Source organism: Punica granatum, chromosome 5 (assembly GCF_007655135.1).
Source record: "Punica granatum isolate Tunisia-2019 chromosome 5, ASM765513v2, whole genome shotgun sequence".
Taxonomy (NCBI): domain Eukaryota; kingdom Viridiplantae; phylum Streptophyta; class Magnoliopsida; order Myrtales; family Lythraceae; genus Punica; species Punica granatum.
The window spans coordinates 26,431,321-26,502,719 of record NC_045131.1 but is presented as its reverse complement, the minus strand read 5'-3'; the positions used below and the strand labels follow the sequence as shown (position 1 = coordinate 26,502,719).

Sequence of the window (71,399 nt, the reverse complement as noted above, 5' to 3'; positions counted from 1 at the left end):
CACGACCAAGTGCATTGGTGAAAATATCTGCTAGTTGCAGGCGCGTGGAGACGTGAGAGGTAGCAATAGTTCTAGAGCTTATATGTTGCCGATCAAGATGACAATCTATCTCAATATGTTTAGGGCGCTCGTGGAATACCGGATTGGATGCAATATGCATAGCGGCCAGATTATCATGAAATAGTGTCATGGGACCCTATGTGAAATGTCCAAAGAACCAAGGAGGCTGTGAAGCTACAATAGTTCATTGACAATAGCAGCCTTGGCATGATACTCAGTTTCGGCGAACGACTTGGAAACCATGGTTTGCTTCTTAGTCCTCCTAGAGATAGGACTACCACCCAGAGTAACAAAATAACCTGTCATGGAGCGTCGAGTTATGGGACGGCTTGCCCAATCTGCATCGCAGTAGCTGTCAAAGACAATGAAGTAGGCCGTAAAAAGATACTTTGACCTGGGGATTGCTTGAGATACTACAGGACCCATATAGTTGCGTCCTAGTGACCCTGTCCGAGATCTTGTAAGAACTGTGACAAAATGTGGATAGGATAATTGAGTTCAGGCTTGGTGATGGACAAACACAGCAGACGACCGATGAGGAGACCGTACTGGCCGGGATCAGAAATTGGTTCGCCACTACCCTGAGAAAGATGATGTTGTTACTCCATAGGGAAATGAGCAGGCTTGGAACCCAGCGTGCCAAACTCAGTAAGAATATCCAGCGCATATTTCCTTTGACTCAGGAAAAACTTCGATCCCCAAAAAATAGGATAAATGATCGAGATCCTTGATGAGAAAGCACTAATTAAGAGAGTACTTAAACTAATCGAAATGCCTCGGGTTGTTGCCCACGGGGATCATATCATCAACGTATACGAGAACTGCGAGGAAAGTATTAACACTAGAGAGTGAAAAGAGAATGATTTGCCTTAGAATGTTGGAAACCGTAAAGGAACAAATCAGTAGCGAATTTCCCCTTAGACAACATCGAATTGGGCCACCATTTTCCATAGAGTTTCTTGTCCATATTTCCATGAAAATACAATTGAAGAATAGTCATTTGACGAAAAATCATTAGACTTGCTTCATACTGATCTCCGGAAATCATCTTCGCCTTTCGCGTAGGAACAAATGAGCCCTTTCATAGAGAGTCTCGAACCAATGACCTGTCAAGCAAAATATTAATACCTGAGATCAGGCCCGGCCAATCCCAGGGATTCCAAAGACCAGGGAGGTCATGTCAGATCAGATTGCACAAGTCATTCAGGTCTCCCAAGTGACTCCCGAGTGGAAAAATGAGCCCTATCAACGAGATTCTCAAGTCAGGGGCTCGTCTGGCGAAATGTTAGCACTTGAGGTCTCTCTCGGCTAGTTCCAGCGACCCTAGGGACCAGGGAGGTCATTTCAACTCGGACTACACCAATTATCCAAGTTTCTCGAGTAACTCCATAATGATCTCAAATGCCATCCGACAAATTTTTGGGTTCTGTTTTAGGCAAATGGAGAACATTGTGGTCTTCGGGAACTTCGAGACACTTAGGAAATAGTTAAAGAAGTCCGATTGTAGATCCTTATGTCATATTCGGTTTATCGTTTGTAGCGGAGGCCGTGGAGTCAATTGTTCCACCCCAACGACAAAGCATATCAAAACGACAGGCGCAGAACACATACACATGAAAAGTCAACATAAACAATTAACTTTATTCAGATCACTCGAATCGAACAAAACTGACTCCCGAGCGTTCAGGCCCTCAAGTCATTGGTCCAAGCAAAGCATGTTGATATTAGGCTCATTGGAATCCTTTCCTTGCCGACATCGGCAATACGTCGTCCATTCGGTTCACAAAACTCAAGCACTCAACTGACCGAGACCTGAGCTTCCCCGACACCTCAAGCATGCCTGTGGGACCCGTGGCTCCAAACCATGGTCGACCACCATTGGCTACCCTCTTCTTCTCCTTTTCCTCAATTTATGCAAGTTTGCTCCATATCTTTAAGACCAAAGTGCCCCATCAAATCTGTTTCATCTCTTCTTTCCCACAATATATGGATCTAGTTCTCTCGTCACCAATAAAAAAAAATGTCGTCTGCCCTCCTTTAATCTCCTATAATCTTGATTAGCTTGCATCATTAGCACACATATATATGCCCTAATTGCAAGAGCTATTCCACTCTCTACAAACCCTTATCTCTATACTTCTCCCAAGCTCTCAAATCCTCTCGAACTCATTAGAATTTCCAGAATTCGGCCAATCCTATCCAGCCACTTCCCAAGGCTAAAACCGGCTACAATTTGTCTGTAAATCACTCGATTTTCCCGCAATCGCCTCCCGACCCGACCTAAACTTGAAACAAACCATGTATCTCACATGTTTTCGACCTCTCGAGTCCATTTGTGACTTTATTTTCTTCATTTGAAGACTCCCACAACCCCGTTTCAGCCCTGATCAGTAGCGCCTACAACAAGTCTTCCTGATTTCTCATCGAGCTTCCTTCCTATACAACTTTGGTGAGTTGTGCCTACCATCGCTGAAAACCACCTGCGGCCTTATGTCTTTCTTGTGACAAGGAGGTCCCGGGCCAAAAGCCCTTCCACCGTGCACAGCTGTCTCCCGAAGCTCCTCAGCCTCTATCAGATCTCCCCCTCCTTCCTCGAGTCTCTCACCCAGGCAGGTCACTTAACAGCCCACCAACTTACGCGCCGCCTTTAGTCTTGCATAGGGGTCCCTCAATAGCCTCGGCCACCATGCACGTCCCCCTACAGCTGCGCCTAGTTTCCTCTCCAGCCGAGCTCTCTCTCGGCTCAACCGGGTCACCCGACTCTCTTGCATCTCCATCGAGCCAGCAAGCTTTCCTTCACGTCCCAAGACGTAGGTGTAACGTTCTCTCGACTTAGGGGAGCTAAACTTTTAGTTTCCAAGCTTTGTGGGGAGATAAAGCGGTACCAGACTGACTTAATGCTTGTTTTTGTTTAGAAATGCTTTTAATTTACTTGCATGATCATTTAATGACATGTTATGTGTTAGCATGATGGGAAGAGGTCGAAGTCGAGGTTAAAGAGACTGCTCCGACTTGAGAGAGCCATAGAGGCCTCTCGGCCACATTCTAAGGGAGGTGGTCGAGAGCCTCTTTGGCTCTCCCAAACCCAACAACCTCCTCCTCTTTTATACCAATCGTTTCCCATGTTTTCATGTTACCTCGTTTCCCGTGCCAGTGTCGTTTTATTGATTCCGTCCAATATTGTGTTTTAAGCATGTTTATGTTTTTGCATGTATTTCCCGTTATCATGGAAGTACCGGCCTCGTGTACGTTTGTTATTCTCGTGTTTGATGAGTGGAATATGCAAGAAATGATCAAAGTCGGGGTAAGGAGACCACACGAGACTCGTGGCGAGTCAATGGGTCTCTAAGCCATTTCCTTGGGGAAGTGGCCGAGAGCTCCTTGACCCATCTCAAGTCAAGTGGTGGTCTTCCTTTCCCGATTTAATTTCATTTCTCGATTTGTTTGTAGTCTTATTCCCCACGTTGACATTAATTTGACGATAATTCACACCTTTAACCCGTTAATATTAAGCAATATGCATGGACTCGGATCATGAAGACCGTTGCGGGCCCATAAAGGCCCAAGGGGCTCTCGACCATCCCTTGGCCAAGCCTCCTTGGCTTGTGAGGACTTGTCACAGTCTTTGTGTCACGAGTCGTTTTCAAAGATTAAAACGGTCGAGGATTAGGATCCCATTCGGGCGATCTACCCAAGATTGATTCGATGATCTGAAACCCACAAATCTAAAGCATTCAACAAATTCATTCAATTTAATTAATTCTGCACATATAGTAATCAGGATGTTTCACTCAGCAAATAAATCCACTCGACTTTTCTGATAAATTGCACAAATCGACTAATGATCTGTAATCACGTCGATAGATCATGAACTGATAGCCATACCCTTTTCAAAACTCACATCTTAATAAAATACCGAAACACATGGTACGCGTAACATAGACATCTAGGGAGGACTCACGTGTCCTAACTCGAATATGAGCCCGACTTGAAACGACTCAAGTCGAAACGTGGAAGTTCTCCTTAGACCACTTCCGAGCAGAGCGACCGATTTCTTGACTCCTTCAGGGTCCACACGACCTCGGAGGATCCACAATCCCGAACCACAAGGAGCGTACTACAAACCTTTTTTTCAACTGTAAAATGATAAAATCCCAGTCGTGTTTTATCTATCACACTGTTAGGCTATGTTTAGTCCATGTGATGAGAAAGTATATTTTATTAGGATGGCATTAAAATAATATGAAAATTGAGATTGTAGCTCAATGACAAATCTAATTGGCAGACCTTGCCTGCGAGGTCGAGATTTAGAGTCAACCGAAAGTTCCTCGCAGTCAGGGCCAAGCCGACCACCAAACAAGATTAGAAATTGGATGAACATTTGATATCCCAGACGTATGTGTGGAACATGACAAAGATATATAACATAAGTAGGATGTGAACGGCAAATTTGCCTCTATTTACTCTTTTAAATCCTTAGAAATAAATTAATTTCGAAGAACAACTGAACAAATAAATCAAATAAAGAGAATATCGACAACACGAATAATGGAGGAGGGGCGGGTGGGGCTCGACACCGCCCACCAACCCCAGGATTGAGGTTGCTGGCAACACCCGGTGCTGCCAACGACCTTTATCGGGGGGCTAGTGGCCGGTCCCAAGCCCCCACTGGCCACCGCCCAGGAATCTCCCGATTCTTAAGATTTAGATCAATAACAGAAACAGTTGAAAACACTTGACCATAAGCTGTTCTGATCCCAAATGACAGGTAAAATTGCAATGAAGTACCTTACGAAAATTGCAACGAAGTAGATATATAGTTCTAGAAAAATCACAATTACGACGTAAGAAAACCGTAGTAAAACAGAAAAGGAGGACTGGTCCACAACCAACCAATCCGAACCATAATTTTAAAAAGTACATAACAAGGGAATTATTCTTCTGATCCTACTTCCTGTTATGGGCATCAAATCTCTGAAGACATGAGTAAGCAAAGTCTTGTAATGTCCACTGACTTGATCAATACTACGACCATTCTCCGTCGAACAACAAAAGATCATCCATCTACAGCAGAGAAAAACCAAAGCTGTTCTTAACCGAAGGTACTGTAGAGGCCAATCACTTATGTTCCTACATGACATTATCATGCACCTGCTAAAACAATCCAATGTAACATTTCAAAAACAAGAGTAAAAGCAAAATTTAGAAAGATAGTGAGAATTAAAGGAAACATATATTGAATCAGATCACAAGAATCAACGCCGCGAAGTGCTAATATTGGTCACTATGGTTAGGATCATTTTATCTAAACAAGATATCCATATCTCATCTAGTTCTATGAATATCATCCAAACATGGAGGTCATTTTATTCTAAATCATTCCGATTTAATCGTGTCTTTTCAGGTAAAAGAAAAGAGGAAAATCTAAATCCTAGTCTCGGAATTGGTTTCACCACCTTGTCTTAGAGCTCATGTACATGAACCTTGCTGACCCTTCCCGACATTCATTATACATCATCATTGGAATCTGAGTAAAAAACGAGTGCTGTTATTGCAATCTTAATTCTGAAGAGAGAACAAATGTAAAGGATAAATCATGTTAAGAAAACCAAATAACGAGAAATTATGTCCTTGTTACAAGTTAAAAATAGGTTGCCCCCAGGTTCTGAAGCAAGACATATAGAATGTTAAGACTCATCTTAAGTTCTCCCACTTAGTTATGTATCACTCTTTCTATCCATAAAGATCTCAAGCGAGCTTTAGCAAGGTCTAAACATTGCAATCTATGAAGTAATTTCTTTCACCGGACAATCAAATGACAGAGGATTAATTGGCAGTACGTTATGTATAGCTGAGCATGTGCTCAGCATGTTGAAGATTGCAATGAAAGTCCAACATAACATTCCTTTACACAGGCCAGGGTAACATAGCACTTAATACAAGTTTCAAAATGACAATTCAGCACAACTTCAAGGAAAAACAGATCCACGATGAAAAATTGATCCTAAAAAGAGGTCCAAATTACTGGAGAGTTGTTCATTCCAGCTTCATCTAGTCTTCTCCTTCCCTACAAAAGGAGTGACATTTCATTCACTTTCTTATTTTGAGTTGGCCATGAAGGTGGGCAGAAAGAGGAGAGAAGCAGGGATGCCCAATCAAGGAAAGTGAGCATCTCGATAGACAAGAACTAAAAAGTGTTTCAGGACTACTTCAGAGAAATCTCATAGAAAACATCTGATCTAAGATCCGAAACATTTTCAAACAAATAATTAAGATCTTTAGCAGATTTCTTTTCAATAAGGAATGAGACGGACAAGTAAACCATAAGGAAGATGCTTCAAAGGAAACAAGCTTTCACAAAGACTGCACTAAGTTACTAGCATCAACACTAAGCCAATCAATGGACACAGCTAAATACACCCAACCTAATATGAAGTAGACAAAATACTATATTTTCTCGTCTATCTTGGTATGAAAAACATGGTACAACACGTAGGTTAAAGTTAAGGGCCATACTCATTTTAAGTAGAAAACCTTATTCCAAGTCCTGCAAGTCCACCCACTCTCCTAGATACCTAGCGAAAAAATGATATTAATTGATCAGCAATCACAACTATTAGAAGACACACACGAATGCTCTGTCAGAACCCCATAACCTACGAGAACAACTAAGGGCAAACCCGCGCAATCAAACTTAAAGGACCAAACTTTCAGTTGATCTTCTAATAATTATCAACACAACTGTCATATGCGGTTGAGCGCTCTCCTAAAAGCTTAGGCTTCAACCTAGTCCCAGAATTGGCTGCAAAAGCTTCATTCTCCCATCTATTAATTCATCTTCAGCGTGTTTGGAGTTAACATTTCAGCGTCAATAAAACCATCAACGAAATCAATCGAATCGAACACCATTGAATTCTCCAAACAAAATTACATAAAGAGGTTATTCACAAACAAACAATGGCAGACTTAAGCGAAAGGGAAAATAGGACTTTGAATTAGAACAGAGGAAATACCTTCAGGAGTCCACCCGTAGGTGCGGCGAGAGACGGAGAGCATCGAAGTGAGCAACGCGGAGGCGGTGGCTGTGTGGTACGGAAGCATCGACTCCACGCAGCTGCTCATCTCCACCGGCGACCTTCATCGGAAGAAAGAAATCAGCGTAAAAATCGCGAATTTTCAATGTTGAGCTAGGGTTAGTGGTACTGAGATGGAGATGTGAGATCTTGTGTGACAATAGTCTCTTGCCTGAAGATGCGATGAGGAAGGGGCTTCTGAGCTGAGACGCGAAATGCAGAGCGGGCAGGATTCGACTTCGAGGCCGAGCCGGCGGCTCTCCCGACGCTGGCGGTGGTTCTGGTCGCGGCGGAGCGTAGTAAGGACCGGGCGGCTGTGGCGGCCGACATCGCTGACGCTCTGTAGCCTCTGTCAGACTGATTGTGGGCTGGGGGTTTATTAGGGGTTTTGCTCAATAGATAGAAGTCAAGCAAGGAGCCGAGTAGCTTTTTCCAATTTTCTTTTCCCCCATTTTTTGTTTAATTTTTTTAAATCAAAACTAAAAAATGTGAAAAAAATAGATTTTTAAAGTGGTAAATCCTTCTCTGTTCCTAGTAATCTTCTTTTTTTTTTTTTCCTCCTCGAAAGATATCGAGGATCCTTCATTGATATCTAAATTCTCTGTTTCCTAATAATCACGAAAACTAAAATGGGATGTAACAAATGTTGATATATTGCTTGATTTGTTACAACATATTTTTGCCTCACAAGTACTAACCACAAAATGACTGTTTAACCACATAAGATGATACCGTGACGAATATTCACCATAATAATTTCTCTAGATTAAGGGTATACTCATGCACTTTATTTTGTTAAAAATTATATATATTATCAAGCCATCAACCTTTAGGAACTTACTTGATAAATAAACATTAAATTTAAATATTTAATCTCGGTATGTCATTATATTATATATTTTGAAAGCACGCGTAATTCGAATTTGTACAAGAAATTTATGAAGTGAATAAAACAATTAGTTGCAAAATTCTGTTGAACAACTAATTCTAACTTTTAACTGGAGATTACTCTATTTTTCTTAAGTTACTCTAATTTTATTGAAAATCATTCTTTGGAATTGGATTTAATAATTGAAAAATGTCCCTATTCTTGAAAATTGATCATTTCAAATATGAATGATGCGTTTGGTTTCAGAGTTAAAGTAACTTTGATTTTCACTGTGGAAAATGACAAATGATTGTATAGTGTGTTGAGTTAAAGTTAAAGTTAAAATTTTTGTGATTTTAACTGCGAAACCAAACGGAGCGGAAGAATATAAAATAAAAAATGATAATTGATATATGAAGACATACATGTAAAATTCACGGGATAAAATCATTGGTGATATTAGTTCCTTAGTTGTATTAAAATGTGTTGGAACGTACTTTATTATATTTTTTCGAAGACATACCTACATGTATATAGTAACCTAGAGTACTCTCACGAGAGTCTCTTATTCCTTCATTGAGGAGCTTCTACCTAAGCGTTCTCGGTAAATCCTTAGCTTTTGATTTATTGCTCCTTCACTTTTTTTTTTTGTTTTTGCTAACCGGAGGCGTTTGAATTTCACCTGAATATTCTCCAAGTGCCGTGCACCCTATGCAACTTGGGTAATTAAGTAGTTAAATCGTGGCTGATGGTTAGAAGGGGTTTTGAATCTAGAATGAGGTGATTAGTTATGCTCCTATTTATCACCAGGCCAAGCCCCTTGAGGTTTCGTCCTTCACATTCCTTGCATTAAACATCAATATATATATATATATATATATATGTATGTATATGTATACATATACAAAGTTGTATCCCATGCAATATAGGGTTAGAAAAGTAAGTTGTCAATATTATATAGGGTGATAAATTTAAATTTTTAAATAAGATCTATGGTTAAAATATTATTTATAGAAAAGAGAAAGCAAAATTCTTGCATTAAATACATTAAATAGTATAACAATTAAAAACTATTTATTAATTATTTTTAGTCACTATTAGCAAATAAGTATTGTATTATAATATGAATTTATGAAAAATTCTATAATTTTTTTTATCTATTAAACTTTATATGCTACCCAAATATCATGCACTTTTTTATATCTAAATAATATTTAGAGTTAAAAAAGTATTATAACTATATTTAGTATATCTGCTGCAAATCTATAAGTACATATAATAAAAGAGAATTGATACATTTATTATGCATTAAATATTTTATTCCAACTAATTAATTTTATTTTTAACAATTTTTAATCAATTTTAATTTTATTTTCAAGAAAATAAATCAATTAAAAGATCTTATAAATTTTTCTACCATGATAATAACTAAAAGGCGTTTTAGATAAATTTCATAAATAAGCCTTTTGCTCTTATATTATAGGGGTTTTTATCTAAAATGGCCCATGGTTTACCCGTTTTGTCAAATCTATTCTATGCTTTTTTTTGATCAAATCTATCCCATGGTTTACTTTTTGCATCAAATCTATCCCGGCATTATCTTTTCCGTCAACATCTAATAGCCATGCTGACGTGGCACGTGGAGAGATAGTGGGCCACACTTGCCACGTGGGCGCCACGTCAGCATGGTCGTTAGATGTCGACGTGGCACGTGGAGGGATAGTGGGCCACACTTGACACGTGGGCGTCACGTCAGCATGTCCGTTAGATGTCGACGGAAAAGATAACACCGGGATAGATTTGACAAAAAAACATATGATAAATTTGACAAAACGGGTAAACCATAGGTCATTTTAGGTAAATTCCCCTATATTATAATATATTCATATATATAACATCGGTAATATACTAATGAAGAAGTTTTCTATACTATATTTTGACATTTTGGTTTTTATGATTAAAAAAATGAAAAAAAATCTATTTTCATATTTTTATACAACATAAAAATCATTAATATGGGATTTATAAAAGGGCAAATTACAAAAAAAAACTCAAGTTTTGTAAAATATCTCAGTTTTGTCCTAAATTTTGTTTTGTAACAAAAAAAACCATAAGTTTTCTAAAATGTCTCAAAAATGACCTCCGTTATAACTTCCGTCAATTTTTGCTTACGTGTGACCTACGTGGACTGTTAAAGGGACCCATCATCAGCAGCAAAAATTGACGGAAGTTATAACGGAAGTCATTTTTGAGACATTTTAGAAAACTTATGATTTTTTTTGTTACAAAACAAAATTTAGGACAAAATTGAGACATTTTACAAAACTTGGATTTTTTTTTGTAATTTGCCCTTTATAAAAAGATACAGCTTACTTATGAAAACATATTTGATGCAAATTGAAAATATAAATATTCATAAAAGAAATCATTTGGTAAAAGAATTAATTATATTTTTCTCACAGAGTTATATTTCATTCATTATTTGAGTTTCAAAACACGATTATATCATAATATAAATTCTTTCAATTAGAATTTGTTAATTTTGATAATATTTTAACAAAATTTCAAATTTGAGCAAAATAAACATCATCAAACACCACCAAATTTTAGCAAATTTGGTACAGTTAATGATGTGAATTAATAAAGACAATGAAATTATAAATTAATTTGAATATATGAATAAACATATATAATATATAACTAATTATACAATTTCAAAATATATAATAAAGAATTAATATACTTAGAAGTTATATATAGATATTATAATTAGAATTAGAATAAAAATAGAATACAATATTACAATTAGTATTGGTGATTCAAATAGTCATAATTAATAATCTTTAAAGTTTATAACTCATGTGAAGTTTTATTATGTTTATCCAAATACAACACTTTACTAAATAAAAATTCAAAAATTTGTGACTAACTTACGTAAAAAATTACTACTATATAATGAAACATAAATTGCAAAAATAGAGTAACACTTTCATTGGGATTGATATTTTAGATATTCTACCAATATAGGTTGATTCAAGCAGTTCGAACCTTATTCCCATAAAGCAAGGTCTTGGGTTCGAGTTTTGTGGATGAAAAAAATTTACTATGGGAGAGTTTTACCACTTAGTAAGTCAACTTGGCTCGACTGAATTAGTCGAGACCCATTGGGTTTCCGGATACCAAGGTTCACACCGAAAAAATATTAGATATTCTTATAATTATTTTCAAAGACTTTTGTGTTTTATACGTATAAAAATTAATAGGATAATGAAAAAAAATATGAAAGAACAAAATGACTAAATCAAGATATTGCTTTTAAAATATTGTCAGATTTAGTATTCAAAAATAAAATTTGTGCATCGCACTGGCCATTCAACTAGTATAATTATAAATACGTTATTCTCCATGTTTGTCGTCTCTTCATGTTTGTTATATTAAAGCCTAAACATAAATGCTTTAACGTTTATAATTTTTGTCCTATTCTCTTTCTTTTTTTAGAAGGGACCCTTGAGTAATACCCGATAATGAATTTTGGATTTCTCAAAAATTATCTCCAATAAATTTGCAATCTGATTTTGATGTTACCACCAGTATGAGAAAAGAAAATCCCTTCAAGGAAGATTTTTCAAGAAAATAAGAATTGGGTTAATTATCTAAAAAAACATAAACTTTTCACATTTTATCAATTTCAGCACAAACCTCTTTTCTTGACAAAAAAATACACAAACTATCAAATTGATATCAATATTAGCATAGTTTCATCTTTTTTGATCAGTTTGGCCTCAACGGCAATCACACCCCTCAATCGAGGTCCCCTGTGTGGACATATGTCACCACCGACCCCAATTGGGGTGGTGCCGTTGATAAGGCTTCCCGCCCACGAATCCTCTTCCTTCTATTCTCGAATTTACTTTTTTTTTTTCAAACTCGGGCAATAAGGGCCTCGCCAGAGGTCACCATCGCTCCTGTAGAGTCCTTGCGCGACTACTGCGGTTGTCAACTATTCCGATCAGGGGTGAAGGCCAACAATTCTCGTTTAAATTAACGAAAACGTTGGCACATGCTAATATTGATATCAAATTGATAATTTGTATATTTTTAGGTTAAGAAAAATGGTCATGTTAGAATTAATAAAATGTGATTTTTTTTGTTTTTTTAGGTAATTAACCCGTAAGAATTTGATGTTATCCATGCACCCTTGAGCGCAAATTGTCAATTCATCCGCCCTTTGTGAATAATTAAATTTTTTTTTTAACGGTCTATAAGGAATGTTGAAAAATATGATATATTATATTTTATTTGTATTTTATTCTCCAAGGAATTTTACATAAGTATGACTAAGTATGGTTGCTAAGTAGACAATTATCGACGAGAGAAGGTTTCATGCATCTATAAAAGAGCTGACATTCGTTTTTCCTTCGTCATAGAAACAATTATACCAACAATCTTCATTGCTTAACCAAATTTAATCATTGAACTAAAATTTAGTAAAAGGACCTTAAGGATATCTTTAGGGGATTTTATTTGTATACAAAAGGAGTTTTCGCCTTGTGTAGACGAAAGAGCCTAAAATGAATATGAAACGAAGAGCCCAAAAAAGTCTCATGAAAAAAAAAATAGTAAAGTGCTTAAATATGGAAAAAAAAAACTGGCAATGATGTCATATTAGAATTGATACTGATAGTCCTTTCTCATATAACGGACATAAATAAATTAATCTAATTAACTTTTATCAGTTCAATTAAAAAAATATTAAGGGAATAGTACAAAAATTCTTCTTGTGGTTTGAGCTTGAAACAAATTAGATGATTTTTTTAGGACAAATAACACCCTATAGTTTATTTCGTGAGACATAATAGACCTCATCGTTAATTTTTTCATCACTTTTAGTCCTCAAATTTTTCTTTTTTCATTATTACCCTTAAACTTTCAACTCCTTTTCAATTTGGTCCTAAAATTCGAAAAAAAAGGGGCAAAAGGCCGGGGCCGTCGGTCGGCGACCCCGACCCTGACCTCACCATCAAGGTCGTATGCACCCATAGAGGATGCCGGCGACCATGGAGGTGGGGTCGGGCCACAAATTGTCAACCCCTGTCGCCGAATCGACCAGGATCTCGAACTCGAGATCCCGATCGATTTGAGGGCTCGGGCCACCAATCGGTGACCCCGACCCCACCCTCGATGTTTTCGGCGTCTTCTATGGGTGTCAGCGACCTCGGTGGTGGGGTCGGGGTCGCCGACCAACGGCCCAAGCCCCTTCTCCCTTTTTCTTCGAATATTAGGATCAAAATATAAAAAAAGTTAAAGGTTTGATGGTAATAATGAAAAACGAAAAGTTTGAGGATTAAAAGTGATAAAAAATTAATGATGATGTTCATTATATCTCACGAAGTGAACTACATAGTGTTATTTGTCCTAGAAAAACTACATTGTGCAGTTTGTCTCAAACTCAAATTATAAGGGGGTTTTTATACTTTTTTTCAAATATTAATTATAGATAAAACCGCAAGTGCCTGTGCTTGCCTTTCAATTTGAAGGTATCAATCACGCAGTTAGCAATAAAAGAAAAATTCTAGAATAGTACACTAAATAATCTCCCATGGTTGGCCGCTTATTTTTTATTACATATAAGTCCTTTAAGTATTAAAAATACATTTTAACCTACAAATGTTTCAATTACATCACAAATTAATCGGGTTGCATCCGAAACTCATGATGTTTTTCGGATTGATGACATGTCTTCATGAAAAGTAGCCACGTGTCCTAATGAACCGGCCAGCAAATTCTTAAAAAAACTAAAAAAAACTAAAAAGAACTAAAAAAAAAAAAACCAGATTGAGAAGGAACGAAAAAGATGGGGGGAGGGGGGTGGTGGGCTGGTGGCTCCCGGCGCCAACATTACCATGCGAAAGGAATGAGTTCTTGGTGTGCTTTAAAGATTGATCTAATGAAGGCGTTTGATTCTCTCGATTGGAAGTTCTTGGAGAATGTTCTCAAGGCTGCTGGTTTCCCGACTAATTTTGTCAAATGGATTGTTTCTTGTATAAATTCTCCGTGGTTTTTCAGTGGCGATTAATGGATCCCTTGCAGGTTATTTTAGAGGGGGTAAGGGAGTTAGGCAGGGGGATCCAATCTCTCCCTATCTATTTGTTTTAGCCAAGGAGGTGTGTTATCTCGGCTCTTGGACTCAGGCTGCTGCTTATGGTATTTTGGTAGATTGGGTTTCCATCCATAATGTTGAGGCATGCAGCTGACCCATCTACGCTTCGCTGTTGGCTTAATGGTTTTTACTGATGGAAAGTTAGTTCTATTGAAGCGGTGGTTGAGGTGCTAGGTGAATTTTTATAAACTTCCGGGTCTGAAGTTGAACGCTGATGAGACTGAATTCTTCTGTGCTGGCCTAAGTGAATATCAAGTTCAGGATATTCTTGATTTAAATTGGGTTCTCTTCCCATCAAAATTACTTGGGGCTCCCGTTGGCCTCTGGTAGAGTATCCACAGAGGACTGTATGGCTTTAACTGATAAGATCACAGGTAGAATCAAGAGTTGGACCTCTCGATACTTTGTCTTATGCAGGAAGATTACAACTTATCAATTCAGTGCTATTTCAGATGGCTAATGCTGGCTCTCGGTGGTTTGCCTGGATTAACAAATATGTGCTGGAAGATAGGAGCATGCATCTGGTTTGTGAAGGCCCAGAGTAATAGCTCTTGGGGGTGACGAAAGCTCTTGAAGTTGAGGGAGAAGGCTAAGCCCCCGATAACATACAGGGTAGGGGATGGTCAACATATATCCTTTTGGCATGACAAATGCTATGCCCATGGTCCTTTGATTGAACTTTGTGATCGAAGCACTTACTTCTGTCTTTCAAAATGGTCGATGGGTCCGGCCCAGAGATCCTCAAGCTCTGAATATACAGAGTACAGTGGTCTTCTGTTGCTTATGCAGGTGAGGATACTGTTCTGTGGAATTTCAGAGCAAGATTTACTATTTCAGAGAAGATAACTTGTAATAATTCGACTTTATAAATAGATAATTTTCACAGTTTAAATTTACATATTAAGGTTATATTATCCAAAATCAATGTGGGTGGCCGGTGAGCGTTGACGAGGGCAGTTGCAACACCGACTTATGAACTTGAGGAAAAATGACGAGCAAAGTTGATTGGCCAACACCAATGCTATTATTGGCTCGGAAAAATAATAACACTATAGTAAGTAATTTATGAGAAACATTGCTCAAATCTAACTTACTCACAATGTTCTAGAACATACACATTGGCCTAATTTTTATCAAATAAGGCACATGTTTAACTATATTACATTAAAAAAAAATATAACGGTGCAACATGGATTAAATAGTTGTGGTTGTATATAGTATATAAATGTAAGCTCAAGCCAATTATTATAAACACAGGGACCAATTAATAGAATATTATGAGTTTTATTTTTCCCACTGTAATAAATCAAAACTTGTCATTACTAACAGTTTGATTAGCTCGGGCCCATGTATATATATTAAAAAAAAAAAGAATCTTATCATTAGTAGACGAATTTTAGAAATTGTAGTTCTATTGTATGTTCTTACTAGCTGCTTGAACAATAGGGATAACAAAACAAGAATACACCACATTAAGACGTGTTTGAGCTTTGAAAGTACCAAACACTTTGAAAGTAGCACATCCCCTGCTTCATTGTTTTTCTCATATGGATCGAGGAGCGAATTTAATATTAAAATGGAGAAAGATGGGAGAATATCTCAGTGTGCCCATAATTGCATTGTTGATGGTCATTTATGGACGAGGGAGACGTGGAATGGCTTGGGCGAGCATGAAAAAGAAGAGGAATACAATAGTGGTTAATCACCGTTGTTTCACGAAATTGAGGATTGTAGCTCTTTGGGGTTTTATTAGGCTGTCGTGATCAAATGACTTGATTATCCTTGATAACTAATTGATATCTCTATGCACATTAATTGGAGCGAAATAAATAACTAGGTCAAGAAAATTAGGAAAAATGTCCAGCATAACTAATCTGTTTGGACCGAAATAAATATCAGGTCGTGTCAAGTAATTATGAGAAAAATTTTTTGGAGCCAATTTATTTGTTGGTCCCCACCAAACAAGAAACCTATTCTTATTAATTTATACATAATATATGTCTATACGGACCACATGAATGGCCCGAGCTGATTGAAAAACAACTGTAGTATATGCGTGATCCTATTGAGATATTTTGATAATTATTTAAATATTGAGATATTTTGATAATTATTTAAATACTAATTTACAATGTTCATTGTATATAATAACTACCAAGCTCCCCGACATTTAGTCCAATCTACAACGGCCAAATCATCATTTATTGTAATCATGGTGCGTAAATTATATGTTTTTGCATGAATAATTTATATTTGGTATTCTATAGCATTTTGTACTGAAGTGTATTGTGATCTAACATATGAAAATGTTGGATTATTTCTTATACGATCTACTAGAGCGAATGATATCTAGAGCCAATCCAAAATATGCTTGCCATAACAGTTGGTCGGAGTAAATTGAACTATTTTGTTTTTGTTTTTAATGAATAATCCATTGAACTACTTGTTGACATCAATTTCTTGTTAGGAAACTAATCCTACCAATTTTATTTATTATTTTACTTTATTTTTGTAAGAGCAATATGACATGATAATATTATTTTTTTGGACAATTATGCTGACATATACACCCAAAACTATTATTTGCTCAAACTAACATATTAGAAAAATAAATATATCGTGACATATTCTATATATATTAATACGATTGTATATACATCATTTGTTCCTTTATGTAATTGATTTTTATTAAATAACCAATAATTAGAAATAACTATCTAAAATGAAGTAATTATTAATAAAGTTGAAAATAAAATAAAAAATATAAATTATAAAATAAAAATACAGTTGAATATAAATTTGGTTTTTTAAAATAAAATAAATATGTAAAGTAACAGATCTATAAAATAAAATTATTTTTTGTAAAATAAAATATAAAATGAAATTATAAAGTTGATTATTTTATTTAGTGTCTCGTACTAGAAGCACTCCAATAAAAGAAAAATTCTAGAATGAACTGAAAGGGAAAGGGAAAATAAATTCCGCAAGTCCTGAGAATCGAACTTAGATCATAATCTCTTGATTCTATTTATTGAGTTGGAAATATTTTAATTTTTAATCAAATTACATGGATTATAAAATTTCGTCAACATATAATACTTACCAAAAATATTAAAAAAGAAAAATTTGTCAACAAATTACGGGTTAATTACTCTAATGGGATAAAAAATTTGCTTGACGTAACACTTTGATATAATTTTTTTGTAATAATTTGATACAAAACGTTTCAATTTGTTTCAATTAAGTACATTCCGTCAACTCTCCCTCTAACGTTGTCAGCTTCCCGTGATGTGGCAGATGAAGTTTCGAATTGCATCCGAAGTGGCGGAATTTAAAATAAAAAATTAATATTTTTGTAAATTTTAATTAAAATAAAATAAATAAAATTTGGTTTAATTTAAGAAAAAACCTTTCTCCTCTCTCTCCTCTCCTCTTTCTCTCCTATGCCCAGATGATACCTTCTCTTCCTCCAGTGCTCTCTCTCCCATGGTGGTTGATCGTGGATCGACAAAGCCCGTAAGAGTTGTCGCTGAAAGCTCATGGCCATCGAATCCCTCTCTATCCTCCTCCTTCTCCCCCTTGCCTTTTTTTTTTTTTTTATAATCTTTGCCAGTGAATCGGGGAGCCCCCGGCTAGGGAGCCCCACCCCCAAACCAGAGAGATCTGGGTGATCTTCGACAAAGCTTCTGACGATCAATGAGTTGTCGGAGCGAGTTTCGACAATCACAAATTCGACTCAAGAAGAGAGCGGGAAGGAGGAGAGATTAATTATTATTATTATTTTTTTATTCCTATTTTAATTATATTTTTCGTTATTTTAAAGTCTGCGCTACGTTGAATGCATTTTGTCTCGTCATTAGAAGCTGACGGTCTCGCGGAGTTGGCGAAATGTACTTAATTAAGATAAATTGAAACGTTTTATACCAAATTATTATCAAAAATTCTTTTTTAACCAAAGTATTACATCGAGCAAACTTTTTGTACCAACGAAGTAATTAATCCACAAATTACAGACCACATATGAAATCAAATCCCCGAGGCTTCAACTCTTTGGAGCACGTAACGAAGAAATCCGAACCGTAGGATGAAATCAAAGCGGCCGATCAATCTCGATCGTGAGGGAATGGGTCCCACAGCAGAAGAGAGAAGAGGATCAGGTTCGGGACGAGCACGGGGATGAGCGGGTTCATGTCGTTCCCCAGCCGCGGCCTCCGCAGCCGCCGCCTGAAGTACTCCCTCCGCTCCTCGGCGCCCCACCGGGCCGCCTCCACCCCTCTGGCCAGCACGAGCGGTGGCGGCTGCAGGTACGGGCACTTGCTCCGCCACGAGGTCCCGGGGAGGCCGAACCTGGAGAGCCTCCTGAGGAAGAGGGAGAAGCCCCACCGGAGGTCGAGTAGTGGCTGGGGTTTGCGGCAGAGAATCGGGGGGTAGTCCCACCGGAGGTAGCAGGGGATTTGGCCGGCGATGAAGAACTGGGAGTGGAGGGGCTGATGGGCCGCGGCGGAGGGGTCGGTGAGGATATGGGTTATGGGTTGGAGCCTCTGCTCCCATGTGGTGTCGTCACCCATTGAGGGTGGAGATTTTTGGGGTTGATTGAGAACGCAGACTCGGAGATTGTGATGATGCGATAAAAAAAAGTTGGATAATTGCGTAAGTGTCCCCAAAGAAAGTTATTTTTCAATTACACCCTTACTACTCCTAAATCCTGTGAAGTTTGTTTAGCCCCATCTCCAGGACCACGTTGGCCTTATAGTTAAATCCTGCATCGAATTGGGACAATGCACCGTCTTGGGAAAAAAATGAATGTGTCAGGCGGTGGCGCGACACCATCAATTGGTATGTTTCCAAATTGTTTTGGCTTATTACTCAAGTAAATCATCTTCTTAAATCAACTAATCGTTAAACTTATGCGTTGCACATGATAGAATGTAATTTTTTTGCTAATTTTATTATATAAAATATGCGTTATAAATGATGGAAAATAGTAATTTATAATCAATAAAAGTACACTATTATATATATATATATAAGAATAATGGTACTTTAATTTTATGAATAAGATAAGGAAAAAAAATCATATACAAGAGAACTCTATACAAGTTTTGAAATATCCAACATTGCCAAGATTATATATAAAAGAACAAAAAGGAAAATTCCAACTGTAGTAGAATGTATCCTGGAATGAATATTCTCAAGATTTATATGGTGTTACATCGTATCTTATGTTAATCACATGCTTAAAATTGAAGAATAAAAAAATTCTTGTAAAGTTTATGCGTGAGAAAAAGTAAAAAGTTGAAAAACTCACATTCAGAAGTTTAATTGCAAACATACTAAAATAAATCTGTGTGCATATGAAAATTTGAAGAATTCTAAAAGTAGCAATATTTGTAACAGGGGAATCAGTCACAGTTTATATGTGGTATACGTCATATCTATATCTATAAAAAGTATGTTTGATCTGATTTTCAAAAAGCAAATATATAACACATTATCTATGAAAATATGTTCTATTTTTCTTTTTTCTTTTTTTTTAACCAACTATGATCTTAGGTGATTTGTTTTAGTGCAGTACATATCTATATCTTATGTCATATCTATATCTATACAATATTTTTTTCTGGTGCAACGCATTTATCCTCCCCAAGAAGATGTTGGAAGTTGTAGAACAGAAGTGTAAAGCTTTCTTGTGAAAACGAAGAAAATGGTGATGCTAAGGGGGCTAAAGTTAGGTGGGAAGAAATTTGTTTACCAAGGAAGGAAGTGGGCTTAGGTCTCAAGGATCTTAATGCTTGGAACTCAGCCTGTATTATGAGATTCATTTGGCTTTTGATTAAACAAGCCGGATCCCTTTGGATAGCTTGGACTTATGAGTAACTCATCAAGGGGGAGGCCTTTTGGGATGTTAAAGTGTTGCTCTCATGCATGGGGGAAACTGCTGAAGTTACGAATTGTTGTTTACCCTCTTATAAAGCACAAAATAGGCGATGGCAGGGGCACAATGTTTCTTGTTTGATAAATTTAAATTGTTCCTTGCTTGGTGAAGATAGAAATCAAAGGTATGGTATTTCACTCTATGCCTCCATAGCTACTTCTCTTGTGTGTGCCCGTTGGGAGGGAAGAGATTTTCGTGATGCTAGAAAAAGGCATCTTTAGGCTATGGTAGATAGTGTGCAGCTGCACCCTAATAAGGACAAAATAGACGATTTGGTCCCCGAAAGATACACATCAGGGCAAGTTCGTCCCTAAAAGAATTTATGTGTACTAATTGGTCCGACCGTTTGAAACCTTCGAACCAATTGGTCCTTCTGTTCGAAACATTACAGGTCCCTGACGGAAGCCCAACTAGAAGCCGTGAGGGTCGAACTTGGTCGCCCCTGCTCATCTTCTTCACGCTTTCCCGCTCAAATTTCCCCCAAATCGAGCAAACCCTGCCTTTTTTCCGATTCCGTAGTGCCCCAAGGCAGAGGCTGGAGCTTGACAGGTATGGTTCCACAAAGAGGACGGCTCTCCGGGGTTCTTGGGACGGCAGAAACGTGGCCAATTTCGAGAGGAGCTATCCTGTAAATGCTAACTTCAGAAAGAGAGCTTACCAGGTCTGGAACCGATTGAACCGACTCGGAAGTGCCAACATGATGTGATATTGTCAGCTTCTCTCATGTCCATTTTCCTTTTCGAGAACATTTCGTGTGATGTGGGAGCAGATTGTGATTGTGCTAGATTGCTAGGTAGAGCGTCACATGGTGCAAGTTTATTTATGAGCGGACCTCTCTACTTAATTTAGCTGTGAACAAGACTAATAATGCCGTGTTCATATATTATGCTATTTTTCACTTGGAATTGCATGAAATGTGCCCGGCTTTGCTTCTTCCGTTGTAAAATTGTAATTATGTACATAACTTCGGAGATTCTTGAACACCTTGATGAAGTAATTTGCCCTCTGGAGTTTCAATTGTGTGGATGCGGAGTGGTGGGTTCAATATGCCAAAGATAGATTTTGGAGGAATGAGACAATTTGTACTATGCTGCATTGCTATTCGACAAGGAACATTATGGATTATTGCATGAAATGAACCACCAGAATAACATCAGAGAATTAACTTTATAATTTCAGACAAAATGACTAATAACAAGAATTTACAGAGATTATCTGCACACTTCAAGGCTAAGAAAACAAGGCATTGAGCTCTTAGCTGCTTCAACTGCTGCTGGCTGAAAGAAGTGCCAGGTAAGGCAGAAGCCCTAAAAACAAGAGATTTTCCAGTATCTCTGACCGCTGCATTTCTAGGCACATTCGTTTCTGGAATCACAGTGCTTCGACTATCCTGCGAACAAGCCAAAAAATATTAAAATGCATTATACAGATCTTCGCACGGGATAAAGATTTTGTGCACCGGCGTGGCAAGGCAACAAGAAAGCATTTTACCACAGTGGAAGCAAGAGAATTATTCTCATGGCACCTGGAACCATCTTCTTCAAAAGACAAAAAGAATAAAACAAAATACAAAATTGCCACCTCAGACATCAGATAGAAATTTCGCTTTTAGAGAATAAACACGAACACTTTCATTACACACATATCAACCACAAATATTCTGGGGCAAAGACTTTTGACTTATTGAAAACAGTTTCAAAACCAGACCATTACTGAAAAGCAAAGAAATCGGTCTTAGCTTCTACACTCAAAGCTCACCTCTGATTCCTAGTAAGTGCAAACAACTCCTCAAGAGCTAAATTAAAATTTAAGCAGCTTCATTACAAAATTGTAAAGTTGCATCTCCTTGAACCCAAAAAAGAAAAAGGAAAAACTGGTTTGAAAGTTATTGGCAGCTACTAGCTGGGTCTCCAAGTGAGAAAATGGAAATTCAAAAAATTATATGGTACATCTGAGTCAAAGCTAGCAAGAGGAATGACTACCATCCAGGCCAGTTAGATGGAAAAGACAGGCAAGAAGCTAGAGGAAAAAAAGAAGATATAAGAGAATTTATGATCACCCAAGCAGATAAAACAGAGCCTGCTGAAAATTTCGCCAGCTTCATGCTGCCGCAAGCGAAAACTGAAAATCAAGAAGGGATTTGCCAAAAACAGAAAATTTTCAATCTTCTCCATAAACCAATAAACACAATATCTCGAAGAAAATGAGTATTTCTAGAATCTCACTCACATTGGATTGCTCAACAGAGGAAGAACTTCCAGCACTGAAGGGATCCATGATCCTCTGCCCATGAATTTTTTATGCTTAAACCATGGTTGTCATATAGTGTTCCATCTGATTGAATTTGATCTTCTTGCTTTAACCTCAGAGGAGATTGAAGATGCTCCATCTGACTCCTATTCAGGGAAATATTAAAGTTTCCAAGATCATCACCTCTGGCAGGGATCCCTACCATGTCAACTTTGCTCATTTTCCCCTTCCTTGGATTGACTGGGTTATTAGTATCAAGTTTTTAGGGGTTTGCTCGATTTGGGGGAAATTCGAGCGGGAATGCGTGAAGAAGATGAGCAGGGGCGACCAAGTTCGACCCTCACGGCGTCTAATTGGGTTTCCGTCAGGGACTTGTAATGTTTCGAACAGAAGGACCAATTGGTTCAAAGGTTTCAAACGGTCGGACCAATTAGTACACAAAAATTCTTTCAGGGACGAACTTGCCTTGATGTGTATCTTTCGGGGACCAAATCGTCTATTTTGTCCCCTAATAAGGTTGATGAAATCAAATGGATGCCAGACAGGAAGGCACGTTCACAATGTCAAGTATGTGGAATGCCATAAGAAAAAAGAGCAATCTTGTATATTGGTACAAATTAATCTAGTTTTCACCCTGTATCCCTCATCATTTTTTCATTAGCTGGCTTGCTATCAAAACAAGCTGGCTAACCTAGACAGGGTTGAAAGATGGCAAATTGGTCTTGACACTATATGTGGTCTCCATTCTGAAGAAGAAGAAAGTAACAACTTATTATTCTCTTGCCATTTCAGTAGACAAATCGAGAGGATTCTCTCGAAATGAGGCATTAGAAGAGCCGTTGAAAATTGGGATTTTGAATTTGAGTGGGCTGCTAATGAGCTCAAAGAAAAGGCAGTTCACACTCTTCTTTTGAAATTGGCTTGGCATGCTCATCTTTACTTTGTACGTCTCTCTCACTTCCTCGAGCTCAGCCGCTCACTTCCCTTTGCTGATCGGAGGATTTTCCAGCTTCGGTTCGACGAATCGAAGTTGTGCAAGACATCCCTAAAGCGGTTTTCTCCTTCCGTGGCGATTCCATTCGAGTTTGGTGACCTAGATCGGAGTGTACGAGTCTAGAAGAGGCTATTCTCCGTGGTGGCATGTTCGTGTGGACGAGCTAGAGACCGGACGATTGGACAGTTCCGTTGATCGATCAAAAACGACTCGAATCCGACAAGAGTAATTATAAAGGTTGTGTTTTTCTTGTGGATTCAATATATATATTCATCTATTTGTTAGAAGGTGATTTCTCTTGTCAAGATATGATATTGAGTTTTAATTAAAATGAGCATGCGATAAAAATTAGATTTTTATCGACTTTAAAGTTTCCACTATGCACGTATTCAGTTTTCTGACAGTATTATCAAAGCCACCCTTCTATTTGATTAGGTACATGTTTTGTGTCTAGTTTTGGTGGTTGATCACGGTATCGAATCAGGCATGTGAAATCGTTTCCCGTAACGGGCACATGATCACCGAACCGGCGATCGCTCTTGGCTATGGGTGGGGACCCAATAGCTGCGAGAAGGCCCTCCCGGGCCAAGCTCAGTAGTAGCTCATGGCTCTTGGGCGTCTGGTGGCTGCTGGAGGTGTTCGGGATTGTTTTTGGGCGGCTGTTGCTCGGCGGCTGCTGGCTGCCACTGGGCTGCTGGCTTGCTCTCAGTGGCTACTGCTTGCTGTTAGTTAGGAAAGAGATCGACTGCCCCTAGTTGCTCTTGGACAGAGCAGGCGGATTTAGGGCGGAGTTGGTTACTTCTGGGCAGCTGAAGGCGGCTGAGCGGCTGTTGGCCTCTTTGGGTTGCAGATCGGTTGGTATGAGGTGACTGAGGGCCGCTGGTGGCTGGTTCCAGGCGACTGTGCTCCTTAGCCATGAAGAAGCTGAGATGCACAGCTATTCCCAACCGGCGATCGTCGTGTGATGGGCGGTAATTTTCGATAATTTTGAAAATCAGATTTCCAAAACAATTGATTGCCAAAATGGTTTTCGTAAAATTTGATTTTATAAAAACCGGATATTTGATGTCCTATTTTAATGAAATTAGATACTTGATATTTGATATCGAAATGGATTTTGGAAGATATATAGATGTAGTGTCTTACGATTGACCCTAAGTGTGCTAATTATTCTCAAGACCCGAAAGTGAGAGAGAGAGAGAGAGAAATAGAGAGTCGGCCAAGTGAGCATCAGCTCAGCTGCTCACTGCCTTTGCTGATCGGAGGCCTTCCCGACTTTGGTTCGGCGAATCGGAGTTGTCCAAGACATTCTTAAAGTGGTCCTCTCCTTCTGTGGCGATTCTAATTGAGTTTGGTGACCTAAATCAGAGTGTACATGTCGAGAGGAGGCTAACCTTGGTGGTGACATGTTCGTGTGGACGAGCTTGAGGCCGGGCGATTGGACGGTTCCGTTGATCGATTGAAACGACTCGAATCCGACAAGAGTAAGTATAAAGGTTGTGTGTTTTCTTGTGGATTCAATATATATCGTTCTCTATTCGTTAGAAGGTAATTTCTCTTATCAAGATATGATATTGAGTTTTGATTAAAACGAACATGCAATAAAAATTTGATTTTTACCGACTTTAAAGTTTTCGCTGCACACGTGCTCGGTTTTCTAACACTTACAAGAGGAGGCATGGACTGGGAGGACAGCGGAAGCGCTCTTTTGGGGCCTTCTGAAGGGTAGAACAATGAAGCCACGAGGAAGGCGGGGAGCGCGTATCCCTATTTGGGGTCCTATGAATGATAGAACAGCGAAGGCGTGGGAACAAATAGGATCGCCTATTCGGTAAATGCAGCAGCATTTTCAATCCACAAGAGGGTTTTGAATCGGCAAGAAGGAGGCAAGGGAAGGGAGGGAAAAAGTAAAATGCCAAAGCAAATGTGTGGTTTCTTTTGCTCTGTTAAAGGCGGGAAGGTGCGGGAAAGGTTTAATTCACACGGCACTTCTTGTTATTATTAGGAGGAAGCAATTGTGGGAAAATACATCTAATATAAATGTGTAATCGCCAAGGGCATTATGAAAATAAAAAAATAGAGAAACAATAGAAAGGGCACTATGAAAATAAATAAAAATTGAGAAACAATACAGTCCACATTTTTATAAGGATTATAGATTATAAATACAAATATAGATATAGATTATAGATTATATATTATAAATAAAGAATCTAGGCTTGGTATATTTTAGTACATGGAGTTATTTGTATTTATAAAGAGATTCGTGTGTATGCAACGTGACATCAAGAATTTGCCATGGTACAAGCTAGGATTTGGACGTTGCCTCTTCTTCAAGCATCTCCTAGTCATTTATGCGATTTCTTATGGAAGATCTCAAAGTTCAGACAAATTCGTCGGTAGGTTTTGTCGACTTCTCTATTTTCTCCTAAAAGCTGGAGGGAAAATTGGGGAAAAGGTCGGACATTCATTGATTAGTTATGATTGTGCTGAGCTGTTATGGTCAAATAAGTGGGATTGACGTATGAAGGCAAAACTCTATCGAACCTTCTTCATGTCTTCGGAGGGAATTTTGCATGTACCGTTGGATTAATAAATAAGTAAATAAATGATAAATAAATAACATATCAAATTTAACGGTTATAAAGCAGGCGGTAACGATCATTGACGCAATGTCAAAAGCACCTGTCAATTATAAATATGGATTTTGAAGGGGAAACTACTGATGGTACTAATAAATTTTTCCTTGAGCCTATGTCATGACTTGGAGAAAAGACCAAAATAATAATTAGGACGGAAGAATGAACGTATTAGCATATAAATACTGGATCATGAATTTGTATAAATGAATAATCTGATTGATTCTTTTTTTGTCGCGTCATTACCAGAAATGATTATTTAAAGTTTTCCCGTGAAAGAGAGATACCTTATGAGTATGTTGAATTTTTTTTTATTAAAGACGTATTAACATTTTTAAATGATATTATTGTATAATTTGATTATTTAAACTTTTTGAAATGATAAATTACTTCCAAAGAAATAGAGCGTGTTTAGGGCCTCTTTTCCTTTAGCATATATATATTTTTATGTATATAACACTAGACACCGTCCGTATGTACCTCATGTCAATTGTAATGATTTTTTTTAATGTGCACATAAAATGGATGGATTAATTTGAAAAAAGAAAAATTAATAGTAAGTAAAATAAAAAGTAAGAGTTGGAGAAAAATTTGAAAAAAAAATTATATGATAGAACGTGGGATTTGGGAGATTGACATGCGGGAGGAAAGAAAGAGGAGATAACAATTTGAAATAGATAATATTATTCTTCAACTTCTCTATTTTATTTTAAATTGTAGGATATTTAAATTAAAAACAAATGAGATTTTTGTCTTTCAACCATCCTATGATTAAAGAGATAGTTATAAAATTGAACTTTATTTATTTAAATGATAGCATAGACCTTACAAGTAAGAGTGCTAAAGGAAGGCTGATCTAAGTAAATTTCAGCATAGTTCCAATACTAGACTTTAATTTATTGACTTTCAAAGAAATATTCCAACTTTTAAAATATGCTATCCAGTCCTCGATCTTTTCCTAGGCAAAATGATCAAAATCTTTGTTTTAAAAAGTAAAATATAAAATTAGAGAATCAAAGAAAAGTCGCAAGTGAGTGGAAGCCCTTCTTGATAGCTAGGTCCCCATCGCCGGCCCCATCTCCGCAACCACCAGCCCAGTCAAGGTTGCGACAACTTTAGGGGCCTCCAACGACGTTGATGAGGGTGGGGGACACCAACGGAGAGGGCCACAATCATTGAAATTTCAATTTTCATATATTCTTTCGGAGTCGTTTGATAATTAAGAAAAGAAATGTGACTTTTCCATATGAATAAAATCTAAGGAAGAACTGATGATCTAGCGAGATATTATCTATCGTTAACATGAAAGGTTCACGCAATAAACTTTGGTACAATATTTAGTTTTCAAATTCGTCCTTCTTCACATATATTTTACAAAAAATTAATTATTAAATTTAGGTTACATGTGTAAATCTCGTTGTTCGTATCTCTAAAAAAAAGGCATTTTACTAACTGAAGATTTAGTATAGTATCATTCTACCTATTATAGTTTTCTTTATGTCAATTTGGTCACTCGAGATTCTAAATATCACTCTGGGTGGTTATTTCTATTTTGTGCTACTTTCCTCACTAGAATTTTAAATTGTTTCAATTTAGTCACTTAAAATTCTGATTTCTGAAAATGAATAACTTTAATTCGGTTTTAAATTTTGTTTATTTGCATGAAAATTCAAATATGTCCAAGTCACCAAATGCCTCATCCTCGGACGATGAAGATGAACACCAAACTCTTATCCACAAGAATGACACAAAATCCGAGTCGAGTCCTCAATGTAAATCTCATATAGCATTAGTCGTCAATTCCCCTTCTATGTCCCCACTTGCTAATTCAATCTCTCCCTCAATTGGATACCTTATTGCCATTGTCCTCCTACTCCTAATTTCTGTCATGTACTTTTTCATTGACATGCATAAAGACTTTGCTTTGAAATTCCTGACGCTGAAGCTCGTATCCATTGACAATCGCATGAGAGCATCCGAGTTCCAGGCTATGTACTTGTTAAAACAAAAACCATGCCTTTTGTTCATGTAAAGATGTTTTAATAGAGAAATATCCAAAATAAAATTTGACGTAAGATGGGGCGTGGAAGGAGGGAAAGGAGAGATTGAAAGACCTCTTTGCTCCTTAAGAATTCTTGGGACTTTATTTAACTTCCATTGGGCTTATATGGACTTGAGCTCATATCAACTTAAAAACTCAAACTGATAAGTACTGGTACCCAAGTTTCATATAAACTCATGGGTGTTCTTTCATTTTTTCAATGTGAGATTATAATTCCCCACACCCGCCCTCACGCGCAATGTGTTGTCTATTTTTGCCTACACATTGTTACGTGCCCTTAAACACTTGCCCTCAATAACTGACCTCGAGCCAGACTGATCTTCCGTGCTTGGGAAAGAAGGGACTAACACGAGGTGCTATTTTGGTTGCTCTCGATATTGGATCGGCGTAGTGTGAGCCCAAGTGGCACGCAGAAGCATAACGTGCTTTGATACTATATTGAATTTTCATTGGGGTTACACGGACTTGAACTCATATCCACTTAAAAATTCGAGCTGAGGTACCTAAGTCTCACATAAAACTCATGGGTGTTCTTTCACTTTTTTAATGTGGGATTATAATTCCCAATGGACTTCCACATGCTTAATTTTCAATTTAAATTAATGTTATTATAACTGAAGTGACCAATGTGATTCAGTTTTAGAATTTTAAGTGCCCAAATTAACATAAAATAAATTTTAATGGGTAAAGTGATGTAAAAATCGGATTTAACAGGATAAAATTTCTTATCCCTCACCTCCCTCAACATTCTTTTCTCTTAGAAAATTTTCCCACTCTTCTTTTAGTATTACGGCACTTCAATTTCCCTCTTATTTTCTATTCTCTTTAAATTTATTTATTTAATAAGTTCTTATTCAAAATTAAATTCTCTAAAAAACTAAGGAATATTAGCCGGAATTTTGCATTGTTATAAGCAATATCGAAGAAGGCGTGAGAAGGTGATGATGTCGAAGGGACTGTTGCTCTTTGTCTTGTAATTGAAGTATCGTTTTCCGTCTTTTTATATTACACAATTAGTGGTATTGGACCCCGGGATGCCATTCTTTGTCTTGTAATTGAAGTATCGTTTTCAGTCATTTTATATTATACAATTAGTGGTATTAGACCCCGCGATGCCACGGGGAGAACATTTTTGCTACAATCATATCATATTCTCCCAAAATTTTTATAACTTTTATTTTTAAATTTGTACATCAACACCTCAAACTGATTTTCTGAAGATCATATCGAAACTCAAAAATTATGTGAAATTCTTTTGCTATTTATAATTTATCTAATTGATTTTTGTTATGAAAAATGCACTTTCACTACTCTAATAATAAGATCTAAAAAAATTTTAAAAATTACTATGTGGTTCTTTCATGTATTTTTTCTTGAAAGCCTTCAAATTATAAAAGAAAAGCCCGAATAGTGCAAATAAAAATAATTGCTATATTAATTGAAAAAAGGAAAAAAAGAAACTATTATTGTTTTGCAATTTTATTAATTTATTAGATTGATTTTTCTTATAGAGATGCAAATACTTTTTTTATGTGTACCTGATATTGGAATGCGTTTTCACTGCTTCAGTATTAAGGTTTGACAAATTAAAGATTGGGATATATTGAGGTCTATTACAATTTTTTTGTTTTGTTTTTGGGAATGATTTAAAATTTCAAGAGAAGAAATTAAAAAAGTATAACTAATGTGGGTTGGTTTAGGTGATTTCGGCACTTATTTTTTGAGCGTCATGCGTGGAGAAAATTCATGATTAGAAGAGTTTTGCCCAGTGTTATCAGAACCGGACCGGATGATGAACCGGAAGGGATACGGGGTCATGGGTTTATGGGTCCAACCGGGGGTTTGATGGGTCGGACCGCTCGTTTATTTAAAATAAAATAAATATTCATATTATTAAAAAATTATGATAATTAAGATAAAAATATGATGATTTTAAAGAAATATAATAATAGTATAAGAAAGTATCTATATATTTAATATTTCTTACTTCAAAATAAATATTTTATTTTAATAAGTACTTAAAAGTAGAGTTAAAAGAACAAAAAAGTGGTGGTGGCTTGGTTGGTAGTATGCTAATATGAGAAGCAAGAGGTCATGAGTTCAAATCTTTACATAACCAACCAATTTTTATATTAAATAGGAAACCCATAAAAACCCATTGAACCGGCCGGTTTAATGAAATTTTGCTTAAAACCGGCCGGTTCAATGGGTCCGGCGATTCAAAGCTGCCATCTCGATTTTTAGGCGAACCGGACCGGACATGGTGCCGGTTCCCGGTCCGACCGGTCGAACCGGCCGGTCCGGTCCGGTTCTGATAACAATGGTTTTGCCACTTAGTGATCCTACTTGACTCAAGCTAGATTAGTAGGGACTCATTGAACTTCAAATATCTGGATACATAAACAGTAAAAAAAATATAAATAAACAAATAATATTATTTTAATAGAGAAAATTTGAGGCAAATTTGAATCTTGTAAAGAAATTTCACTGGATTTTCAAAAAATCAAAATACAAACCCTGAAAAACATAGCAAATATATATAAGTAAAAATAACATTTTTAAGGAGAAAAGACCAAATGTTGAGTATGAAAAACAAGTCCACTCAGCCTATGGGGAGAGGGACCCATTTTGATTGTTTATAACTAACATCTTCCTTCCCGTTCTGATACGTGCACTTATGACTCATTAAAAGCTAATATTTCAATTATCAATTTAATCTATAGCTTGCTTGAGAATAGAGATTTAGTACAACTACACTTATTCTTACAATTACACTCGTTCTTTCACTTAAGAGCTTTTTCCTATATTTCTTATTTTTCTCTTCCTTGTTGCTTATTAAACTCATTAGACTCTCTTATAATTGAAGGAAGAGAGGCAGCATATTTAATGACCACCACCCGGCTACATTTGTCACAAAGCTACAACAAAAGATCTATTCAAAAATGTGAATCGAGTCCACCGAATCAAATCTTAACACGAAAACCTTTAACGCCGAAGACGCTACTTTCTAGGATGCCCGAACGCAAAACGAAACCCGCGTGGATGGGTAAGATAAACAAAAGACCTTGGAAGTTAGCAATTGGATTTTATGGGTCCAACGGCTATGACCCTAGTAGTGGTTTGAATTATAATGCACCTATACCAATTCTAAAATATAATAAGTCATCAATCAACGTCTCCAGGAACTGCTCTCCCCATGATTTTGGTACCAAAATCGCTCTCTCTTCTCTATTTCTTTTAATAATTTAATCTCCCCTTTCAATTTGATTTGTTTAAATATGGAGCCTCTGGCAAAGAGATCAGCTCCATATATTCACATCCTCACTTAGCAAGCGTCACTCTACATCCGAGAGCTCCATTGCAGAAAACGGGTCTTCCCCTCTTGCAAGGACTGCTTATCATTAACAAGGTTAGATATCTTACTTTCCTTGCTCAATCATTTGATTTGTTCATATCTTTCATTGGTTTCCTACGGGAATGTGCATGTGCATCTTCAATCATCATCTTTCTCATTCTTTCTGCTTTGTTTCCTTATTTAGTACATAGTACATTTTCAGCAAGGGATCGGAGTCATCGAATATAATATTACTTATGAGTTTCAATGATATATAGTGTAGCATATTTTCACATTTCTAATGTATACGCGTGTTTATGTAAAAACGTCAAAGACTCATGAGGTTCAATAGTACTTAGTAGCGATTGTATATATCGCGGTAGTTTCTTTGGAGGTCGCATTGGGACCACAATCTGCGGTAGTCTCTTCATGCTTCTGTTTGCTTGATTAGGTTTCCTTGTCTCTTATTTTATGCGGCTTGGTCCCCGATTGACTTCTGATCTTGGATGGGTGTAAAACCTGATTTAATTTCATGCAATTGTGAACAATTAATAATTTCTCTATTGATTCAGTATTTATACCTTCTTTTATTATTCAGGCTTCTGATGTCTGTGCTGTCCTTCACAGCCCTGCAAACGTTGGCATTATCTATTTGGTTTGATTTTAATCAACTTTTAATCTATACTTTGCTGTCCTAATCATCGACCATTTTTTTGGCCAACCCTAATCTTGGACAATACAATGTTTTGTATATTATGGTGTGGAGAGATTGTAGCACATCTGAATATTTTCATAGTATGCCTAAGTGGCAGTGCTCCACCCTGCATACATGCATGTTAAGCAAATCGAGTGATTTACCACAGTGGTACTTACATAGTGGTTTTACAGTCGTGATTTATCTCAGCGAGATACATCTAAATTTTGACCTAACCTTCTTCAAGACATTATTGGAAGAATTTACTAAATTCACTATTCCTTTCGATTACAGAAAAGATCCATGAGTCTGTATTAAACTGAAAGGGAATTGAGAAATAAAGGGGTATGAAAGTCTCATTAGTAAGAATTGAACTTGCAAACCTCTTGATTGATATGTGAGAGCATGCGCTATTGCACTACACCCTCTTTTTCTAAATTCACTAACTTGAGTCTGTCGTGCATTTACATGTATCAACCGAATGTCCGTCCTGGTAGGTACTTCTCGTAGAGCCTTCCATCTTGTAGTTCTTCAATATACAAAATCTTCCATGTTAAGAAATATATATGTGTATATATCATAACAATAGCTGATGGTAAAGTTTAATATAGCAAAAATACCAAAATGAAAATAGATCGATTTTTTTTATTGAAAAATTATGAATCCATTTTTGTAAATTATTAAATTCTCCAAATGATTGTTATGGTGGATTATGAAAATTCTTTTCAAATATTTGATATCTTTCTCTTTGTAGATCTCTAGAAATTTCTGGTTCTTTGCGTTTCATGATTGTATTCCAGGTCAAAATTTCATGCGAACCAGTAAACACTAGAAATTTCATCATTGCTAGCTCAATCCATATGATTTGATGAAACATAGGTCAATAATAAATTTTTCGATTAATAGGAAATTCAAAATGCTCGGGGATGGAAATCTTATACTACAGAAGTTTAAAAAATTAGATATTCAACGGTATATGGATGATTCTACGCCAACAAGCAATAAGAAAACAATAAAGAAATTCTTTAGTACTTTATTTCAGTACTGATTAAAATGGCATTATTGTGTTAGAAGAAGAATAGCTATACTGATTCAATATACATGAAAAGCACCCTTGGTACCATAATAACGATCTCACAAGGATGGAAATTTACTATATCAAAAGCTATCATCCTATATGCATGAAATAAGCAGTTAACATTAAAAAAGAAAAAAAAAATCAGGAGTAGGAGGTGCAAAATCCAACTTAAAAAATGGTCTCATTTTAGTAGAAAAAAGAAATAGTCAGTAACCAAGTGCAAATGAAGTACTAATTGCCCATTATATATATTAGAGCTTTCCCTGCTCTATGCATGGATTCTATGAAATACCTCTTATATAAACATATTATCAATAAATTTACTAGTAATATTTCAATTATAAAAATTCAAGTAAAGCACAAAGTTGTATATAAAGAGAAATTGATTTTCTATGCAATAGATAAATTACCTGGCATAATTAATTATAAAAATTTAAAATAAATTAAATATATATATTATATATATATAAGCCAAAACATACTTCGGGGACATCTTCGTTTGCAAACCTTCACCTTGTGGTTATTTGCCTCTTCACATGCTCGGAATATTGTATCGATCCATCTCTACCAATCAATTTCCCTTTTAATTACATTGTATTTCTGCCATCATTTGCAAACTTTCAGCTCATGGTTATTCGCATGAACATTACATTGATTCATCTCTTCCAATTAATTTCTCTTTCAAGTACATTCTATCCTGCCAATTAATTTCCCCTTTCCTTTTGTTTTCCCATTAACTTTCCAAGTTTCCTGCCCTGTAGTCTTCTCCTCCCCATCCAACACCTAACCCAAACTTTCCCAAAATTTGGTTGAGCATCCTTCTCCCCCACAAGGCCCAAGGCTAAGTGTGCTCCATCCCAGAATGCCCAAGGTTTGGTTAGCTCCATCCTGAACTCAGAGAGGAAGGAAGCTCGATAATGAACATTAACCTTTTTCTAATACCCTCAATTTATGATTGAGTGCCTTTTCAACAACTTGACCATAATTATTATATTGAAAAATGAAATAAACTTCACAGTCTTTGAATAGATATTTCTTTCTGGAAAGAATTTTAAAACTTTTCCAAAAAGTTGAATAAATAAAAACATTTCTCCATAAAATACTAATATGATAAAAAATCTGAAGAAAATATCTCTAAATAAATTAAAATATTTCTTCAATTAAAATGATTAAAGTAATTTCTTTTTCCGATTAAAAGAGAGGATAAAGGTTTATTATAAGTAAATTAAAACTAAATAAATGGGCATAAATTGTTTCATTAACAAGAATCTAATTCAAAATCTACTTCCTTTTTCTTTAAAAATTAATAGTTATGTGTAAGACGAAGGAAAGTGAGAGAGAATAATTCAGACTGCAGCTAATGAAGTAAGCAATTTTTTTAATCTTTCAGCGTTAGTTAATTAATTAATTAATTATTCATATATTGATTTTCTTGGGAGTTATGAAGGTTTTTTAACGAATAATGAAGGGTCTTTAACTGACTTCTTTATAATATAGTAGATATAGATTTCTAATTCCTGATTTTTCGCACATAATCATGAATAGAGTTCGTGCCCGCATTATGCGCGGTGATACACGTACTTCTATAATTATATATGTACTTTTATTATTTCAATAGTTTTTTGCCAAAATTAACAGCATTAAAAGGAAAAATTGCATGAAAAAATATTAATAGATAATTAACTACATGTCATATTAAATCCATTTCAATTTTCACCATCATAGTACAATTTCTAATTTTATAAATAAACGGAGAAAGAACGAAAGAAAAATAATGTAAAAAATGGCCATAAATGCATCAACAAAATATAAAAATAAATACTAAAAAGTAGTTAACAAACATAGCTCAAAAGTAGGATAGAAGAGTATAGGAGAGAGAAATAAATGGAGAGGAAATAGGGATATGGAAGAAAGATAGTTGATAGTCATTTTTGAAATTTACTTTTTTAAAGTTGATTTTTTTTGTATGCCACTTTTAACCCTAATTCAATGGTCCTTATTAATTGAATAATTGGTTATATGGACATTTTTAGCTAGTGAAAGTGAGTCTAACTACTCTCATCTCTGACTTTATATAATACGACAGAATAGATACTATACATGCATACTGCCCTTGTAGAATTATTAACTTTGTCAAGTGATTCCCAATATATGGCTTGAATTTTATTTGATCCCAAATTTTACGGTACGGATTTGTAAAATTTTCATGCTGTATGGAAATTTTTTGAGTCTTTAGATCTCCCTCAGTTTAATCTCGACCATCCATTTTTTCAAGATTTAAAATTTCAAAAACACCTCCGAAAAAATCACGATCTCGTCCTTCAGTTATATAAAAATGTTATTTTAGCCCAATCGTGTTTCCGTCGAGTTTTTTTAATAAAAATTATTAAAAAAAAGAGAAATCCTTCGATTCCGGATATGGTGACCCCGATTGCGGCCACCACCTCCCAATCGGGGTCGCCGGCCACCTCTTCATCTCTATAGTTGCAAAATAGCTGAGGCAAAATCGATATCAAGTCCTAAGACATCGTAAGGAATGTCATTGGTCATCGAACTTCGAGTCTACATTCTCTACATCCTCTTCATCCTATAGTTCCACCTACATTGGGGGCAAGCTGTGGCAAATAGCTCAGGCATTGCAGGGGTACCAATTATGGTTATATACTGCCTCATGACATCCTTGGGCCCAAGGCCCACAAAGAAGAAAGTGTCCATAATCCCCCCTCGCTCATCCAAAATTTATCGATCCGATTCCCTGAAGATGGGAGTGAAATGCCTGAATCTTCACCAAGAACATCTATCTGCATATCGGCTGCATTCAACCAAAAGAACCCAGAAGTCAGTCTCAATTTCCCATGGGAAAGCATGAAGGGAATAGACCCGTAAATACCAAAAGGTGAGTCAGGTATGTACTCGAAGACGTCCAAATTGAACAATCTGTACGGCTCAAAGTGATTAATACCGAGGCCATGGGTCGGCTTAAGGGCAAGGCTAGTGGCATGTTTAGTTATTACATAAACAAAGTCAAACATCAAAGCTAATGGATTGTGGACCGTAGGGCCTTATATCAGTGTGCCCTCCGAACCTCTCTTCCTAATCCTCCCTTTCTTTTTTACTCTCAGCTGCTCAAAATCAAACAACCCATGAGGTTCATGGATAGTACCTTATCCCCACTAGACTTCTCAAGCACATAGACCTCGAAAGGATCATGCCTGAGCACCGCCTCATAACAGTCACTCAAGTGCACAATCGAGGATAGCTCCGAGCCACCCGATTGCGACCACCCCTTCCTCATTGGTCCACGCTTAAGGGCTTATTTGTAACATTTGTTAAAGTTTGTTGGGAGGAAAATAGGAAAGTAGAGACTATAGATACTTAAAAAAAATAATGTATAATGGACGGTCCATATTAAATAGGGGGATGTAAAGATTTATATTGTTGTTGGATGGTGTGGAAAATCTAAAAATCTGCATCATAGAAGCAGCCTAATTTGATATTCCAAAGTCCAACCACTAATAGCCAAATTTACAAGGATAACCTCAATCAGTCACCAACAGAATTGACATTCCAGTGATTCGGTACTTGTTCCCCATAAGCAAAATCTCGTGTTCGAATATTATGAATGAAAAAAAAATCCTTGATTGTGAAAGATTTACCCCATGGTGGGCAAACCCGACTTGAACCGGAATAATTAGGGTTTGTTGACCTTATGGATACCAAAGTATACACTAAAATTAAAAATTAAAAAACCTCAATAGTCATCTAATGCTTCTTCAATGCTTCGCAAATGTAGTGAAAAATCATTAAAAAATTTAGAAGAAATTAAAAATCATGTTTTTGTAGTCCAGTGGAATTTAATTCAAATAATTGAAACTGCAAACGACATGCAACAATTAATGACCTTTAATTTGCCGTTTGTTTTAGGTTCAATTGTGCGTCTTTTCTTTTTTGGATAGATTAGTGCATGTTTATATGTATTTCAATAAAACTAGCTAGCAAAGTGTTCATAACAATTTAATGAACTTCAGGATGGGGGAGCCTGCTGGAGGGACAAGTGCGATGTTAGGAGATATTGTCATACCGAACAATGTGGAGATCTATGATCGCAGGAATTGTGTACTGTCAAGGCCGACATGTGAACAGAAAATGTTAGATTTAGCAGTGGAAAGAAGACAATCCTTGAGAGCCCGTTATTACTATGGAATGATCTTCTTGTTCATGAATCTCGGAGCATGGTTTGTTCGTGACTATGGCCAGAAGTTAATGCCGATACTTCAATGTACGTGAGTGAGTCCAAGCTCTTATACAGTTATACTCTCATACAGCTTCATCGGTCATAATTAACAGTGAGAGAAAAGTCAGCACCGGGAGAGGAAGGAAGAAGACTAAGCTAAGTGATAAAATTGGGCCTTTCTGTTATGTTTATTGTTATGCTTCTTGGATTGAATTTCTAAATAATTTAGGTAGTCATGTGTTGAATCCTGAAGGAATCCTTTCATGAGTTGTTGAAACGTTAGGAAAGGATGAAACAAATTTTCATGATTTTAGCAATCTAGAGATTATTCGCTATCTAATGACTATTAATTAAGAATAAAAAATCTTCAAAATTAAGAGGAAAAAAGAATCAGCTTAATACTATGATTATAAAGTTAATTTAAGGTTAAATTCAACAGTAAATCCAAGATTTTATGTGAACTTCCATGTGTTTTCCCTTCTTATATGGCATTTTGTCATGCCAAAACGGTATGATATCTGATTACATGGAATATTAAGTACTTTTATATCTTATACACCGAGCCGGGCTCTAATGTTATATTATGAGAAGAAAAAAACTCTCATATTATTGTCGAGTTATTGTAATTTTTTACTTTTTTTTTGTGAATAATCTAAAATATCATAATTTTTGGCGTGTCTATTAACCAAACCAAATGGATCTTAGAAGAACGTACATATAACATATTAATGAAAAATCTTTAAAATGAAATATAATTACGTTTTGAAATACCTAAAAAATTAAAAGGTATGAAGGTGAGTTATTACTTAGAGCACATGATAATCTATCGCTCATTCTTGAGTTGATTTAACACTACTTTTTATTTTTATTGCTTTTCTGTATGCTATTGTAGATGTAAGATCTTGTGGAATGGAAGGACTTGCTTGTACTCAAACAATGGGAGTTCTTCGCGTGAGTTTAGGATGCTTCGTATCCTTTTTGTTTGCAATAAAATGCCACTCTCCCTACTTCATATTAACCACCAAATTCATCTTAAAGTTTTGCATATTTCTTTAATATCTACAAAACCATGAGCTAAGACTCAATCATATATTCTCTAAGCCAATATAGTAGCCAAACTGATAGTACATGCCCACGCTTTGGCTCGGTTAATCATGATTAAGTTGAAATTTTGAATTGAAGTATCAGATAATTTTACTGTAAACAACTATGTATATGATATTGATAGAAACCAATGTCTATGTAAGTTGGTAGTTAGATACAGCTATATTGTAGCCTCAAAGTTATTGACTACCTGAGAACCATCATCGATATTCTGGTAGCTAAGAAAATACATATACTACCAGTATTAAGTTCATATGTAGAGATATCATCCTTGACATTTGAACCAGATATTTTTCTTTTTGATGTTTCTAATTTCCTTCAATACAAGAAAGTTAAATGAAGCTCGAAATATTTGGCATTCTCGATGGTGGGCTTTGAAGTCTCTTCTTTTGATTGTATCAATGGCGACTCCGCTACTCATTCCTTCAAGTTTCATTCATTTTTATGGTAAGTACGTAAGTGAAAAATTACATTCTAAATAGTAAGTATTTTATGCATGTAGCCTTTTCTTTCGGTAATTAGCTGTAGCCTTTAAGTTTTACTAGTGAAACTCCCTGTGTTTCGCCGTGGAAGAGAATTTGTTTTTATTATCAACTCCTCAATAATGACCCAAAAAAGTTAGGCAATTATATATAAATATCATTTAGTATTTTACTCAATAATTAAATCTAAAACGATAGTTAACAAATTCATAGAGAAATTAATATAATTTGAAATATCACATTATTGACATTAGATAATGTTGTTTATTTATTTTTTCAAATATCTTAATTTAGAAATTGGCAAAAAAAATCCTAGTTTAGATACATATACACTAACAAAATCAAGGTTATTAGATTAGATTCCTTAATAATTTTTGGGTGGATTCCTTAGTATTTTTTTAACATGGTTGAATCTTTCAAAAATTAAGCATAACTATATTTATTGTTCGATATAAAATTCTCCTTATTGCCATTTAAAAGAGGTCATATAATTAAAGAAGTAACTTAATTGAAAATAAAGCTCATTTAAAAAATTTTGAACAAATGGGTCATAAATTAGAAATTTATTACCTTTTTGAAATATTAAATTGTTAAAATCCCACCACCTAATCTTTATTTTTAATATATATATATATAGAAGATTTTTTTCAAATATATTAAAAAAATATATTCTTTAATCCTATGAATGACATGTGCAGATTTAGAAGAGCTCATTTGTCACTCTCCTTTAGTCTAATATATAGATGATCATGAAAAAAATGAACAATAATGGAAATGCATAAACAATATAGGGAAGAGATTTACCTACTTATATTATTTAAATGGATGTATGTGTATACATTAAAATATCTAACAATTATTATTTTTGTGACCTCATGTAGGTGAATTTGCTCGTGTCGGTGCAGGGTAAACTTCATCTCCTTCTGAGCGTAGCATTATCTTTTTCAGCAAAAAAGGAAAAAAGAAATGACATATAAGATCAAACTTGAACTTAAGGAGAGATTATATGAAGTTGTAAAAATCTTATAGTTGAAGACAATGAAATGTGTTTCTTTAGTTTAGCAACAAATATACCTGTCATGCTTATTATTGTTTATGTTAATTATGTTATGAAGGATATTTTTGGTTCTCCAACTTATTAGTGTAATCCAATTCATCGCATGGTGGAATAACCATTGGATGCCCGATGGAGGAACAAAGCAAAGGTACACCTTTTTTTTTTATCTCGATATTACTATTTCTGTTCATTTAAAATTGTGAATTCATAAACAAAAATACAATAAACATGCTTTTTTTTTTTGTTGGGGACCGAATATAAAATTTCATTATGTGTTTTTCTATTTTTTATTTTTTATTTATTTTGCCGCTCTTATATACAGTTGTTCTCTCGGGTTACTACTATCCACCTTGTCTTACATTGCTTCACTATGTGGAATTGCAATACTTGCTAAAATGTACTCCGCGGGGCAATCACTCAACATATTCTTTATCACATGGACTATCATCCTCCTCATAGTGATGATGGTCATGTCATTGCATTCCAAGGTATATTCCCTAAATTATTCCTATCGAATTAGTCGTATGAATATTTAAGGCTTTAACAAATATTCATAACTTGAAATTTCTTTCCTGATCGATATATATTTGCTAATTGAGTTGCAGGTCAATACGGGTCTTTTGTCCTCTGGAATCATGGGTTCTTACATTGTTTTCCTTTGTTGGTCTGCTATTAGAAGGTTAGAATCCTGTCCAGCGAGACCAAAAAAATAAAGTTTTCAGTTTATAATTTAATTCTTGAATTGATCAAAAAATAAATTAAAAGCAAAATGCTTTTTTGTGAAAGCTTTTTTTTTCTTTTTTGATGTGAACCATAGTATCCGAATGTCCAATTAGGTCCCAACTAATTCAATCGAGCATGGTTGATCCACTAGGGAGTAAAGCTTTTCTAGCGTGGATTTTCTATATTCACAACGACTCGAACCCGAGAATTTACTTAAGTGAAATAAGCGTCAAATCGCTTGAACCAACCTGCGTTGGTCGTGAAAGCTTTTTTCTTATGGTTTACTAATAAATATTTTTGCCAGGAACATTATTCTCTCTCCTTTTTTTTTCACTTCTTTCATATAATATTCTATTATTTTTAATTTCGAATTTTTTTAGTGACCTTTTTTTCCCATCTTTGGTATAAGCTGATATATATACAACCCTTCCTTAAAGTTTAATCTTTCCTTGTGATTTTTGAAACTTGTCTGAAATTTCAACTTGCAGAAATGTAAATTTGATACATTTGTTACATGATATCTTACGCGCTCTTGGATTTTTCTTTGTAATGTAATAATGTGATTTTTTTTAATATACAGTGAACCTGCCATTCAGAAAAGCAACGTTCACCAACAAGCAAATCATCATGATTGGTCGACTATTTTTGTAAGTTTAAAGAAACTGTCATGTTAATAGACTTTCATAACATTGTGAAACACCTAGACCAACTCTCATCAAATGGATAATCTAAACCTAATTGACCTTAGGCTTGGTAAGGTCATCATCGCAAATCTTGACCTGGTAAGGCTATCGAGTGCCATTAACAAGTATGTTAGTTTGCCTTATTTTTGGGCATTAAGGTGGTATAAGCGTCGTCTCCACCATAATTCATGGAGAGCCCAAATCAGGAGTTGTAGTTCAATTAGTTTTTTGTCCAATTTTCTTTTCAATTTCAATCATATTTTGTGTTTATATATCTAGATTCTTCCGTGCAGAGCTTCGTGATTGCAATATGTGCAATTGTAATGGCAACTTTCTCTACTGGGATCGATTCAGAATCGTTTCAGGTACACTTTATGCATTGTTTCTGTCTCTAAATCAAAACTCACTCAAGCGAGAAAATCAAAATCGCATTTAAGGAAGACTATCTGTTATAGTCAATTTTTGTAATTTACACAAGAAAACATGCTATATGAGGGCGTTTCTTCTTCTCTTTTTCAGTTCCGGAAAGATGATATTCGAGAGGAGGATGACGTGCCATATAAGTACGAGTTCTTTCACTTGGTGTTCTCCTTAGGGGCTATGTATTTCGCCATGTTGTTCATAAGTTGGAACCTTGAAAATACAACCACCAAGTATGAATTTTCTCTCTTGACTAACTATAAATGATTTCCATCTTTACATTTCAAAATTTATTTCCCATATATAACTGCATTTATTGTGTTAATTTGATGGAACAATTGGTAACAGGTGGGTTATCGATGTTGGGTGGGCAAGTACATGGGTGAAGATCATCAACGAGTGGCTCGGGGCAACCATATACAGTGCGCATACTACATCCTTAGATTACTTACATTAATAATAATAATTTAGCCCGTGCTCTTTACATAGATTATAACTGATGCTAAAATCTTGTGCAATTTGATGCAGTTATCCGTTAAGTTTCTCATTTTTCCGTAGATTTTTTCGATGAGCTTCTCCATATACATTTTAACTTCAGTGAAATTGGATTAGTTTTGGATATCGATTATCTAATCATTAGATTTGTACTTAGGAGGTTAAGGAAATTTAGCTTATGCAAAGCTTTCCTTAATTGTGATTATTTTGTGCAGTGTGGACATTGATTTCCCCGGCTGTAAGAAGAGCTAAAGTGATGGATGAGGAAAGTGCAGAAGTGAATAATAACCATACGGGCCATTCAACTAGTTCCCCTTCACGAAGTTCAGATATGTCAGAATTTAGATCGTAGCGAGTTTCTTTCTTCCCCCATATATAAAAGAAACAAATTAATAAAATTTTGAAATTATTCGTTTATTTTTTATTGCAGAAGACAATAAACTAAGATAATACGATTTCATCCTTTTGTGTTTTATATAATTACTTGTTTTAATACCATTTATTTTGAATTTCATCTTGATTGTATCTAATATCTGATGAGGACCCAAAATCTCGGGCTATGACATTACATGGTCCTCCGGAAACGTATCTCAAGTCCACGAAATTGTTGGAGGGTGCAGATCTAATTTTTAGGAAATAGATGACTTGCAAATATATATATATATATATCATTGCTATATTAGGTAGTTGTCATTGAAAATATTCGTAATTTGATTTGGATTAGTTTAAATGTTTTCTAGGTTATTCTGTTTCTTATCTTAATGGCTCATTGAGCCTATAAATAGGGAGTCGCTATATATGTAATTCTTTGAGTTGCCTATGAATAAAATTGTTCCCGTTTTGTGGGTTTGGCTTATGGCCGATCACATTTATCTTTCTCTACATCTCAATTCTCCTTCTCCTTTATTTCAAACAGGACGCTGGTTAGTACTTAGTACATCTATAACGGAGATTGATGCAACATGTGGACCAAGAAATATCCCTAATTACTTTCTCATTTTAGCTGCGATAGCCTCTCTTAATTGCCTCATAAGTACACCGTCATTCGCTCAATAAATCGGGAATTTTCCCTACGTCATCAGTACAAATAAACACAGGATTTGATTTATAAGATTTTAATTTTACTATAGTTTTGTTTTCCTTTTTATTTTTTCAAACCCATGGAAAATATAAGGTGTTGCGTTCTTTGACAATTAAGTCTAAGTGAGAGTAAATATCCTAATATATTTTTTTCTCCGTATTCAAATAGATCGACAGGATCAAGATTACCCAGAAACAACATCAACGTTCAGTCATACAATTTTATTGATTTTTTTTTGGTAAGAAAATAAACTGTAGATTCGAAGGCTAACTAAATTTTTGTAAAATATTGCTTGTGAAGTTGTAGATCACTTGAGTGTTGAGGTAGGTCCCAATTGTCAAATGCCTCGCTGCCTTCTACGCCTCGGTGAGTGCTCTACCAAAGGTGTCAATCCCGAGCAAAGTATAGCACCCCTTAACAATTCTTGCACCCCTTTCAACGTAGGGGTTGCATTCAAGCAAGCCTAAAAGCTGAGGGAGCTGATTGCTCGGGAACAAAAAGTTCGACCCAAAATTCGGGGGGAGTTTTGCAAATTGCCCTTTTATTATATATAGGATAAATTACATTGGTAGTATAAAAATTTTTACAAATGTTTCAATACAGTATAAATTTTTTTTTTGCTACTTAATGATACAAAATGTTTCAAAGTTGTTTCAGCATAGTATAAACCGTCATCTCGCCATTAACGTCGTCAAGCCATCTTTTACAAGATCTGTAAATTTTGCACCATTATGTAACTTACGTAAAACATTTTGTACTATTAAGTTACAACTTCAAAATATTTTGCACCATCATGGAATGTCCCACAAAAATCGGTTTTGCACCATCAGCATCGGCTTGACGGCGTCAATGGGGAGATGCCGATTTGTACTATACTTAAACAACTTTGAAACATTTTGTACCGTCAAGTAGCAAAAAAAAATTTTTATATCATATTGAAATATTTATAAAATTTTTTGGACAACCGGTACAATTTATCACTATTATATATATATATATATATATATGTGTGCGCGCGCGCGCCAACCAGTGGGCCGACCAGACCCATTGTTGGCCCATATACCATATAAGGAATCCGACCGGGTATAGGAAAGATTCGAGCAGCATCTGGTAACTTCGACAACCTTCGTCTCCTTCCCCCGCCTTCTTCGTCCTCTTCCAGACAAATCCTTCCCTCCTTCCGACATCTTCTTCCTTCCCCCGCCCCAATCATCTGCTATATAATACAGATACATAGACATAGCTGCTTCGCCTCGATCACATTAACAGCTCCGTTACCCAACGCAATCGCATTGAATTCTGCTATACCCAACAACTGACATTCTTGATTTGTTGAAGAAGAAGACGAGGAGAAGAGGAAGAAGGAAGAGACGAGGGAGGAAGTGATGGGGGTGGACTACTACAAGGTGCTGCAGGTGGACAGGAACGCGACAGACGAGGACTTGAAGAAGGCGTACCGGAAGCTCGCCATGAAGTGGCATCCCGACAAGAACCCCAACAACAAGAAGGAAGCCGAGGCCAAGTTCAAGCAGATCTCCGAAGCCTACGACGTAAGCTCCCCGACCCGACGACCCTCTTCCGTCTTACCTCCATCTTTTCTTTACCTGAAAAAGTACCTTTGTTGATCTTTCAAATCAATTCCGCTCATTGGTTTGTTTGGGCCTCAAACTGCTCTTGAATTCAATATATGATCTTTCAAACTGATTTTTGAGCAGAAGCAGAGTGTTGTCTAAGGAGCCAACTTTTTTCCTTTTTGGAGTTAATCTCTGTTCATGGTTCTGAATAACACATGCGATGTATTCGATTGGTTGCAGGTTTTAAGTGATCCGCAGAAAAGGGCTGTCTACGACCAGTACGGAGAAGAAGGCCTCAAGGGCCAGGTCCCGCCCCCCGGTGCCGGCGGGCCAGGCGTCGGGGCCACCTTCTTCCAGACGGGAGATGGGCCCAATGTCTTCCGATTCAATCCCCGGGATGCCAACGACATATTCGCAGAGTTCTTTGGTTCGTCGAGCCCGTTTGGGGGAATGGGTGGCGGAGGCAGCATGAGGGGCGGCGTGACAAGGTCGTTCGGGGGAATGTTCGGGGATGATATATTTGGGTCGTTTGGGGAAGGCCGACCAATGAGTCAAGGCCTGCGTAAGGCCCCTCCGGTGGAGAACACCCTGCCTTGCAGCCTCGAGGAGCTCTATAAGGGCACGACGAAGAAGCTTAAGATCACCAGGGAGATTGCCGACGCGAGCGGGTCAGTTGATCAATCCGCAATCGTACTGTTTCTCGATACATACAAAGTCGAATTGCTGTTTCGGTTGCTGATGTTTGTTGGTGTTTTGTGTGCAGGAAGACTATGCCGGTTGAGGAATTTCTAGCCATAGACGTCAAGCCCGGATGGAAAAAGGGCACGAAACTTACCTTCCCGGAGAAAGGGTCAGAGCAACCTGGAAGGATCGCTGCAGACCTCATCTTCATAATCGATGAGAAGCCCCACAAGACCTTCACTCGCGAAGGCAACGACTTGGTTGTGACCCAGAAGATATCGCTCGCTGAGGCTCTCACGGGCTACACGGTCCGCCTGACCACGCTCGACGGAAGGAGTCTGACGATACCGATCAATAACGTGATCCACCCGAACTACGAGGAGGTTGTGCCGAGAGAAGGCATGCCTTTGCCGAAGGAGCCCTCCAAGAGGGGTAACTTGAGGATCAAGTTTGATATCAAGTTCCCGGCTAGGCTGACTTCCGAGCAGAAGGCTGGGATCAAGAAATTGTTGGGTTCTTGAGAATTTTCGTCCTGTTGTAATATATTAAAACAGTTCCTCTGCAAATCTGAATAGGTTTATTTCTTCAATCCTCAGTTGCCAACTTCATGGATTCCGTTGCTCCGTTACCGAGATTTGGAACCAGCGGAGGCCTCAATAGGCGAAATTTTGCACGTAGGCTTACATATGGGAGCTCCCTCCGACTACTAATTTCCCAAGTTTTTGGAGCTTTATAACTGAAAACTTCGACTTTTAAGTTTTATTCCAGATGTAGGAAGGTGCAGATGTGTGCGATGTATAGAAAAATTCGCACATTTTAATTTATTTGTTAATTATAATTTTTGTTATGTATTTTGAGATTTTTTTTTTTAAATTCTAGTATTTGGAAGTCTACCAATTCATCAGAGAAGTTCATAAACGAGTGTAAATTTTATATGTGATCGAAAATTTTTCAAGAAGTTATGCGATCTTTATTCGAAAATTGAGAGTTTGTTTATTTTTAATACAATAATTAATGATACTCATTATAATGGAACAGTCAGATTTTAAAACATAATCATTCTAATTTATTTTTTTCTTAATTTAATATCACAATCGTTGCTTTTTATTTTTTTTATTTTAATAATAAATGTTCTTACATATTTTTTAATTAATATTACAATTAATTTTTTAATATTAAATTCTCCTAATTATTCATCACTATTTTATTTTTTCTTCATTTTCATAATAAATCTCTCACATAATTTTTCTTATTCATTATTATAATAAATTCTTTAATAATAAATTTTTTTACCTATTTCGTCTTCATTTTCTTAAAGTATAATAGAGTTAGGTAGATTAATAATTTTATTCCGAAACTAAATTCAAACTAAGAAGATGGTTGTATGGTGCTTGTTTGTTTTGCTTACTGGTTTTTATATGTATTTTGGTAAACTGGTTTTTATATATTTTAATTGATCATTATAGCGGTATAGAATCTTTGAACGGATCAATCACTTTACTACCGGCAAGTTCACCAGTCCCATCTCTTCATCATGCAAAATTGGAAATCAAATATACTTATTTTATATCAATATAAGTGAAAAAAAAATTTAAGTGCTTCAATTTTCTTAACATACTAAACTATTACTAAGATGATAACCGGATTCGTTGTAAGATGATACTCTCAACTTAAAACTCCTTTATGTCTAATTATCTCCTGTAAAATTTCTTGTACATCTTTATTTGGATTTCATCTCAATTTCGTCTTATTTTCTTTAGCTAGCAAATAAAGAAAATTGCGATTTTTTTCTCCTTAAATCTTAGGTGTGTGTTTTCTGTGTGAATAGTTCGAGTTCGTCCTTTACGCTTTAGTAAGACCCTAGTTGGAAATTCCTAATGAGTAAATATTCAGTGAGTATCGTTCAGTCAAGTGACGGTGTAGTATCCAATAAAAATGCATGTAAGCGGTTCTCACTTGCATGCATTTTAATTGATTGTCACTCATTCAGAGTGTATGAATAATAGTAATTGAATATTTAGTCCTTGACTGGGCCATCCCATCTATATCTACTCTCAGCGAATTGCGACATCTTTACCTCCACTTATGCGGAACCTTGGACACTTTCCTGTGGAGTTCATTGAAGCACATGACTAATTTCAAAGTTCTAATTATTTGGGGTAATAATTTGGCAAAAGTCTATTTCCCTATGAAGTTCAGGGCCAGTTCGAGTTGGATATGTAAATCAAATGCTGCGGTTACTTCTACAATTTATGAGGAGAGCATAGTGGATATGATGATCGTGCATCAATCAAGACCTATTTTCGATCTCCCTCTTGTTTAATATTATAGGGTGGTTTTTTTAATTACTTTCGTGAAGTAGGAAAAGGAAAAGGAAAATTAAAATTTTTAGCTGATCATATGGGTAATGGAACAAGAAATTGGGAAAGCAGTAAGATAATGCAGAAGCTCCATTTCATGTGAAGATTCATCAACTAATGCTGAGCACAGGCTTGTTCTTAAAGAACAATGATCTTATGTTTTTATCATAAATGATGGTGTGGAGGTTATTTTGGTCATGCAAGCTGCAAGACGGTGAATTTAAGTAAGTCGATTATGGATAAAACAAGATTAGGTTCTCGTTACGTGGAAAGGAAAGATGAGGTATTTTCACGGTATGGAGATAACTTTAAAAATGATCAAAGTCTTTTTTGTGAGTAGTCCAAATTTTACGGTCTAAATTGAAGAGGAGCGTAGGCCCATTAAAATACTAATACTGATGGGGAGAAGAAGTCAAATATTTAATATATGAAATAGGAGAAGCAAGTGTTGACCCTTTCGTTATGTTTGGTAGACTAAATTCGGATTAAGGTGGGTTGCTTAATATATCTTGCTTATTTTGATTTTAAATGATGTGGTTAATACTTTTTATTGACCTTGGATGGTAATTGGAGTTAATGAGGGAGGTTCTAGAGGGTTGCTAGTATGTATAAGAGTTGTAATCCTCATTTTGGGGATCTTATCAAAACTGATCATCAATTATCAGATTATATATCTATGAACTTAGTTCGTGTTATCTTTTATCGTTTAAACGAAGATTTAAGCGTGTTATCAGGATCCTCGCTGCGTCAGTTATCAGCTGATATCAAAGTAGGAACTCGCCTAAATCTGAACAGGCGAACAAAGCAAGTCACAAACGTCCTCTCATCGAAGAACAGAGGGTGTATGCTTGATGCTTTCATGAATTGCAGCAACTGGGATGAGGAAGATGGAGGCTCAACACAGCAAGTTGTTCCTAGTAAGTTACCTTCCGCTTGATGCGCTCCTTATGGGTTCCATTTCGGTGATGATGATGAAGATGGCGGGTATAATCGGATTAGCAGTTCTCGTGGAAGAAGATGATATATGTGAGAGCTAAAGGATTATTGTTGGTAAAGAATCCAAATTTTGAAAGGAAACACGAGTGTTGAGGGGTTCTTGGAGTGGATTTCTGATGCCAGGTTGATAGTCGTTTATGACCTAAGCAGCAGAGCTTGTATTTGGTGGGGGAGACTGCAAAGAAATCGTCTCCAAGATGGAAAGGTTCCAATATTCACATGAACGCGTATGAAGCAATTGCTAAAGCTCAGATTCCTGCCAATGGATGATGATTGTTGATGCTATGATAGTTTGGGGGGAGAGAGAAAAGAAGGAAAGGAGCAGATTGACATTAATGCTTCCCTGTTATTGAAGAGAAGGATAAGGTTTGTTCCATATTGTAGCGGGGAATTAGATGGTGTTGGCCAAGGAGCAATGACTCTCAAGGATTGTAGATTTAGTCCTTAGCTGAAAGTTTGCAATTGGAGCAATAAGACCAGTTATGGTGGCTTCCCAACAAGTCAAAAAAAAATATTATACCAAGTTTATGGGCTAACCTCAGACTTGTGAGAGCTTGTGTCCCATGGCAAAAAGCCATTTGGTTTTCATGAAATATTCCCAATGCATCCTTTATTGCTTGGCTTTGTGTACGTTGGACGGGCTAAGTACCAAGAATAGAGTTGTTTCATGGGGTGTTCAATTGGACATGGAGAATGAATTTTGTGGGCAGTAAGAGAAAAATAGAGATCATCTCTTCTTTTCTTGTCAAGTCACTAGCCCTATTTGGTTTAGTGGTCTCTGGAGAATTAGAGTCAGCAGATATTCAACAAGTTGGACATCGGAATTTAACTCGGTCTGCTCCTTGAAGGGAAAGAAGTTGGATGTTATAATTTTGATGCTTTTCTGGTCGGTCTTTATATACGGGGTGTGGATTGAAAGGAATCAGAGACTCCTCAATAAGCATAGAGGGCTCGTAATTAACTTAGTTGAGGAGATCATTACAATGATGAAAATGAATATTACTTTGCTGCCTAGGTTTTTCTTTAGAGCGTTAAATTCTTCATTAGTTCATACTCTATGCATGTTATGTTTTTGCAGTTGTTTTGGCGTTAGTTTGGATTTGTGGTACACTTTGTAATTACAGTTTTGATGATTAATAAAGCACTACCTATCCACAAAAAAAAAACACATAGAAAATTGACAACATTAAATAATTACTAATCATGAGAAAGTTTCGCAAATTTTGTATGAAATATTTTACAAAATATAGATTTAGAATATATTGATTACATAAATATTTATTTGCAAATCTACAACATTTGAACATTTACCATATAGTAAATATACAAATGCTACTGTGCTATATTTATATTCTAAATGACAATTTAACAATTTTCTTTTCCTTGCGCTCTCTTGGCCATCAACTTGCTCTTTTTCATTGTCTCCTTGCTTCTGTTAAACTTCTTTTGTGAGTGCGAGTTGCGCCCTGCGCCCTGTCCTCTCACCATGCTGTTGGCGTCAAGTGCTCATCGGAGAAAACCGTCACGCTATTGGGAAAAATTTTAGGTTTCCATTGTATTTTACTTTTAAGATTAATCATAACCCCTAAAATAAAATTATACAAATCTCAGAGAAAACGACTGTAAAATGTTTGAATATGTCCAAATTTAAGTGATTGAGCTTTTATGTACCTTTTTATTTACAATACTCTAACATTATTTTGGAATTATAAATTATTAATATTTTATGAGATTAAAAAAAATTGTACATTTGCACTTACTAGCTTTGGGTTCTAAATCCACCCCTGCTCATTGAGGATAATGTACTGTGATCCAAAGCTTCCTAATCATTCATACACACACACACACACAAAATATATGTTGGCTATGTCGATACATATATATTGTTAGGACCACAAATTCGGATCTAAATCGCGAGTGATTCACGTGTGTCTCGTTGATGAAGAAACTTGATCCATAGCTCATGTTTAGCCTCGAACACCGGCACTATGGGAGATTGGAGGTGGTGTCCAATTTAACCGTGAATATGGGAAAAAATAATGAATTGTTGATAAATCTTAAAAACATGTAAACACATGTATTTATAGAGGGTTTAGAAATAGATTGCGTTATCACCATGACGAGATATTCGGTATATTTTCGTTTCTCATATCTGGATATATTATGAAGTGTATCTTGATGTTGTAGAAAAATTCATATTATAACTCTTACTTGGGCCTCGCTGGGTCTCGCTCAGGTAGCGAGACCTCATGGGCCGTATCAAGTAGGCGCCCGAAATCCTATCCCAACATATATAATATATACTGTATCATCCAAAGTGAAAATTTCCGATGTTACATCATAGATGTGCTTCCATCTATTCTGGTTTCATTAATTTTTTATAAACTATCCGCAACTTTTAGTCGATTTTGTTTTATAGCTTGTTAGACTTTTTCCTTTTCCTTTTGGTCAATGTCAGGCATTTTCTATTTCGCTGGTCAGCTTTACGCCTTTCTCTGTCTCAATTAATCAATTATATTTGTTCGAAAAATTATGCTAAGATATATAGCTTGTTTCTTTAGATGGTTCAAAATAAGTAGTTTTTTTTTATTTATTATTATCTAGCTGTGTCTGCAAATATTGGAAATATACGGTAAGAGCTGAAAAATAATTGTTGATGGAGAAATGCCAATTTTTAATCATATTTGAGCATAAAAAGTTCAATTTATATTATAGATATGTATTGGTTGTTTAATTTTAGATGATAAGATATCTTAACTTGTTTTTATTTAGCTTTACTTTTGCAAGGATCATATCCAATTCTTGATAGAGAATTTTATCTTTCAATCGAAAAATACAAACCATGTATATAGACATGGATCTGCCAGAATATTCTTTGTACTAGGAAAACTTCAATCAACTTAATGTGAAAACATGAGAGATTAACTACCTGATATAATGTTCTGATTACTTCACAATCTCTTAGGATTCATTTCCAGCTTCGAGGTTCTCCGAACGTATAGCTCAAAGCTATAGAGATGAAGCTTCGAGTCCAATCCGCCATCAGTCTGCCCACCGCGAATTTCTTATTTTTGGAGATATCCCCGCAAGTTATAATTTCTTATAAGCCCAAGGACCAAACCCAACCCAATTGGGTTTAAGGGGATTGTGTGCATATGGTTTGGACCCCCGTTCTTACCCTCATAAGAAGATGAGGTGTGAATCTTCTGCACGGAAAATACATTAACAAAAATTCATTTACATATCAAGTTATTACCACATCTTGTCAATCGTACTTATTATGCAAAATTAAGTTTTCAAATAAAATATGAAATATCCTAACTCCTATAAATAACTGTATCTTATAAGATCATATTGGTAAGAAGAACTTAAATTTCAAAAAAAATATTCAGAAAATTATCATATCTTACAAATTATGTTTATTTGAAAAATTGAGTTTCCAAATAATTATAAAAATATAAAAAAGTGAAAAGAAAAGGAGAAGATTCCATACAGTCGTCCGGTCACTCTCAAGCCATCGGGCCGAGTACCATGTCTCGACTTTCATTATTATTATTATTATTATTATTATTATATTGATAGTAAAAGACGCATGTTTTAATTATATCGTTAACACCAACTTTTGTAGGGTTGATCTTATCATAAAACCAAAATAAATTGAATGTACCTTCTAATACCGTTGAGATTATACTTTTGAGGAATAGTTTGGTTCACCAATTTGATCTCAATACAAACTGAACTAAAAGGCTAAAACTATTGGCCTCATTTCATTTTTCCCCAAACAATTGAATCATTTGATACATTATTTGTTCTTCCCCGTACAACTCAAAAAAACTATTAGAAAAAAAGAGAGAAAGGTAATCTAAGGGGAAACTCACTAAAATCTGTTTCCTTCCACCTATATCATCTTCTACAGTAACCACCGAATCGAAGCTCGAAAGCCATAATGTTCCCTCTCATTCGCTGTAGTCTTCTGACCCCGCCATTTCCGAACCTTCCTCCTCTTCGTCGTCCTCATCATCATTCTCCATGGGCTCCAACCCACCATACTCGACATCACCCCTCATATCCATAGTGCCCCCAAAACCCTGCCCCGTGTCTTCTTCCTCAAGCTCGTTATAATCTTCTTCCTCCTCGGAGACACCCATGTCCTCCTCTTCCTCCTCCTCGCCCGGTTCCTCCTTCATGAAGTTCCTATTCCACCCATTTGATGTCCCAGCATACCCTTCCCCCCAGTTCCCCTCGATATCATAGCCCATCACTGCCTCATTCTCATTCTCATTCTCGTTATCGTTCTCATCGTCCTCCACACTATCACTGTTCACCGAAGCCTCCTCTACATGAGCCGGATACCTTGGTTCATGGTGCCAGGCCTCGTTCAATCTTCTTGAGCCCACCCCAGCTGTGTCTGCTCCCATATGTCCCAACAATGCCTGCTCCCCAACCTTGTTCTCTGCTCTCCTCTTCCTCACTGTCCTCCGACCCCGAACATAGCTGCCTCCTTGGGCGAGTTGTGTTCTTCCCTGCTGCTGTCTCAGTAAGTTCTCACTGTTCCGAGCATTCCGTCTGCCGCTAACATCGGATCTAGCAGCTGAAGACCTCCTTTGCCACTTCTTGCCGCTGGTCCTGTCACGGGCCACATTTCCACGTTTGTTTGATTTTCGTCCATTGCTGACTTCACCAGGATTCCCTTTCAAGTAAATTCTTTGGTCTCCCTCAGGCAGGTCGACTTTCGCACTCTTGAGCACCACAGGTTTCAGCGGCAGTCTCTGTACCTGGTGACAATGAAAAGTTATGCATCAACTTGCAATTCAGCAAAAGTACTCGATTTGGAGCTTTACTAATGGTGAGCTTGGTTCCCAGGAGAGTCACCAAAGAAAGAGGCTGACCTCCACTAGTTTGTGCGTGCTCATGGCACTCATCAGCTTTCGAGCCTAAAAGCACACTTAGAGCATGAAAACCTAGTAACTTACATTGACTCAGCTCAATTGCCTCCCCATACAAGCCATGATGAAATAATCAGGAACACAAGAAGTTACAGTCTACATATACATGACATCTGACTGATCATTTAGATCCATTCCTGACTGTTAGGCAGTACGACATTCCAACAACTTTACGATTTTCTCAACAGGGAATTGAGGACTTGCTTAAGAAAGAGGAATCTCATGTAAATACCATGGAATAAGGTTTGATCCAATTCATGAAAATTCCATAAATATTCCATTCCAAAAATAGAAAGTTCGAAACATCCCCCCCTAAGTTGTATTCAAGTTCCCCAAGTCATAATATTATCAAGGTAAAATAATACTTAAGGGATAAGGAAGCTTACAGTTTCCTCTCTGACTGAGTCAACATTACGAGACTCAGGTTGCTCTGGCTTTACATAGATTATAGAGCTTTCCAGTTCCAAAAGCCTTAAAGCTGATGCAGCAATAGTTTGTGGGATCCAAGGAAGCACAGAAACATGTTCTAGATCAAAATAGTCTTGCACAGAGCTCTCGGCCAAGCTCAATAAATCCCTTGTACTCTCGAACTCTGGAGACAAGTACTCCCTCCTTAGAGCACCCTCCAGCAGAGTTAACATCTGCAAAAAGGATTACTTTAAAAATCAATAGAAGCACTGGAAAAGGCAGATAACATGCATAGGTGATATTCGATTAAGACTTGAATATTAAACATTTAAAATGCAAGTAGCCAGTTGAAAGAAGAGAGGGAAGAGAGTGCGAAGGAGTGGAGAGAGTAGGAGTGGAGAGAGTAGACAGTTCATACAGGAGAAGTTTGGATACCAATATAGCAAATCACGGTTCATCACATAATTGGAGTAACAAGACCCTTAATAAAGATTATTCATGGATAGGTATGAATATTGACAGCCATACCTGCAAGAATTCCTCAGGGGATGAAAAAGCACTCAACTTCATACCCCAACTTCTCCGGAGGTCCTCTGTCCAAAATGACTGGAGAGCTTCTGGAGGAATTAGAACCTGCAGATAGAACATAATCAAAAAATTATTAGCCTTTAGTCGCTCATTCTCAAGATAACTGGTGGGATAATTAACAGACTGGCAATAGTTAAACTCCTGGCGAAATACTAACCTCAACATATGCTAACAGACCCTTAAGAAACCTGATCCCGAGGGGAACAGACGACACCAAAACATGACCGTCCTTCTGATCCAACTTTCTCCTATCTTCACACTCCATAACATGACGTGAAAAATCAAAATTATCGGCAATTGTCGCATGACAAGAAAAGCAATGCTTCGTCTCGCATAAATAAGTATCCAGGCAACTATCACAGATGAATAATACGGGATCAGATCTCCTCTTTCCAGTTCTCATGGCACCAATTGGGAATGAGTTGCTACATTCTCTCGAGGCCCACTTCAGAAAATCTTGGTATCTTCTCAGAGCAGCCTTTTTCTCAAACTGATTCCTCCCAATCTCAATCCTGAAAGAAGATGATGCCTCTGAGATGTCGTGGCTTGACCCACAAACCATACTGCTGGGGCTACCAACACCTCGGCAATCAGGACTAGAGTCCATCTCCACAGCCTCATTTTTAACGGAGCTTCTAATTTGCGGGGCGGACTCTAAACTCCTCCTAACGTTCTCCCTGAAGAGCTTCTCAATCTTCAGCAACATTACACGCAGATGTGATTCTCTAATTCCACGCACATCCAAAGACATTAAGAGAGCATCGAATGCCTGCATTAGAGAGACAATAGATGAATGATACATGTAAACAGATGAGGGAGAAATAAGATGGATGTCACCAATCAAAACACATAACAAGATGAGGGACCCCCCTTACGCATGGACTTTGTTGATAGATGACACTTTCATTTTTCCCATTTCAACAAGGTATTCATAAAGACCATGAAGCCCAGTTGCAGGCATCCTGGCTTTCTTTCAAACGATTTATATGAGAATACTATAGTATTCATTGTGCAAGGACAAGAAAGAAAGAGATGCTGGTGAAGGATTGAGGCCTAATGCAGAAAATACCACTAAGAGATGGGACAATTTTTGTTTAAAAATTTAAAACAATGAAAAAAAAAAGAGGAAAACTTCTAAAGAAAATCCAAGAAGAGCAATAAGAGAACGGGTAGAGAGCTAAAAACAGCTGAATTAAGATAGAAGGGTGAATAGTTTAAGTGAGGAAAAGAAGTGAAAATATGGCAGGAGAATTTTCCCCTCAATTTCCTATTTTCTATTGACTAGGATGATGTTAGCATGGACGCTCATGGAAAGGCAAAGCGAGCTAGAGGAGAAGACCTCCTTATGAATAGCAGAATCATATATAGTATTCATACTGAATCACGAAAGAAACAAGTAAGCTCACCTCTTCAGAGTCTATAAGCCTCCAAGACCCATTATTTAGCTCGACAAATATCCTCCCAGAACCAGGATCATTTCTTGATGAGGATGCAACAAACTGCCAGTACCGATTCCGCCTCCGATCTAGACCAAGAGGCAGCGACCTGTAAACGTAGATCTCTTCTGCCCTTTGGGCGATGTAAGACTTTAATTGAGATCGTGACCTTCTTGAGACATACCCATTATGATTGGAGTTGTCAGGAACTCCTGATGGATCCTGTACCACAACTAAGGCCCTATCAGTTGACAGGTTGCTGGGGTCATTCTGAACACCAGCCTGTGGACCAAGCAACAGTTTATGGTCTTCTGCTAAGCTCAGTGAAGCCTCAGTGTTTTTTGTGTCTGCGGCAGGCCATGGACTTTGGTTGCCATCCACAGAAAAGTCCCGAACTTGGGCTTCGGTTCTTCCCCCGGTAAAAGATGATAAGTCCAATTTAGAGATGAACTCATCCTTCAAACGAGACTTATCTAGCTGCACCTCTGCCCACATCTGCTTTTTAAGAGCATTTGCTGCCTCCAATCGATCCTGCAGAGGATTTGATTGAAATGTGCATATAAGAGAGAGAGAGAGAGATCAAACGTTACACTACAGAGTACAACTCAGTCAAGCACTCAACCACAAACCTTAGAATAATGTCTCTTTCAGTTTAGAACATTGTGCAACTAACTGACCAAGCAGTAACTAATGACATCCACTTTAGGCTTATGGGGGATAATGCTTAATGAGCTTTTATCAATATTTCTCGATACCGTTAGTTAAGCAAAAGAATTTCTCTTGGTACTGATAGACATGCCTAATCCTTCCACATTTGAAGTATTATGAGGAAACACAAACGTAAAAGAGCATAGCTTCAAAAGAAGAAAGAAATCTACCTCCAGAACAGCACGAATTGAGTTTCCTTCATTAGCAACACCAATTAGAGCAACAAGGGCATTCAACCGTTCTTCAACACTGAGATGGGAATACTCTCCTTCTGTGAGTCCACGAACCCATGATTCCCCTGAGTTGCTTTCATCAATCTCCATATTTTCTTGATCTTTACTATCATCAATGCCTTCACCATCTCCACATTGCTCGGCAGTGTCCTTGAAATCATTCACAGGGCATGAAATAAAGTCTCTCCCATTCTCATTTTCCATGTTCATCCCGTCATTGAGCATGGGCTCCTCTTCTTTTATAACTGGAAGTTCATTCTCTTGATTATATTGATCATCTTCCTTGATGACGCCCAAAGGTGCAGCTATATCATCAGCATCAGGATCCTCATCGACATCACCCTCAGATTCTTCATCTCTTTGAGCATCTTCATCTCTTTCTGCATCATCATCCCTTTCGGCGTCATCATCTCTTTCTACTTCATCAGCATCTTCTTCAGCTAAAAGCCCATTTTCAAATATCCTAATTTTCTTTCGGGCTTCTGATAGTATGGCCTCAGCATCAGTTGGGTCCTTTCTATAAGCTGCACGTACACGGTAAGTGGAAGGAGCTATTCGCTCAAAAAGCTTAGTATCCCTTGTCAAGGCAACAGATATGGAAGCTTCTGGAGTCTTGCTTGTACTCAGATCCCTGAGACCAGATTTCTTAACAAAGAAAAGAAAAGAAAAGGGAAAAGTCTCAGAGAAGTGATGATAAGACTAACTCGAACAAAATAAAAACTTCACTCACCTGAATCTTGTCAGCTAAATCTAATACTGTCAACCCTTTGCTTCCCTCAAGTGAAAGAACATGAAATGCAGCAAATTTGACGGTTCCAGGAGTCAAACGATGTCTAGATCTTCTAGGAAGCAATAAACCTTTTTCCCGCATGATAGCAAGTGCCTTTTCAGCTGCTGAACCGCTGCGTAAAGTAGACACTATGTCTTCACAATCTTTAACCTGCAACAGAAGTGAAAGTAAATGATCTATATCGACAATGAAAAGACTTGGACGAATGAAAATTCTGTTCACTATTTTTAGAAGATATCATCAAACTTTCTAATTGAGCACAGAGGAGCTCAAGAAAAACTAACCTCATCACCCTCCTGCAAGTGTGGCTGCACAACAGTCCTTTTTTTCAACTGTGGGCCAAACCCAGCAGAAAGTGCTAATTGCCGGAAAATTTCTGGCCAAGTTAATGGATTTAAGTGCTTCTGCCACTTCTGTATGTCAAAGCCCCAAGCATATGCCTAAGACAAAAAAAAAGGAAACATCAGTTAATGATTTCACTAATTGGCACAACAATACTAAGAACTTTTATCTCACGAAAGAACCTCAGGAAAGAACATAATAAACTATACCCCTTCAACAATCTGCGGATGTCCGCCTTCAGGATTGGCAGCACCATTTTGATTAGTTCCTAATCCAGCAGCAGATGTCCTTGAAACATCTTCAATATCTTTAATGGTTGCTTTAAGAAGAGCAAGATGTATTTCACCCAATAACCTCGAATTCTGTGAAGCAGAAGCATAGTATAAAAATCTAAGACAGAAAAAAGCAACGGTACAGAATGACTTTAATGCACAGATACGAGCCACTCACATAATCATGAAAGGCTTGAACAAACTCGTCAAGAGTAAATGGCCATAAGCCAAGAACATCAGCAAAAGTAATCAAGAATCGCCATGCCTGCAAAGTCAGCCAAGAATAAGTCAAGCAATAACAGACATCTAATACTCTAAAAATAATTCCTTGGAAGATCCGTTTCCAAAATCGATGTGCATACCATGAGAAGATTCCCAGCATTTTCTTCTGAACTAAGCCATGGTTGAACAGCAAATGGCCGCTTTAATGGTATTGTCTGTGGTGGAAAGGCACTCAAAGAATCTGAAGACATAACAGAATACGCGTCAGAACCGAAACAAAAGATAACGAATAAAAGTGGTTATTATGAAAAGGAACAACCGGAAAAAGAAGAGGACAGCACATTCAACCAGCATTCTACATGATCTATTTTGTAACAAAAATTGTGCAAAAATCTAGGTCCTCTATGCTGAAAGCAGACAACTTTTTCCAGTATTAAAATCATAACCCCAATTCTTGTTTCTTTGATGGCTGAAGCGACTTCACATTCTGTAAAAAAATTACAATTTCAGGCTTCCCGGACTCAAAACTATCCTCCAATAGAAATTATAGGACCCAAGTAGCCAAATCTTCTTCACACCAGGAATTGGAAATCTAAATCAAAATATGGACTTATTTCATGAAGGGCAAACAAGAACTGTTTCTGAAGCTCAGCTACAAGCAAATTTCCTATATGACTAGCATTGCTTTAGCTCACGCTCACATTTTTCTCATAAAAACAAAATGAAGCAATTAAGTTAAAAACATTACGTAACGTCCAAGACCAGTCAGATTATTTCAAATCTTAAGCCATGCAAACAACAAAGGTATAATTTATATTAATGCATGACATGGAAAACTACTCATGACTCAAGAGCATTGCCACAATAATATTCACCTCTAAACATATCAAGGTTCTGCAAGGTGTCGTGATCTAGATGAACAATTGAGGGCAATCCTTTCTTTGCAGCAGCCAACTCCATCAGTTCCAGTTGCTCATCTTCCATAAGCTCCATCGACTCCTTAGCAATTCTACGTGCAGTGGCCTTCTCCATGGCAACTTTTCGTCTCTCAGCCTCCTTTTCTCTACGCTGTTCTTCTTTCTGCCTCTTTTTCTCAGCCTTATAATGATTCCAAGTGATTGGTAAGAGAACAGGGATAAAGGATAATTAACATGAAAAACAAAGAAATGATTGCAACCAACAATCAGTGGCTATAATTCTTACTCTCATATACTCCTTCTGCAAAAACCTCTCTCTTCTTTCCATTTCCTTCCTTTGTTCACGCAGCAATCTCTCCTCCTCCCTCTGCTTTTCTCGCACCAGTCTTTCTTCTTCTTTTCGTCTTTCACGATCATATCTTTCAATCTCTTTCCTCATCCGTTCCTCAGTCTAGACAAATGAGATGCACAACATTAGTATAGCATTTTCCAGAAAAATCTTAAACAATGTTAGTTATGAAACCAACCTTTCTCCTCATCATGTTTTCTTTTTCAAGTGCTTTGCGTATCCGGTTTTCATGCACTTCAATTTCTCTAGCAGTCCGAGCTTCTTCATTCTGGGAATATATATATATATAGAGACACACACACACAGACACACTTAGGCGTCATTGCTTATTCAAAGGAAGCCACATTTAAAGGGGGCACGGAGATGCTACTATTTACTTCTAAGGCTTTAAAATTACCTTGCGTTTCCCCGCATGCAAGCCAGTGTCATTGTGGAAAACTTTCCCATCAGATATCGCAAGCGAATTCTCAACTCCACTAACTGGGTATGCCCCCTGCGGAGAGTTTAATCTCATGCTTGTGAGAGGATCCCTTTGCTGTAGGCGGTCATCATATCCAGGAGATGCTGAAATACCGGGCCCTTCCCTATCTTCTTGAGAGACTCGGCAAACACGCAATAACTGGCCCTGAACACCATGCGTGTTTGACAGCTTCTGTATCCCATGAGAAGATGATGGAGCTCTTGCAGATGGACCATCAGTCACAACATCATGTAAATGGTTTTGGCTAACTTGCCCATGCGTGTTATATCTTATACCAGGCTGATCGTGAAGAAATTGATATTCGTGCACAGATCTTCCAACAGCCTGAGAATAATTACCATCAAGATAAGCCAAGAAAATAAAGTGTGTCAGTTCTACATGGCAAGTAAATGCCTCTAGCAATCAACGATTTTATGTAAATTGAACAGAAGGAACCAACATACGTGCAGGTGTAATGGACAAGAAATTCCAAACAAAAAGATATATAACAGATAAAAACCAAAAAATCCATGACAGAAAAAATTGTCATAAACGACATCTCAACAGCTGAAGTTGAAACTAACTCTCAAAGAACTTTGACAGTGATGAGAAAGCAGATGCAGCATTACCTAAATCCAACTGTACATTGATATTGGCATCCTTATATCTATTTTACAGAGGGAAAAGAAAGAACACATAAGAGCATCTCAGATGTAGAGAAAATCCTTTGTCCAAATTACGTTCACAGTGCTGACGAGACTAATTAATCATGTTTTCTTCATGATATCTAATCATTTTGCAAATGACCGAAACATCAACCTCTTTGAACCCACTGACATCTATAACATGGTAAAAGAAAAAGTTATAACACACACACACACACAGCAGCAATCACATGTCAAATAAAAATAGCTTACAAATAAATCAATATAATATATATAATGCTAAAAGAGATAAATGAAACCAACCTTATTTGATATAGCATCCCGTCTCCCATATAATTTGTTATCATATGAATGGTCAGGACGTATGTGCTCCTCCATCGTACCTATTAAAAACAGCATGATAAAGTCAACAGAATTGTCTATGCAAATTACCAAATTCTACCAAACCAAGAACAAGAAACACTGGTCATTTAACTATCATTTCAGTTACAAATACTTTAGTCCTAATATCAAGATGCCAGAAGCATTAATCTTAAGCACCAGTATTATATGTCAATGCTCACAAACTACGTAAATACCCAAGAAAAAATATTATTCATCAACCACAAGGTAATTAACAGTACATTCGACGTCACAGCATCAAAAAATTTCAAATCGACATAACAAGTGAAGCATAATCTGCAGTGATGTAATCATAATATATGCCCAAGAGCATAAATTGCAATATCTTTTCCTAGATAGACCAACAATAGTTTTAGCAATATTAGAAACTGAAATGCACGAGCCGAGGTAATCATTTTCCAATGAGTAAGCCCATATGCAACTTCTCTTTCCCAGGGTCACTTCTATAGCCATCTCTACTCCCCTTAACAGTTGTGCAAGAGCATTTAATACCAATAAAAAATCCGCCAAAACAATTTCTACTTAATAGTAAATACAAATCCACAGATTAAACTGGAGCTACTCATTACATTCCATCGGTGATGCCACTGGAAACGTGATACTCGATCCATAATATAGTCAATTCGCATACAAGACTAACATGAATTATCAAAGGAACGTGCATTATTAATTACCTATAGGTGCCCCGAAGGCATCAGGTGGCAAGGGATCAAACTCCATTCCAAGTATCGGACCATCCTCCCTCAGAGGCTCTCCCAACTGCGCCTCCACACAAGCTATCGCTCTAAGCTCCATGATTGTCCTAGGAGACTCGCCGTACCTCCTCCCAACACCAACATCATCTCCATCTCTTCCATACCCCATCCTCTGCAACTCCCTGCTACCATAAGGGCTAGAACCCGACCCCGACCCTGACCCCGAACCGGACCCCGACCCCGAACCGTAACCACTGCCCGGCTCCGGCTCAGCAAAGACAGGATCTTTGGAGTACTCCGGCGCCGAAACCGCCGCCGATGATTTACGCGGCTTCTTGGCGGGAGTGTTGTTCTTGTCCTTCAACCTCCGGTGGCAGAACCACATCTGCAACTGCCGATCGGTGAGTCCCAATTTCTCCGACAGCTCCGCCCGCATCGCCTCGGACGGGTATGTCTCCGCTGTAGCAGCAGCAACAACAACAATCACAACAAGCAACACGAATCACAAAAATAATCAAGCAGCAATCTTTCCAACACCGAGAACGGAGATTCACACCAAAACCAAAGCACGGGAAAATCAAATCAAACAGATGGTGAACGTACTGGCATAGGCTTTCTCTAGGGTTTCGAGCTGGAACGGCGTCTTCATCTGGCGCTTGGGCTTGGCCGGCTCCCCGATCTTGGGAGCGTCTTCAGATCCCGCCTCCATGATCGCAGAAACAGCACCCGCGGCGGCAAAGGGAAACCCTAGGAATCGAAGAAACCAACGACAACCCAAGAGAGAGAAACAGAGGAAGAACAAAGCGATAGTGGAGATAGAGAGAGAGAGAGGGGAAGGCAACGAAATCCTCCTCAAGGCTAGGGTTTGGATTTGACTCAAACTCTCCCATTCATTGATTCATTCATCCTCTCAACATCAAAATCAACCCCAACCCAACATCTATCTATCATATAAAGAAATCATCATCGAGGAATCGCACAAAATCGTGAGGGCGAAGAAAGAGGATCAATATCATCGAATATGGAATCATCAAGAACTATCCCAATCCTAACAAAAAAAAATTAATAAAATTGTAAATTATTATTACGATTGATTATTGCCCAACAATTGGAGAATAGTGGTAATGGAAGAAAGGTCAATTTTTTTTTTCATGGGTCGAAGTCGAACCATAAAATTAAACTAAATTCCAATAATAATGAAAATACGGATAATAATATCAGAAAATGGGAAAGTGAGTATGATGATGATGTTGATAAGAGGAAAGGATTATCGACATGAACAATGGGGAGATGGGAAAAGGCAACAAAATCCGGAACAATCCAACCAATACAACAACAACAACAACAACAGGAACAGGGCTGTTCCGACACTCCAATCCCAACATCTCCCATTTTCCCTTCTTTTTTTTTCCCGCCCAATTATGTTTTTGCTAATTCTAATTATTACGATTTTCAAAATGACTTTTTATGTTGATTTGATTATGTTGGGTGTGTTTACATTTCATATGTTATTATTATTATTATTGTTATATGCAAAATTGATTTCCACGCTATCAGTCTGTTTTCCTTTCGCCCATTTGATTCCACCTTTTATTTGATCAAGATTTTTTGTTCTACTTGTTCTGTCCTGTTCTTGTCCATTGCTCATCCGATTCTTCGGCGATGACGAGTCGCAGTTATTGGGTCAAGAACATTGGGCTGGGCTTCCCCGGGCATCTTCTCAGCTCGTTGATTTGATCTGGGCAGCAATTGGGCTCAGGCTAAAACAATTTCTGTCAAGGTTTTGAGATTCGGGTCTGCTCCATTTCACATCGACTCTCCTATTCTGTTTCTTAGGGCGAGATACGGGGTCGAAGCTGAAACCGACTCAACAATTTTTACAGTTAGTATAGTTGATTAACTGTGAACATATGAGAGAATGGATGCATCCCAAATATGGGGCGATGGCAGTAAATAGATAAGGCGGACCGAGTACTTCACGATTAGAGGAGTTGAACAATTACGTATGATTTGCACCGCACGATGCACTTCTTATGATTATTATGTCGTTTGTGTTTGGTCCTGAGAATGAAATTTTGATCTTTTCACCTAAGCTTTTGTGAAACAAGGTACAATGATAAATAGGAACAGGCTCGGGATTTAGATTTGGGGAGGCAAAGGTCCTTAAAAGTGCGAATAAAAACATGACTTTTTTCACGTGAAGTGGCTGATGCAAGAGATCTTATCAAAATTCGATGAAAAATACGTGTAAATTCTATTATCTAGATGTTTGTAAAAGACTACCAATTCTCATTTTTTTTTCTCCAGCTGAACCAGAATATCAACTAGTTTTTCGTAAAATTACTCTCTCACAAGCATTTGTAGTGCATATATAGATAATAATGGGAGATTTTTCGGTCAAGCCATTGGAGCTCCAGTGTTATTTTGTCTTTTTTGAACATGTCGTACTCGTGTCGTACTTCAGTTCATTTGTGTCGTACTCCAAAAAACAAACTAGTCAGACAGTTGATTACATGCGAGTACTATTGACTATATCATATCGTTTTGTACACAAAGCAGTTGACAATACGCATATACAGTCGACTATCAGAAGAGTTAATGAATTGGATTACGACGTAAATAAACTAGAGTACGATACCAGCACAACACTTTCAAAAATGACAAAATAACACTAAAGCTCCAGTTGCTTAGCTGAAAAATTTCTCAAATAATATAATATGAAAAGTCACCCGGATTTTTGAGGTCATGGTTGCAGCATTAGAGAATATTTTTTTTTCCCGAAAATACCAAAATATCTATCAATTTCACTGGTCTCTCAAGTATTTGACTAATTGGCGAAGGGAGTCAAGAAAGCATGCTTCCTATATATGCAACCTGTTTGAGCTAAATCATTTTGTATCTATACAGTTCGAACACCTTTTGGGAAAAAAAATTCCACCCTCACCATTATGTGATAAAAAAGAACCAATAAAATTATTATAACTAATAACATTTATGGTTATTAATTACGTGATCAACATTTTCTTTACCTATATATTACAATCTAATTTATTTTTTCCTCATGCCATATTATTAGGCATCAAAAATTGAATATATGTCTATATATATAATAGAAGCAAGGATATAAATAAGAAAAAAAATGGTCACTTTTACTTTTTAGAACTTCTTTGAATAGGAGGGAAATTGAGAGGATGAAAAATTGTTCAGAATTTTCAAAAACTCTTATACAACTCTCTCCACTCCTTTTCCTTTCCCGATGTTTCATTAGTTTGCAGTTGGTCATACATATCATGCATTATATAAAAAGAAAGCAAAATCACCTGTAATTGTTGTGCTTCAGATGGTTGTGATCTCTAAGAGGCCTTTGATGGCTGAGGTGGAGTACTATCATTAGTGATGTTCATTTGTTCTGCTTCCATACTCCTAACTTGTCCTCTAGAAGTACCTTCAACCGCTATCAGCTGTCTAGTGCATCTTCTTTTAGTGTAGCCAGTCTATCCACACCTTGAACATTTAGGGGAATTCAACTTCCTCTTTACCTTGTGGGGGTGAGCATGTTCCTCTAGGACTTTCTTCCTCTTTTTACTAGGCCTACCTAGTTGTTTCCTAATCTTTGGAGGATTTTTTTTAAAGGTAATATAGTGGGTATCAGTAGTGGCGACCAAGCCGCCCCCTTTATGCAATAACCGGACTCTCGTGTTCAACCGCAAGTATATCAAACGAACTGAATAACCAGTGCAAGCACTGACCTCATCAAGGCAACACCACCAAAGGCTAAGTATAGTTTACAGATGCCGTTGTCCCCAGGCCTAAGCTAAAGAGCACATAATTAGCAAATGCTTTTAACAGAGGAGATTTGAACTTGAACCTTGGGGTTACCAAACCATATGGAACTTTTGATGATTGATAGGGTCATATAGAGTCTTTTCCCAATAGTCTTGCCTAGTTACAAGATTTACGAAAGGTGCATAAGCTCTCTCAATGATCTCTTGTCTCAAAAAATGATGCACATATTCCTCAGGTCTTTAGCTGTTGTATTGTAAGGCAGTAATGACATGCTTGCAAGGTACCCCAGTTAAGTCCTATACTTGACAAGAACATGTGTGATTTCTCAAGTCAACTACACATTTAGAGAATGGGAGGCATGTTACCGCAAATAGTACGATATGAGGATTCACACACCACAAAAGAACCCAACCTCCACACCCGCTCCTATATTCTTCTAATCTTGCTTGAGCCTTGGGGCATAAGAATCCTCTTTGCCTGGCATATAGCATATGCCCTTTCACAATCTTCTTTGTGATGTATTATCTCGCCCCTTCAACTAGTGTTATAAGAGGTTTTTCCCTTACTTTCAATAGTTTTTTGTTGAACTAGTCACACATGTTGTTGGTGAGTGCATCATTCTTGCAGTTGGGGTTAAAAGCATGCATGCTCTATGAGCTTCTATATTTAGAAGATAGTTTGCAGCAGCTATACTCATCATCCTCACTTGAGCTCGGTACTACGTGAACCTTTGGAGGGTTATTGTCTTGGCACATCTCCAGAAAGCTTTCTTCAAGCTTAGAAGTCTCCAGTTCTTGGTCATGTTTGCCCAAATATGCCTTCAACAGAATGTGCGATGTACTTTCACACTTTATGCATGGCACAATCCAACCCTTACATAAGTGACATGGTTGCAAAACTATCTGTCAGTACACTTGCATTTGCATTAAGAACGAAACAAACCAAAACAAGCAAAGCAATAACATGGTAGCATTAAACTAGCCTTCTGGATATCTGATATGAAACTATACTTATTTTCCATAGGATCTCCCACATCTGCTATGAGGTTTTCCAAAAATCATTTCCAGTTATTTTTACATTCCACTTCCACAATTGCATATGCAATGACAAAGAATGAATTGTCATCATCTTTGCTAACTGTAGTTAATAGTTGTCTCCCGTAGTAACCCTTGAGGAAACAATCATCTAACCCAATAAGAGGCATGCAGCCTTCCAAGAAGCCTCTCCTACATGCATCTAAGTAGATATAGAGCATCTAAAATTCATGACTCTCATGTTACACTTGCAAGTGCACAATTGAACCTGGGTTGGATTTCAGCAGCTCATTTGCATAATCTCTCAACTAAGCATACTACTGCTTCTCTTCCTCTTTACACTTCTTTCTAGCCAAATTGATGGACTTGAAAACCATTAAATCATGCAGCTTAACTTGATGGACATGAATGAAATAATGAAAGACTTGTTGTGCACTCATATCTGGTTGGGTCCTCAAAATTGAGATCAACTTCTCTACAACCCACTCCTTGGTTGTTAACTTGTTCTCGATCTTTCTTGTACAAGTGTGCTCATTCACATATGTAATCACTTGAAATATCTTCTTCTTGTTCAAACCACAATAAATCTTCTAGGGATACCCATCTTCATCTCCCTCCTTTCTGTGAACGCAGTGGGCCTTCAACTTCACATTGTCATTCTTTTCAAATTCAATCGCCCTCCCCATTGCAATGTTGTACTTTCTGATGGTATAATCTCGAGACTAACAAACTCGATTTCAAGAATTTTTTCCATTGCATCTGCATTAAAAGCAGAAATATTGCCTTGGGTCTCTTTATATGAGTCAACTAGTGACTCCAAATTTGAACTCCGATATCCATCAAACAACTTTTCTTCAACCTCACTTGGACCAATTGAAGTTGCCAATAGAGCTTTAGGAAATGTAGGTCCTATATCATCATCATCAGCAACCTCAGTGTCCTGCTGCATTAGCATCTGAGCCCATTCAGCATGTGGTGTAGCCTTGAACCTATCATTGGTCTTATAACTTGGCCTTCTCTTTTAGACTCATTATTATCTTCATTAGTTTTCTTCTTCTGATTATCTTTGTTTATCTTTTCATTACTTTTAATCTTCTTCTTCTTTCCACACATTTTCTTCCTCTTGTGTGTCACAGCAGGCGATTTTGTTCCTTACCCTTACTTCACCCACATTTGCATTATCTACCCTACTAGCTCCTATCTCAATGGACTGTTCAGGATGAATGTCATCATCCTCCTCATCCAAGTCTGTAACTTCAAGTGCCTCACCAATATCATCATCAGTAAAGCATTCACTGGCCATCCCTTTAGCTCTTTCTTGCTCCCTTGCATGTGCAACTTCCTGTTCCCTCATCTGAAACTCTTCTTGCTTCTTTTTCTGTGCAGCTTCACTTTCTTTCCTTTGAGCCTCAATCTTTTCCAACTCTTTAATCTCCTCTTCAATGAGTTCTATTAGGTTATCTATATGGTCATGCTCATAGTACAAATGTAACTCACTCTGATCTTGGAATACACTAATGAGCATGGTTGCTAGAATCGCGATTTGAATCGTAGAATCGTACGATTCTACGATTCAGGGGGGTCACCGATTCCGATTCCACGGGGTGAGTTGGGATAGTGCAATCAGGCCTGAATCGCGTGTTGAATCATAGAATCGTAAAATCAGACCGATTCTGTTATTCTACATTCAAGCCCGAGTCGGCCCAAGCCCTAGCCCAGAAGCGGGCCGAAGCCCAGACCCAGAAGCCCACATTCCCTCCCCCCCTCCCTTTCTTCTTTCTTTCCAGTCGGTTAACCCTAATTTCTCCTTTCCTTCCCATCTGAGCTTCAAGCCTTCAACGATTGCCCCTAAATCTTGGAGTCTTCGACGAAATCTTCCATCCACCTGCTTCTCCAAGCTTCAATCGACGGTCCACCAGCTTCTTCCGACAAGCTAGCTTCAACCGGGGGCAAGGCAGGGGAGGTACAATCTTCAATTTTGAGCTCTAATTCTCCCTTCCTCAAACTCATGCTTGCTCGACTGAGTGTATTATGTACAGATTGAGTCGAGGTCGATTGATTCGAATATGCTCCCTTCCCCATTGTAGCTTCAATTATGGGATTGAATTTGTAATTTGTATCGATTTTGTACTGTGAGTTGTGATTACTGTCTCACTCTGTTTTCTTGAATGTGTTGATTGATGTGGTGTTCAGTGATTGCTTAGCATGATTGGCCTAAGATGAGAACAAAATTAATTAATATAAAGAGTCAAAGACGATTAAATATGAAAATGTGATTCCTAGAATCCACCTCATATGAATATGATTACTGATGATTTGGATCTAAATTCTAAAATGACTGGTTGGAAAAAGTGAAATGAACTCATAGGAACATTGATTTTTTTTGCTCAAGAAAGTATGCTACATATATATATATATATGCTATTTTTTTAATTATAGGTAGAATTTTACGATTCACTATTCGAATCGCGATTCACGATTCTACGATCCTTGACCGATTCTAAGTAGAATCGCGATTCTGACAACCTTGCTAATGAGGCATCTAATGTCATGGTATTTAGGAATGGGTTTATGGCCAAATCGAAGGTCTTAAATTTGAGGTCTTGATAATGGCATGTCGTGGGTGTACTGCTATAATTCTTAAGCAACAATTCATACATCTTAAAGCTGCTAGGGTATCTATATCTGTGAAAGTGAATATCATCTCACCACTCTCATAACTTTTCCTAGGACTCCCTACAAATCTTCCTCCATGATGAAGATGCACATCAACTATTTTCCACAAGTGCAGACTGCAAGAATTAGAAAATAATAATTTGTAAAACCTAAAGTCTCACCTTTATAACAAAAGTCAACATTAAACAATGGATTTCTACCAAAAAAAATAACCACATAGAGACAAAGATATGATCGATGATGGAAACCCAAAAAAAGGACATCTCTTTCAATAGACTTCCATAGTGGGATTTTAGAGATGCAAAGATATATTTCTACCCAAAATTACAATCACAAAGAAACAGAGATATGATTGATGATTGAAACCCAAAAACAACTCATCTTTTCCATCAAGACTACCATAATAGGATTTTAGAAAGATATAGAGAGCTACCTAGGTATACAAAAAAAATTTGCATCGCCCTGATCGTCATCCATAGTGCTCCCACATCTCACTTGTTGATCACTTTGCACAATGTCGGTGGGAAAGAAACAAAGAACTTCTTAAGCATAGGAGACGGAGGGGAATGGGAAGTTAAGAGGAGTATGAAATGAGCAGGAAATAAGATGAAGGGGAAAAGATTGAAAAGAAGGGAATGTCAAAATGTAAGAGAAAGATCAAACTATGAAGGACCTAATTGATGTCACCTAAATACAATGATAAACAAGGTAACATCAGCTCTCTTCTCAGTTACATCAGTTATGTCCCTTCATACTTAACGGACATTTAGCTCTATCATCCCAACGACATCCGTCAAAAGTTGATAGACCCATATGATGTAACAGGGAACCAAATAGATGTATCTTTTTACCTTATGGACCAACTTTATGCAATTTTCTTCACTGGGGGACCTAAATGATGTAACAATGACTAACTTGATGCAAATTTACAAATTCATGGATCAAATTGTTGCAAAAAATAAGTCAGGGACCCAATTGATGTAACCTTCATTAGTCAGGGACCAAATTGCTTATTAACTCTTTTATATTTTTTAAAAACTTTATAAGATGTTTATTTTCTCTTTTCGACCACTAAGTAAGATGATTTCAGTGAATGGAAATCAAAAGTCCAAAATCTAAGGAAACTATAAAGGTCCCAAGTTACCCTTCACGATAGTCATCTCCTCTCTAGCCACCTTCTATCAGGGAAACCAAAGGTCCTTCTCGGCCTTCCTCTCTCAATTGAGTCATTTTGAAAGTTGAGCTGTTGCAACTCTAAGAGCTGTACCCCTTACATAGCTACAACTCCGAGAGGTCTTTGAACTTCTTCCTCTTGCAACTCACTCAAGATCACTGTAAGTATTTGTTTCCTTTTGTCTGTACAAATTCTCGAAAATCCTAACCCTAAAATCCTGAAAAAACCCAATCTTAATGATGAACACCAGACACTAGCA

The 71,399-nt window shown here is 37.0% G+C and overlaps 5 protein-coding genes and 1 long non-coding RNA gene across 18 annotated transcripts; 3 read left to right on the top strand and 3 right to left on the bottom strand.

Moving 5' to 3' along the window:
- Positions 1-4,771: 4,771 nt before the first annotated feature.
- LOC116209432 (protein NUCLEAR FUSION DEFECTIVE 6, chloroplastic/mitochondrial-like) lies at positions 4,772-7,533 on the bottom strand. Of its 12 annotated transcripts, XR_004157223.1 has the most exons (5): positions 7,306-7,533; positions 7,074-7,195; positions 6,577-6,635; positions 5,517-5,587; positions 4,772-5,124 (listed from the first exon to the last, which is right to left on the bottom strand). XR_004157223.1 is itself a non-coding variant. In XM_031543065.1 (3 exons), the coding sequence occupies exons 1-3, from the start codon at positions 7,461-7,463 to the stop codon at positions 5,204-5,206; spliced, it is 291 nt and encodes a 96-aa protein (XP_031398925.1). In that variant the 5' UTR covers positions 7,464-7,533; the 3' UTR covers positions 4,772-5,203. The 12 variants fall into 12 exon arrangements, 4 of the variants coding, with proteins under 4 accessions (XP_031398925.1, XP_031398927.1, XP_031398928.1 ...); XR_004157224.1 differs by lacking the exon at positions 5,517-5,587 and having other exon boundaries at positions 4,772-5,214; XR_004157225.1 differs by lacking the exon at positions 5,517-5,587 and having other exon boundaries at positions 4,772-5,211.
- Positions 7,534-13,519: 5,986 nt separating this feature from the next.
- LOC116208921 lies at positions 13,520-14,943 on the top strand. The gene is made up of 2 exons (XR_004157156.1): positions 13,520-14,535; positions 14,614-14,943. It is a non-coding gene; the product is annotated as an uncharacterized LOC116208921 (long non-coding RNA).
- A 3,112-nt stretch (positions 14,944-18,055) lies between these two features.
- LOC116206884 lies at positions 18,056-18,782 on the bottom strand. Its single transcript, XM_031539712.1, has one exon. The coding sequence runs from the start codon at positions 18,727-18,729 to the stop codon at positions 18,265-18,267; it is 465 nt and encodes a 154-aa protein (XP_031395572.1). The 5' UTR covers positions 18,730-18,782; the 3' UTR covers positions 18,056-18,264.
- A 12,533-nt stretch (positions 18,783-31,315) lies between these two features.
- Positions 31,316-43,031, top strand: LOC116207117 (probable serine incorporator). 2 transcript variants are annotated; one of them, XM_031539978.1, is made up of 13 exons: positions 31,316-31,450; positions 37,176-37,426; positions 38,274-38,350; positions 38,773-38,932; positions 39,849-39,873; positions 40,083-40,172; positions 40,347-40,512; positions 40,630-40,703; positions 41,328-41,394; positions 41,724-41,795; positions 41,950-42,083; positions 42,199-42,272; positions 42,561-43,031. In XM_031539978.1, the coding sequence occupies exons 2-13, from the start codon at positions 37,177-37,179 to the stop codon at positions 42,695-42,697; spliced, it is 1,326 nt and encodes a 441-aa protein (XP_031395838.1). In that variant the 5' UTR covers positions 31,316-31,450; position 37,176; the 3' UTR covers positions 42,698-43,031. The 2 variants fall into 2 exon arrangements, with proteins under 2 accessions (XP_031395838.1, XP_031395837.1); XM_031539977.1 differs by lacking the exon at positions 31,316-31,450 and adding an exon at positions 35,067-36,043.
- Positions 43,032-44,525: 1,494 nt separating this feature from the next.
- On the top strand, positions 44,526-46,519 carry LOC116206732 (dnaJ homolog subfamily B member 13-like). Its single transcript, XM_031539524.1, has 3 exons — positions 44,526-44,976; positions 45,241-45,668; positions 45,764-46,519. Exons 1-3 carry the CDS (start codon positions 44,812-44,814, stop codon positions 46,200-46,202), a joined length of 1,032 nt encoding a protein of 343 aa, XP_031395384.1. The 5' UTR covers positions 44,526-44,811; the 3' UTR covers positions 46,203-46,519.
- A 6,182-nt stretch (positions 46,520-52,701) lies between these two features.
- On the bottom strand, positions 52,702-63,911 carry LOC116206913 (homeobox-DDT domain protein RLT1). Its single transcript, XM_031539748.1, has 18 exons — positions 63,074-63,911; positions 62,450-62,929; positions 61,677-61,756; positions 60,646-61,053; positions 60,427-60,516; positions 60,186-60,350; positions 59,858-60,080; positions 59,123-59,223; positions 58,939-59,025; positions 58,698-58,850; positions 58,431-58,586; positions 58,087-58,296; positions 57,294-58,001; positions 56,386-56,946; positions 55,137-55,748; positions 54,920-55,024; positions 54,370-54,624; positions 52,702-53,812 (listed from the first exon to the last, which is right to left on the bottom strand). The coding sequence occupies exons 1-18, from the start codon at positions 63,177-63,179 to the stop codon at positions 52,994-52,996; spliced, it is 5,319 nt and encodes a 1,772-aa protein (XP_031395608.1). The 5' UTR covers positions 63,180-63,911; the 3' UTR covers positions 52,702-52,993.
- Positions 63,912-71,399: the final 7,488 nt, after the last annotated feature.

What these genes read in the sequence shown, in the direction of transcription:
- LOC116206884 (XM_031539712.1), bottom strand. Translation starts at nt 18,729, where the DNA reads ATGGGTGACGACACCACATGGGAGCAGAGGCTCCAACCCATAACCCAT.
- LOC116209432 (XM_031543064.1), bottom strand. Translation starts at nt 7,463, where the DNA reads ATGTCGGCCGCCACAGCCGCCCGGTCCTTACTACGCTCCGCCGCGACC. An exon ending in CTTCCTCATCGCATCTTCAG is followed by an intron (nt 7,196 to 7,305) that starts GCAAGAGACTAT and finishes CTTCCGATGAAG; the next exon opens with GTCGCCGGTGGAGATGAGCA. An exon ending in CTACGGGTGGACTCCTGAAG is followed by an intron (nt 6,128 to 7,073) that starts GTATTTCCTCTG and finishes CTCCTTTTGTAG; the next exon opens with GGAAGGAGAAGACTAGATGA.
- LOC116206732 (XM_031539524.1), top strand. Translation starts at nt 44,812, where the DNA reads ATGGGGGTGGACTACTACAAGGTGCTGCAGGTGGACAGGAACGCGACA. An exon ending in AGATCTCCGAAGCCTACGAC is followed by an intron (nt 44,977 to 45,240) that starts GTAAGCTCCCCG and finishes GATTGGTTGCAG; the next exon opens with GTTTTAAGTGATCCGCAGAA. An exon ending in GAGATTGCCGACGCGAGCGG is followed by an intron (nt 45,669 to 45,763) that starts GTCAGTTGATCA and finishes TTTTGTGTGCAG; the next exon opens with GAAGACTATGCCGGTTGAGG.
- LOC116207117 (XM_031539977.1), top strand. Translation starts at nt 36,003, where the DNA reads ATGGGAAAGCATGAAGGGAATAGACCCGTAAATACCAAAAG. An exon ending in GCGTGAGTTTAGGATGCTTC is followed by an intron (nt 38,351 to 38,772) that starts GTATCCTTTTTG and finishes CATTTGAACCAG; the next exon opens with ATATTTTTCTTTTTGATGTT. An exon ending in TCATGTCATTGCATTCCAAG is followed by an intron (nt 40,513 to 40,629) that starts GTATATTCCCTA and finishes ATTGAGTTGCAG; the next exon opens with GTCAATACGGGTCTTTTGTC.
- LOC116206913 (XM_031539748.1), bottom strand. Translation starts at nt 63,179, where the DNA reads ATGGAGGCGGGATCTGAAGACGCTCCCAAGATCGGGGAGCCGGCCAAG. An exon ending in TGCAGAAGGAGTATATGAGA is followed by an intron (nt 60,081 to 60,185) that starts GTAAGAATTATA and finishes AATCATTATAAG; the next exon opens with GCTGAGAAAAAGAGGCAGAA. An exon ending in ACTCAGTCAGAGAGGAAACT is followed by an intron (nt 53,813 to 54,369) that starts GTAAGCTTCCTT and finishes CATTGTCACCAG; the next exon opens with GTACAGAGACTGCCGCTGAA.